At 48.4% G+C, this 72089-nt stretch overlaps 2 non-coding genes across 2 annotated transcripts; one reads left to right on the top strand and one right to left on the bottom strand.

Moving 5' to 3' along the window:
• Window positions 1-43151: 43151 nt before the first annotated feature.
• Trnan-guu (transfer RNA asparagine (anticodon GUU)) lies at window positions 43152-43225 on the bottom strand. Its single transcript has one exon. It is a non-coding gene; the product is annotated as a tRNA-Asn (tRNA).
• A 10123-nt stretch (window positions 43226-53348) lies between these two features.
• Trnan-guu (transfer RNA asparagine (anticodon GUU)) lies at window positions 53349-53422 on the top strand. The gene has a single exon. It is a non-coding gene; the product is annotated as a tRNA-Asn (tRNA).
• Window positions 53423-72089: the final 18667 nt, after the last annotated feature.

The following is a 72089-nucleotide window of genomic DNA, read 5'->3' as shown; positions in this document are numbered from 1 at the left end:
TTTGAGTGCATTTTGAGTTCTGAGTACATAGGAGTTTTGAGTGCATTTTGAGTTCTGAGTACATAGGAGTTTTGAGTCCATTTTGAGTTTGAGTACATATGAGTAGCCTAGCAGGCAGCTATGGTTGGCTGTTAAGTTTCATGCGTCACTGTGGGCTCGGAATTCAGGTTACCTGCGGGTACGGCACCAATCGTGATCTGCATGATCGGTTGGGAGGGAGGGGGTGTCTGATTTTTTTTAGTTTCTTGTTGAATTTTCATGGCCATAAGCACTTGCTGTATACCTAATTTTCGCGGCTGGGCGCGTGAGTGATAATTGACTGGTGAGGTCATAAAAAAGGGTTGTCTTAACTTTTCCTCCTGACGGATCCACTAAGAGCGTGGGAAAGGGCGATTGGAAAGCACACGGCGGCACTGGCGTACTGGTTGTTCGCCTGCTACTGTTAACGGCTTGATATACTAGGGGTCACAAAGGAAGAGGTGAGAGCCGGGGGGAAATGGGGGCGGGGCTGTCCTTTCTGCTGTTTCAAAGGAATTAGCTGAATTGACTGGGCATTAAGACCGAATAATGACCACATTAGATTGGGTGAAAAGTGAAACTGATGAGGCTAAGGCGTGTAAGGTATCAAATGAAAGGTCCGGATTAACGGAATCACGCGATGTAAATAAAAAAATGCTTCCTGATTGTAGTCATCAGGCAGTCATAATGAGTCATAGATTAGGTTAAAATTCAAAATGACGCTGCGAGGGCATGTGGGGAATCAAATTCAAGGTCTCGATGTGGGGAATCAGTCGGGACGAAAATGCGTTAGGGATATATCATGACGTAGTCATGGTAAGTCATAGATTCGGTTAAAATTTAAGTCCATGACGCTAGGGCGTGTAGCGTATCAAATTAAAGGTCTCGATAAGGGTAATCACGTGCTTCCTGATTATTATCATGACATAGTCAAAATGGGTCATAAATTAGGTTAAAATTCAAAATGATGCCACTGGGTGTCCGGGGCATCAAATTAAAGGTTCCGATAAGGGTAATCACGTGGGACAAAAATGTGGTAGGGCTATATCATGAGATAGTTATGGTTAGTCATTGATTGGTTTAATTTCAAATTGATTCCGCTAGGATTTGATGGGTATCAAATTAATGGTCTTGATGAGCGGAATCACGTGGGAGAAATACAAAAATGCTTCCTGGTTATAACCATTAGATTGTCATGGCGAGTCTTATATTGGGGTAAAATTCGAAGTGACCCCGCTAGGGCGTGTAGGGTATCAAATTTACAGTCTTGACGAGGGGAATCACGTGGTACAAATAAAAAAAGGCTTCGTAGTACGAATCATAAGATAGTCATTATGAGTGATAGATTGGGTTAAATTCAAGGTGAGGCCGCTGAAGCATGTGGGGCGTCAAACTGAAGGTTCCAGTTAGGGGAATCACGTCGGACACCTAAATAATGCGTCCTGGTTACAGTCATGAGAGTCATGGTTATTTTGACTGGTATGAATTCCATATGACCCTGCTAGGGTGTGTGGGGTATCAAATTAAAGGTCTCGTCGAGGGGGATCACGTGGGACAAATATAAAAATGCTTTCGGGTTATAATTATGAGGATATAGCAAAAGGTATATAGCAGAAGGTACACACTCACACTCCCACGCTCACTCACTCACTCACACTCACTCACTCACTCACACTCTCACTCACACTCTCACTCACACTCCCACTCTCACTCACACTCCCACTCACACTCACACTCTCACACTCACTCTCACACTCTCACTCTCACTCACACTCTCACTCACACTCAACTCACACTCAACTCACACTCACACTCTCACACGCACTCGCACTCGCACTCACACTCTCACTCACACTCTCACTCTCACTCACACTCTCACTCTCACTCACACTCATACTCTTACTCACACTCTCACTCTCACTCTTAGTCACACTCACACACTCACACTCTCACTCTCACTCACAGGCACACTCATACTCTCACTCTCACTCACACTCTCACTCACACTCAACTCACACTCTCACTCTCACTCACACTCTCACTCTCACTCACACTCTCACTCTCACTCACACTCTCACTCTCACTCACACTCTCATTCTCACTCTCTCTCTCTCACTCTCACTCTCACTCTCACTCACACTCACACTCACTCTCACTCACTCTCATTCACACTCTCACTCGCACTCTCACTCACACTCACACTCTCACACTCTCACTCTCACACTCTCACTCTCACTCTCTGTGTCTCAATCTCTGTGAGGCCATTTGAGTTCTGAATTCATTTTGAGTTCTCAGCTCATTTTGAGTTCTGAGTTCATTTTGAGTTTCGAGTACATTTTGAGTTTTGAGTCCATTTTGAGTTTTAGTACATTTTGAGTTTTGAGTACATTTTGAGTTTTGAGTACATTTTGAGTTTTGAGTAAATTTTGAGTTTGAGTACATTTTGAGTTTTGAGTACATTTTGAGTTTTGAGGTCACTTTCAGTTTGAGTACATTTTGAGTTTTGAGTCCATTTTAAGTTTGAGTACACTTTGAGTTTGAGTACATTTTGAGTTTTGAGTCCATATTGAGTTTGAGTACATTTTGAGTTTGAGTACATTTTGAGTTTTGATTACATTTTGAGTTTGAGTACATTTTGAGTTCTGAGTATATTTTGAGTTTTGAGTCCGAGTGAGTTCTGAGTTTTGCGCTCAATGTGAATTTGAGTTTGAGTGAGCGCAGATGTGCTGCTCAGCATTGAGTCTGAGTTTGAGTGAGTGGTGATTCGAAAAAAAAATTGTGAGTGAGTTTGAGTGAGCCGCGCCAACTTTGCCGACGTATGGCCTCAGGTGCACTCGGAGAGTCTCCTGTTGCTTAAAGCTAATTACGCCAAGAGGCAAACACATGTCTCTGCATGGGTTCCGGTACTTGAAGGCCCTTCGGAAGCCCAGGACAGATGCGTAAATTGCTGTTACTTGCCGCCTCAAGGCCCATCTTGCTTATTTCTGATATTTCATGTAAAATAGGGAGGCTGTACCTCAGCACTCCATCCACACAGCTTTTGTGCAGCATAACCATTGAATGGCAATATCTGCCCCAGCGCGAGCCCGCAAGACATTTAAAAACCTGAGCGGCCGAACAAATGCGGCCCCGTAACCGTCTAACCTCGGGTGACCAAGTCAATTTCAGGTCTATTAAAATTCAAAGGATCTTTGGACTCGTGCATATGAAAGCATGCGGCCGCTTAGGATCAGCAAATAGCGATTCATGTTTTTTAGATGCAAAGCATCTCTTAGTCGACCCTCCGTCGCCCGTCGGCGTCCGGCATCCGCACCTCTCCTCCTCTCCACACCACCTGTGATAACACCACTCTCTCCCCTCCTCCTCTCCACACCACCTGTGCGCTAGCGCGCGCTGCTCCTCTCCACACCCCCTGTGCGCTACGCGCGCTGCTCCTCCTCTTCCCTCTTCACACCAGCTGTCCAATCACGCGCATGCGCGCTGCTCCTCCTCTCCACTCCCTCTGCTCTGCAAATAAACCCGGTCCGCGCTCCGCTCAGTTGCATCTTCGGTGCTGCGCCGTCCGATGACTGGAAATGGATGCCAACGATTCCGTCAGCGAACTGGCTGGCACACCTTCAACTAGCGCCAGCCAGCACACTGTCAGAACCGCGAGAACCTCCGAAGACTTGGCTGCACAGAGGAGAGCTCGCGACGCCGAACGTAAACGACAGCGTCGAGCAGCGGATTCCTCGCTTCGAGAACGAGAAGCCGCTTTGAAACGCCAGCGGCGAGTAGCTGATCCAGATTGCGTTCGGCTACGTGACAATGCTTCGAAACGCCAGCGTCGAGCAGCGGATTCCTCGCTTCGAGAACGAGAAGCCGCAAAACGTTCCCCACTACTCGATAAATAAAGAAGACATTTAATACGCTACTACACGTGTCTTTACTCTAATAACCAATTAACACGCTACTACTCCACGGCTTTGCATCCCCTCAGGGTTCCCAAGATGGTGTAATTTTTTTAGTGTGAATACGATCTTACCGGGAGATAGAAGGCCGCGGCTGCGAGGCAGCTAGAGATGGCATGGAGGGCTTTCTGTAGGCGCTGCTGTGTATCTTGTCATGATCGTGATGCACAACAGATACAGATATCATATGCATATAGCGTGATCTTCCCTCCGTGCGGCAGGACTGGCTTGAGCGAAATGAGGGTAAGATGGAATAACATTCGACTTCGGGCCGTATTGGGTAGATATAAAAAGCTGCTGTCCACCAAGGCAGTCCGCTATCCATGCATATATCCTGGCCCTGTTGCGAAGTTGCCATCCCACCGCTGGCAACCCGTTGTTGCATACGGAAATGCGTCCCAGCACCGGGCTCCATCGCCTCCGTCATGCGTGTGGTAGCGTGGTGGTCGAGTGGCCAGCAAAAGTTGCTGCCTTGGTGACGACGACAAGAAGCCGAAGGAGACTTAACTGGTTTACTGCATGGCGAGAGATGAGCCGAAGCACTACAGAAACAACGTCCTTGCGGGCGAGGTTACAGTACAGGACTCGAGCAGAGTGACAGCATTGATTCGCTGCTCCAAAATGAACATGCTTCACCACTGGGGGCTCGTAGTTATACCTCCAGCGCTGACGGTCAAACAAGTTCTTCCCCTGCTGTTTGTACACGGCGCGTACAGTACACACACACACACACACACACACTCACACACACACACACACACACACACACACACACACACACACACACACACACACACACACACACACACACACACACACACACGCACGCACGCACACACACACACACACACACACACACGGCGCGAACAGTACACACACACACACGGCGCGAACAGTACACACACACACACAGCACTCTTTCCAGAGTTCGTGAGGGGTCGGTAGTAGCGGCGCACGCTGAGTCCGAGAGACGGAAAAGACGTCTCCAGGCACGTTGCGGCCTGTGGGGATCTGTTGGCTATCGCTGCAAGCTTGAGTCACCGACACAGAGGCGCCCACGCGGAAGGTGCATGTAGTGGCTCTGCCACAAAGCAGAAGAGCGCGGCACAAAGCCTGCAGCACAGGGGCGCGCTAAATCGTAACAGCCCCGAAACCGTGGTCTTCAATTGTGGCAAGAATTGCTGCGTGGAGTACCATGTCAAAGGAGGCTTTGATATCCAGGAAAATGGTGGTTGGTGTGCATCCAGAACTAAGTGACTCTTCGATAGAAGACACTAGAAAGTTGATGTTATATGGCGCTGATCTGTTCTGGAGGAAGCCATTCATTTTTTGAGGAAGAGGCTTCATGCTCTCAAGAAACCAGGTCATTCTTGAGTTTATCACATTTTTCATTAGCTTCCCAATACGACTGAGCAAAGCGATAGACCGGGAAGATGCGTAAATAAAAAGACACGTACCATATTGATGCGTCTCTTGTTTGTTGAGTGCCAGTGTGAACTTTTTTTCGAACCCTGTAAAATCTGAAACATTCAGTGGAATTGTTTTTGTTAGTTTTGCAGTGTGTTACATGCTCTGGTTGTTTGGAACTTATCGGGTACTTTCCTATACTATAGGTTAACAGGGCAGCACTGTTGTGACTGGTCGCTGCGCCCTGTTAGATATATTAATGAAGTTTCTTTTCGCACATTATTGGGGAAGGTGGAACGTACACACAAGGAAATCCATAGAATGTAAACTGCGATGAAACGCTGTGAGTGTGTAACGTTGCTGAAGCTGCAAGGCCGTATTGCGGGCAGCGGTGGGACGTATACGGAGGAGCTTAGTTTGCGTCTCTCCACGAATTACTTGCGAACCAGAAGCACAGCGCTTGCACAACTGGCCGCGGTTATATGGCCCCTCCAACGCGTCCGTGAGAGGGTTAGCCGAGGTATGCTGTTGCAGGATTTACCACTTGGTGCGCTAGCATTCCAGATTCCTTCTCAGTATCGGATACAAGTAAGGAGTCAGTTTGCTGAATTTTAGGTTCATTTCTTTCGCCAGGCCCGTCTGCAAGGCTAGTAATAGCTTTGTAGTCCACTCGAAGGCCCCCATGGAAAGGCACGGTGCGTGGCAGCGGCTTCGATTAAAAAAAATGGCCGCGTACATGCTCCTTCTGTTGCAAATGTTGACGAAAGATGATAGTCGGCTGGTGCCCCTGGCAAGTAAATTCCTCCCTTCTCTTTCTCATGCTCCTCTCCCGTCTCGTTCCTCCCAAGATAACACGCTAAAGGTTTGCTCAAGTCAATTTAAATTTACCGCGCTCAACTACTCCAAGTTGGGTGCCGCGATGCCAGCGCTGCCGTACGGCGGAAACGCGCTTGAATCGAGGCACCCCACTACAACGTTTATAGAACCACGTTGCCCTACTCCACGAGCGTTCCAAGCGGAACGTGGAACCTATCTAGTGGAACCTTTCGTTGCTGTTGCCGTTTGATTTTTTAGAATGCCGCTAGGCAGTGCGGGCAACAGCAGGCGACGGTTTTCTGCAGTTGATGTAGTATTTCATTTGCTATCGCAAAAACCAAGCATCCGTGAATTATTAATAAAGGAACACTGCAAATATCACTCATGTATTGATTTTCTGCTTTATCTTTGTATAATGTCTTGTTCTTGTTCAACAATGTGGACAAATATTAACATTAACACCAGCCTTAGACGTTTAGATTTGGCTGTGGGTATATAAGACTATTCGCAAGTTCTGTTTCGCTATGGCCGGGTGGATGAATCGAGTCACAGATAGACAGACAGGCAGACAGACCAAAATTTCTGGGTTTAAGTAGCCCAAGAAAGACTGTCGTCTTTAATAATTTTTTATTGAAGCACAATCCGGCTTCATGGCCGGACGCCCTACGCTTTCCCTTCACAGGGAAATTGACTATTTCGGCGTGTGAGGGCGAGCTCGTATGACGTCACGTTCATTTTGTTTGTTTGTAGTTGCTTTCTCTATTTTTTAGAAGCAGGTTTCCTGGCTTTCCCGCGTTGCTTGTTCTTAATTTTTTATTGCTGTGGTGCTGTCTTTACGGTGTTAAAGATCCCCGTGTGGCCAAAACCCGGAGCATGGTGCACCTCTATGGTGTCCCTCAGAACCCAAGTGTTGCTTTGGCGCGGAAAAGCCCCAATCTGAAAATTTTGAACTGTAACTGCAATCTGTTACTATTTTTAGTAGCGTGTAGAATATCAGACAGGCAGCTTTTCTGGTCATTGCATAATGTAGCTACAGGAACACTAGGGACGTTTAACGTACTCAACTCCGTATAAGGCTTTCTCAGAGTAGTCCTCAGCGCAAGATAAAGCGAAGATTGCGGGTAACAAAGCTAAGGCTCTTCTTCGTGGCGGGTCGAAATTTCTTCGAGAATATCGCAGAGTGTCGCCCCGTTGAAAAAAAAAAAAAAAATGGCTGCGACGACAAATCATCGCGATTGCCCCCGCCCACACGCAGGCGGATCTCGTCTCCCTGGAAGAGCGCGATAACCGGCTCAGCGTGTACACGGCGTATGTACCTTCGTAACAGTGGGCGTCTAGAGTTTCGGCGTGGAACGGGGAGCGGCAGTTCAGCCCGCACCGTTCAAGAACGCGAGGGACGCCTGCTGCGCGATTTGTCCTCCCCAGTGCACTTTTGCAAAGGTTTGCCGTATTGAACCTATAGTCTCACCAGAAAAAGATTGCCCCCGATCCATGGTAGGAGCGGAGTTGGGCAGTGAAGTCAAACGAGTGCAAGACACAGTACTGCAGTTTTATCCCATCAGACAAGCCAGGGGGTACGTCTGCTTCATGATGACCTTTGGATGCTGTTGGAATGGATTAGTATAGCGGCCGCTTCGCTGATAGTTATCTATGATACCAGCTGAGATAATATTTGCAACGGTTGTGTAGTCGTTTGAGCAGTCTAACGTCATATCCTTTGTTTCGGTAAGTTTCATTAAAGGGAGAGTTGCAGCGGTTTCATTTAGCCATACTCCTTTCGCGGCTCAGGTGGCTATATAAAACGTTGTGCTTCTGGGGCTGTGTAAAACGTTACCCGAGGGCGATTCCGGCCGTGGCGAGCGTTTTCGTGGTGCAGGCGAAAAACAAAAACGCTCGTGTGTCGAGATTTCTGCTGACGTTAAAGATCCCCAGGTGGTCTAAATTAGTCCGTAGCCCTACGGCGTGCCACTTACTCCAGGTCTATAGCTTCGGCGTGTAAAACCCTCCACTTAAAAAATACCCCGAGTTGTTTACAGCCCTACGGTGAACTGCCCGTTTATGGCAAGGACATCAAATTCGGCGTATACGTAGAGTCGCCTTTAGCACCCAATCGCAGTGGTTTTTTTTTTTTTTTTTTCTCAAATCATCTACATTACGATGAGAGCAACAGATCATTCGAGGGGTTGGCTTTCCCGCAAAACGTATTTCGTCTACAGACGCCGGACATGATTGAGTTTTTGTGGGGTGCCGCTCACTCTAAAATAACGGACAGTCATAGCACTCTAAGAACGAAATAAGCGTGCGATATCGTTTTATCACCGGCGCAAGCGGGAGTTCATTTCAGGGAAAGACGAAAACAATAATGAGAGGGTACGAAGGGAGAAAAGAGAAAATAAAAGTAAAAAAAAAGCCATAATTACAAAGAAAACGCGAAATCAATTTAGATTGCAAATAAAAAGCTTCGGTACTCAGCGGCGTGCTCTACATAAAAGAGACACTAGCAAACATAAAATCCGGTACGCTTGTTGCAGAGCAGGCATTGAGTGTTTCTGCTGACTTTCAAGTGCCCAACGCCACCCTCCTTTCTCGATTTCCTCTCGACTTCTTTCGAACACTCTTTTTATTCCCCTCATATCCCTCTTCCCACCTGCGTAGCGTTCTATAAGGACATGCTCGTATTGAGAGCTGAATGAATCCCCCCGCACGAGGAACCTTGAGTAACCTTGGTGACGGTATTGGTGACACTGCGGACCCCGAGCCCCCATACTCACGCTGTTTCCTACCGTGGCTAGGAGTTTTAAAGTGAAGAGTAGAAACCACGAACGGTGGCCGTCGGAGCCATGGGGTCAAGCTGCGGCGGATGGGCTCCCTGTCTGTTTACCAGGCAGGGAGCTCCGGGACCTCCCTGACTATCAGGGTAAGGTCAGAGGAGAAAGAACTCCCGTACCCTGCCTTTTCAATATCGCATGGTATTTTATAAATCTCCCCCCTCCAATGATCGGCCTCCCAAAAGAGGCCGCACTTAAATACTTGCTAAAGAGAAGACAGAACATTTCCATAAATATCTTGTAGTTCATTCCGCAGCGGACACCTCGGTTGCAAAGAAGTCAGTCATTATTTTGGCCAAATGCATTGAGTCTGTTGTTGGTTCAGACTATAATGCTAAAAAGCTTTCATCCGGTGACCTACTTGTTGAAGTAAAAAAAAATCAAAGTTAAAACCTCCTCAAACCGACCACGTGGCTGACCGGTCTGTCACTGTGACCCCACACAGAACCTTGAACTCCTCTCAAGGTGTCATCATAAAAAAATATTTAAACTTCTTCAGGCGCTTCAACATCCAGGATTAATTCTGTCAAACGAATTGTACTCCGGAGAGCAAAGGAAGAAATTCCGACAAAGCATCTTGTCTTAACATTTTGATTTCACAACCCCACCCGAAAGGTCGAAGTGGGCTTCCTAAGCTGTAATGTACGACCACATGTCCCTAATCCCAGGCGATACTGTATCTGCCAACGATGTGGCCGTGGATTGCAATCTTGTTGAGGAAAGCTGACTTGTCCCAAATGTGCAGAGACTGGTCATTCTTCGGATGACTGTCGAAACAGCACAGTGAAATCATGGCCTCCGAGATCACCCCCCGCGCGTTTTGCTGCGGCCGTTCCAATCGCCGCTCTCAGCAAAAAGTTGTAAGCGCGGTGGTTCCTTCAGACTCCAACAGGCGGCGATGCGCACCCATGCATCGTCCAGCCTATGGAGGAATGGTCCAGCCCCTTGGCCCAGCTTTGAATGCTGTGCCTGCGGCGTTTCGCGCCATATCTATGCCGCCGTTTTTATCGCCTTGGCGCGAGTGTATTTATAAAAATTTATTTGTCACACCCTGCCGAAGATGCTGATTCAGAAAACCTGTTATGGGCGTGCCTTCGTTTGAAGAGGCGAGTAATTGATGCCTTCGAGGCACTGCTCCCCCCCCCCCCCCCCTTACTTCCTTTTTGCGTTTTTCCTCGAAACGGGAGCCAACATTCACCTGTAATATACGTTTTATGCCATAAGGCATACTATCGCAATGTAGAAAAAAGCAGCCTATCGCTCTTGGTTGCTTCCAGATTATACGTAGACAGATCAGACAACTCAGAATGCCAAGCTCTACCACGGCCAAAACAGTACAGTAAGGCCCAGAATTTCCACAGAAATGCATACTTCGAGGAATTGTCATAATTAAACCCCTCGGGCGTAATTGAAAAATAAAAATGAATGAAAATAGAACGAAAAAATTATAAACATGAACTAACGAAATCACAAATATGCATGCTCATCCACAAAACAAAGCTAACAGAGCCACAAAAAGAATGAATTAGCTTACGCTGTCGAGAGAGGGCAGTACACGCCCACTGATGGCCATATCAGTCGGCGTTGGTTTCGGAGATCTAGGTGGTTCAGGTGGTTCAAATTCGCGGGAGGCGCCGATGTGAACATGAACATTTCTCGAGGCAGCGAGGTTTCGCTGGAATGCGTAAACCATGAGGCTACGGAGAGGCCGCACTAGTCCGTTGAAACGGGGGTTGCTTCTTCGGACGGCAGTTCAAAAAAGAGCGACGTTGTGGCAAAGCCTGCAGTCGAGGCAGCGAACGGTTTCCACAGTTCAGTTGGGAGTAATGACAATCTCGCCATTGAGCAAGCCGATTCCGTCCTGCCACCAGCTCAAGTAATCGACCTCGAGCAACGGCCAGCCGAGCACATGGAAATTCAGGTGTCGAGCGCCGCTGAGCCGTCTGAGATAGGGGAGCTTGGATGTAGTGTAGTCCTGGCAGTGGGAAAGGAGAACGGAAACACGCTTCGGTCTTCGCGTGCTGAGGGTGTTGCCGAAAATGCGAGGGACGACGAGATAGGGTCTGTTGGAAACTACGAGGTGCCTAAAGAGCACGTCGTGCCCTTGTCACTCCCAGCTGATGCTCCCGACGATAGGCCAACATCGGCTGAGCTAGTTGAATCCTGTGTCGCCTGTGGCTGAGCCGAAGTCGGGAACCGACCAGTATAAAGGAGAGAACATGAACGTGTTTCAAAGTTTTCATGCCAATGGAGGTCGTGAAAAGGCTAGGAACGAGGAGAGCGGAAAAACTTCCGCGCGTACTCGCGGCGCGTGTTTCAGTGCGAGAATACCAGAATACCAAGATAAAATGTCAGTTTGCATCTTGAAGGCAGCTAGCGTAATCGCGCCGGCTGGGGCGTCATTTTTAATGTGCGATTTCTCGCCCTCCGATGGCGAAATGGTTGAACTACCGAAACCAATAAAGTCTCGGAAACGTTCGCAGCGGCTACCCATGGATGTGAACCCGATACCGAAACAGATGCCCCTTAATAAACGAATTTGTTGACCCACGCGTCTGTGTAGGCTGGGACGAAAAGGGTTATCCATCGGGATCTCGGGCCCCCGGCTGAGAAGCTGTTACTGTTACGAATCAGCGCGCCGCTGTGCTTCAAGCCTCGTGCAGCACTCTTCGGCTGTAAGGCGGAGCCTCCACTACGTGCGCCTTTTGAGTGGGCGCCTCTGTGTCAGTGACTCGGGCTTGTAGCCAAAGGATCCCAACACGCCGCTACATGCCTGGGAAAGGCCGGATCACTGGCGCCTGTCTGTCTGCGCGATTCAAACTTCGGAGGTGGCAGACGAGGCATAAAGAGACATGTCCGAAGGACGCGGACTCCGTTGCGGCGACTTCCTTTCTCCTCTCTCTCGGACTCAGCGTGCGCCACTGCTACCGACCCCTCACGAACTCTGGAAAGGGCGTTGTGTGTGTCTGTACCATGTCGCGTCGTGTGCAAAAAACACAGAGAACGCTTGTTTGACCGTTAGCGCTTTGGGTATTGGAAGTGAGATGTTTGAGTGGCGCCCCCTGGCTCTGACGTCAGCTTAGGGACTCGCGCCGCTGTCGTCTGCTGCCCTTGCCTGCTACACTCGCGCTGCTGTGGTCCGCTTGTCAGGGCAGCAAAGCCTAAGCTAAACATCGCCCGCTTTGATCTTTTAGGCCATCAAAAAGTGTATTTCCAGTAATTCAGTTATTTTTCCACCTTCTGACAACTCTTAATAACTTCAAGCTGTATACCGCACAAGTTTGCAATGAGCGAAGGGAGAGAGACCAACTTTCTTCAAAGCATCGGTCAGATAATCGTGTGTAACTCGTCCTTCCTAGCTTATTTGCGAGGTTCAGGGTTCAGAGCTCCTCGATGAGTATGCAAAATGCGTAGGCTCCCCAAAAGTATTTTCGTGATGTTCTCATGAAGACTCAACGTCCATCTACCATCCATCCATCCATCCATCCATCCATCCATCCATCCATCCATCCATCCATCCATCCATCCATCCATCCATCCATCCATCCATCCATCCGCCCGTCCGTCCGCACGCACACAATTTTATATTGACTATACAGGTACTTTATCAGGCGCACACTACATCACGGGGTAAGTCATAAATTCACGTAGACACAGCTCCGACGCGAGCGTTAATATGTGTTTGCTTTTGTTATTGGCTCTTTACTCTCACGTGACTCTCACTTCTTAAGGGAGAGTTTCCGCTCCGACGCGAACGGCGAAATGCGTTCGCTTTGGCAATAAGCTTGGCCTATGTAAGCTGGATTTCTCAGATTCAGTTTTTCCGTGCACGGCGCAGACGCCATAAAATCCCAGATCATAGAAGCTTTGCTTAAAAAATGCGCGCCCATCCACCCTGTGAAGGTGGCTGAAAAGCGAAGCTGTAAACGACACCCACAACAATTACCCATGCGACATCATTTGAATTCACACACGTGGCTCTAGAAAGAGTTACACCAGACACAAGTAAAATGCACTTAACCACACCCTTTATTCAAAGAAATATTCTTTGCTGAGGTTAAATCAATGCACGATACATGAATGGTCGTTGGTTGAGTTGCATTGGTGAAGCACATGACTGGAAACTAATATTTGATAAAATTAAAGGACGCTCAAACCGGTGTTAAAGGGGCACTGACACAAAATTTTGAAGGCGAGATAACGTCGGAGATAGATTGGTGGGAACGCATATACATCATCTGCAAAATATCAGCGGCGAATACAGCCTAGAACATATTTAAAATCAATTTTGAAGTGTGCGAAACGCAACCGAGCAGCCAGCAGAGGACCACGCGCAATTGTAAATAAACAACATCCAAACACGTCACGAGTTTGTGTTTGCCGCTTCCGCACTACCGGCGTTTTACGCGGGCTCGCCCGGCTCGCCGCTCCAATCGGAGGGCCGGAGGGCGGAGCTTCTGCTCTCGAGAACGAACGACCCGATCGTTGGCGGCGGAGGCGCCGTGATTTCGTAAGCTCATCGGGCAGCTGGCCGCGACCAAAGTTCTACAGCGATTCCAGGCACTGTTTCTATGACTGTTTATTACCATTGGATGCGAAAACGCGCCGGAGGCACGAAAAGCTCACTGAGCTAGCCGCACGGTCGCTGTGCAGGCGGCGGCCACGGCCGCGAAGTGGCCCAGGCCGGCACAGGTAGCTCGAGTGATAGCTTGTTACCGCTGCACGAAATTGTCCCCAAGTCCCGACCATAGTGGCTTACATGAGAAAGGAGTTAATGATGCGATGGCGGGTTGCATTAAAAATTGTCATCTGCACCGCTTACGAGAGCGGCACTCGAACATCCGCCGCAGTGCTGAGCCGAACACATCTGTAGGCGGACCTGTAGGCAGACCGGCCGGCTGCTCCCAGCGCGCGTCTTGCCACCCACCGTCTCGAGCGTCGCGCGTCGTCTTTAGCCGCGGTAGCATTTGCACTCGCAGCGCCTGCGTCACATCCACGGTCGCTTTTTAATTAAGCGCCTCACGCGATCAGTACGTGGGGGCATTCGCAAAAACTGCCGTCGATGCGGATTCGACAGTGCTACGGCGGCTCTGCTCTGTGATATCCCTCCGACGGTCACGTGGTCAGCTTTGTTCACACAAAATCCACAAAATCCATCGTTTCGCGGCACTCGCTGAAACCGAAACTGCGACTGGCCGCATTTAAAATCCCTCTAATTAAACAACCGCCGCACGCCTAAGCAAATGAGGTTTCTACAGGTTATAAGTAGGTCACTAGCTACTTATCGCGACGAAAAAAACAAGATGCTAAATTTTTGTGTCAGTGCCCCTTTAAGCGATATCTCTTCTCCTTCGTCTCTGCCGCCGATCCCGTCGCCTCCGTCCGCGACGAGACCGATGCTTTGGTGTGAGCTTCCTTCAATTTTTACGAACTCCCAGCGCATGCGCAAGGCGCGCGCACGGCCGCTACATGCGCCTTGGGCTGAGCGCACAGCGACGCGATAGGTGGGGTGACGCCGTGACATGGCTTTCCGCGAAAACACAGGGGTAAACCCGCAGATTTGCTCGGTGAGTGCCCTGTCTGTCTCCCCCGTCTCCGCTTGGGCTCGTAGCTCAGTCGGTAAGACAACGGGCTCTCGCTCCGTTTCTCTGCTCGTTCCAGGTTCGATTCCTGGCGGTGCCGGTATCTCCTTTTATTTGTTCGCAGGAGTTTTCTATTGACACCAACGGTCACGAAAGATCTTTCGGAGGGTAGAGGTAGGAAGCTTCGCTTTAAAAATGAAGCCGTTATGATGATAGTGAATCGCTCCGTCTGTGAATGATAGTGAATGACTCCGTCTAGCTCCTCCTTCCCCCTGTGAAAGCAAAATTCTGCGGGAAGGAGGAAGGGGGTGGCAACGCACCTCCTTCCCTTCTGCGCACGCCACTGCTGATACTCCCGGACCATATGTAGTATACGCTTCAAATGACCTTTTCTTGTGCTCGTGAGGGGTTTGTTGACAACGCGTTATCTGTGTGGACAGACAATATCGAAATGGGCTTGCCAGCTTTAAAGAAATCGCGCACGTTCAGTTGAGCTTACGTTACGCTACTAACCCCGTACGTGGAATCGAGCCGTGAGACTTCCCCGGCTTCGCGACACGGTTTTTCCGCGTGCTTTGTGGCTCCCGCGGGCGCAGAGACGCGCTGTGTGTCTACGCTGAGTGAGTCGCATTGTCCGAGTATCCCAGCACGAACTTGCAGATAAATGCATGTAGAGCAAACGCCGCGGAATTCGAATCGCCGGCGCTCGATTTGCACGTCACTTTGATGACTTCTTCGACGTTTCCTCTTTTCTTCCATTCCATTGCGGGGCACAATTTTGCTCCAATAAACCTCATTTACTAAAGGAACTTCGTTGCTATTGGCTACGTGACATCTGGTTCAGGTGCGCACGCACCCGTTGTTCCCGGCAAGTCGCCAAACAAGCCAAAGACGCGTGCCAGCCGCTGACAGCAACGTATTCAACCGGATTTCTGGCCACTGCCAGAGAAAGTGCAAGAGGAGGATGTCGTAACGTCACCATTAACTACGCGAACATTATGACCGATGCTGCCAGAACTCTCGTGGTTCTTCAGCTATTCCGAACGCTGCTGCCATTCCATGAGTCGACCTGGGGTGATCGTGAAGAATGGCTGGAGCTGGCTCAGAACGTTTGATCTGTGCTACGACAAGAAAACGCCCAGGCAAATGTTTTTCTACCTCGGAGTATCTAGAATTGTTTCAGAACCATGACCATGTACTCTGTTCAAGTAAAGGTTTTTACTGCTGTCGTACGGAAGGAACACGCCGAGCTACTGCTGCAATCGCACACGCAAAACCCTAACGAAGTGGTTGTGTTCGTGGAAGAGATACCGAGGTTGTTCTCGACGGCGACGACAGAACATCACGAAGATGGGAGCTGCCCGAAGTATATATACAGTTCGTGTGAGAGAGAGAAGGCTCTTTATTAGAAAAGAAGGCCGAGATGTTTGCCGGAATTGCGACACCGACATGCTACTCGGCGGGGGAAGGGGGAGGGGGAAAGAAAAGGCCCCATAGATTACAGGGCAGAAGAAAGAGGAAGAAAGAGAAGAAATAAAAGAAGACAGAAAAATAACAAGAAAATGACACTCAGTTTGTGAGTAGTAAGATTACAAAGTCTGTCTTCTAAACTCTAAATCACTGCAGCGACGCCAATCTCGTCCAGATAGTCGAACAACGCCTCCAGTACTTTGCGTTGAGCTGGTGGAGATGGCCATGGACCAAGAAGTACTTTCAAGGTCATTGGTCCTGGGCTGAGGCGCTCTAGTTTCAGCGCAAGACTGTATCTTGCGTGTATGTATGCAGAGCATTCCAGGAGCAGTTTGTTTCGCTTGAAGCCATACTGTGCGTGCTAGATAAGAGACTTTTTAATGTGTTGAGAACCGTTTTGTTTTAGCATCAGGTGGATGGCCTCTTAGAGGAGGGAGGGGGGAGGTAATGGCCAGAATTCGTTTGTTTATGTTTTGTTGCCAGCCGCTCCGGCTATCTCAGACGCAATTTCAAGTGGTTTCAAGCGGAACGCGCGCTTCTTCCTTCGTCGTATGCCGGGCCCGGCAACCTTGTTCGGTTGGGAAAGGGTGTAACACTGTCGTCACAAACCGGCGCTGTTCCTGTTTGATCGAAATTTTTTTCACCTAATTGGATGTGTCTGGAATCGAGCGCTACCTGAGGTGGATCCGTGCAGCGCAAATGCCGCGGAATTCGATTCGCCGGCGTTCGACTGCGCACGCCACTTGTTGACTGCTTCGTCGAAGAGCGTAATTGCTCTTTCCTTCCAGTTTACTGCGGGGCAATAACTCGCTCCGCTAAACTTTATTTACTAAAAGAACATTCCACTGTTCTTTGCAACGAGAAAATACATTAGAGAGCCCGCTAAGGTATTTTGTTTTGGTTATGATATCGCTATGAGAAGGCACCGCATAAGGAGGGCTCCTGAAGAGCAACGTCAAATACGAGGAGCACAGAAGGGAACTGGAATGACAGTGTGATTCAAGTTTCGGCACTGTGCATTTATATGCTATTGGTTAGTTATTTGGCACAGTGCAGTGTACGATCATTGCAGGTGATACCCATAGCTTCTCGCCTTCACAGCATAGATTGTAGCCCAAGTTTTTTGCGCACACCCTTCGTCAATGCGTCATGTTTCAGCACGGGAAATGCGTCTGTTGCCGAGGAAGTTGCAGAATTGCTTTAGGGGTGTAATAAAAAAATGGCTCAGGTTGATCACTTCCAAACCTAGTTATCAGGAGTGGAAGCAATGACTATGCACGCAGCACAGTGTTTCGTGAAAATTTGCCTTTGCTTGAGGGCTCGAAACATTCCATCTAGCTGTATCTACTGGATGAACGGATTCATCCTTTCGCTTGCTCTGAAGGGCATGCGCAGACATCCTAGCCAGCGGACCATCGATGGCGAGACTGAGGAACCAAGCACTGGCAAAGCAGCCGGCAACTCAGCGCTTTCGCGTGCGTGCGTCGGGTTTCTAGTGTTCGTTCCTGCAAGCTCAGTCAGCGTAGTGTTTCATATATAACTCGTTAAATCCTCACCTAGTCACGTGGTCCGCTTTCACTGAACCGCATGCACAGACTGCCCTGTCACTACTGAGGGGTAAGGCACAGGCGAAGCAGCCGTTTCACCTTCACCTAATCACGTGGTACCACAGAGGCAAGCGAAGCAAGCGAAGCGAAGCGACAACAAGCGAGCAAGCGAAGCGACAACAAAGAAAGGGGCAGCTCGCGCGTCGGCGGCTTAAGGTCATTGCAACGCGATGAACGACCTTGAAATATGCAGTGTAGTAGAGCTCTCGCTCTAAAAAAGTGCTTTGTGCTTGCAGCCTATGTCCTGTATTTGGTAGCGCCTATCATGTTATTTGCGCGGCCTACGTGTTGCTCAGTTTTTAATACCACGCTCTCCCATTCTGTAATTGCACTCAATTTTGTTTCCGATTTTTACTGTACTTTCTTTCGTTTAAATATTAACTAGACTGCTGTTTAGAATCTGTATACCTCTGATGCTTCAGGGTGATCTGTGTGATTTTGTATTCGCCGCCCCCAGCGAGGGAGTCACGGCTGTTGTGATCAAGCTAAATAAGCGATACAGGTTTAAGATAGTACAGGCCTATGTGCCAACAACCAGGTATGATGATGAAGCTGTAGACAACTTCTACGAGAACGTCGAATCAGCAATTAAGAAGGCAACAACACAGTTAACGATTGTGATGGTAGACTTTAACAGGTCAGTCGGTAAGAAGCAAACGGGAGAAATGAGTGGGAAACTTTGGGATAGGGAGTTGAAACAGTCGAGGAGATACACTGGGGGGGTTTGCAGAGAGAAATAACCTGAGGTTGATGAACGCATCTTCTACATTATTCTACCGCCACGAACAGTTTGGAGTGGAGCTGCTCGTGGCAACGCGCCGGGCAGATGCAGGGCTATCTGCTTTTGCGTCGAGTATAGGGCTAAGACGTGGGTATGAGCTTTGAGTGATCCTGCTCCCGTCGAACATGGTACCATGAGTGCGACTCAAGTCCAGGCGATCATGGCTCGTGCCACCAGTTCTCGGGAACGCATCGACCCGCCAACCCGAATTCCCGCTTGGAAACTTGCAAGGCGACGGGGGTTGTAACCGCTGGAGCTGTCGAGCGAACTCCCCTGTACGCTGTTATATAACTCCTGGCCTGGCGGGTTTCCGCGCCCAGAGGGCAGATTTCATGGTGCTGGTTCCAGGTTCCGCATACGGTCAAGAATATGCTTAATCCTAGCTCTCCAGCGAGAAGTTGATCCGAGGCGGTTGTTCGGTGAATCACAGCGCCCGTGGGGAGAGCCAAGTCACTGGATGCAGCAACCGGCACGTCCGGCTGAGCTTCTTCTACTTCCGAGGCCCAGGACGAGAGCCGTATTCTCTTTAGGCTGGGGCTCCCATCGTGCTCCTGCATGGTTGGAGTCGTTACTCGAGGTGCCTGGACGTGAAGGAGTTGCTGCACTCGTCTGGAGAATGCCTGGCGCGTCTCTAGCTGGCGGTGGCGCCGAGTGTTGGAGATTGCGTATTCGTCTGGTTCTGGTGGCGAAGCATTGACGCACCACCCGCTCCTGCTGCCGTTGGTGGAGAGCCGGGCGTCGGCAATGGGCCGCTCGAGGAAGCTGGCTGCCGAATCTGAGAAGCTTGGGCAGCCGAGTCCATCACTTGCACCGTCGTGCGCTCAACCTGCACGGAACAGCCGGCTCCAAGCGTCGACAGCCAGGCGCAGCAGCTAATGCCACGGCGACGTGGATGAACCGCCCGTCGCTGCTCTTTCTTCTTTTCCCGTCTTTCACTGTGTCTCCAGTGGGTGGTAAAGATGATAGACATAAATTAATGCTTGATGGCAAGCTCATATTGGTGGCTCCTTTTCATTTGTTAGATCCAGGCAGCAATGACGACCGGCATCATACGCCTGTGCTTTCATCATATGCTTAGTTTGTGCCTTGTTGAAACAACGCGGCCGATCGTACTTCCGGCGTAGGAGCACCACGGCACAGTTGCTTAGTAGTCACCCAGGTTGGAGTAGCCGCAATGCTAGTTTTTTGCGGCTGTTGGTTGCACTTGGACAGATTTTTAAAAAATATGAAAGCTTTTCATACCGTCTTACATTTATGGAAGCTGGGTGGTTTTGTACTTTTAATGCCAGTTTTCAGAAAAGTCCCTGTCAGTTGGCTTATTCACGCACTAGTGCTCTCCGCCTTCGACAAAACGGAGATCTGCGAGACTTGGGTGCTCCGCGCTAACAGGCATGGATAAAATTTGCCAGAGTTAATTAATACTGCTTACTTGCAGGGATTCGATACCTGAGCAACGCCGCCAGAGCACCGCCGCGATCCTTCACTGCGCAGTTCCCAGCGTTGAGGTCACGTGACTTTTGGTACCATTCATGTCGACGCCGCGGACAACGACGGTCACTTTTCGCGTTTGTTGAGACATATGACGCGTTCGTTTAATGAGGTGCGCTGCAATACCGGGCTACCTACCTTCGATGTCATAACGCGCGGATATTGTTGTCACTCGTCCATATCCCGTTCTCGCGGCCCTTTACCATGAAGGTTAAACCACTACCAGTTTAAACCAAACACTTTTAGATTTCGTTCATGTGAGCGCAATCTAAATTTGCGAGCCGTTGGCGGCCACGTCATGCAGATAACACTCTGGTTTGTCGCGGGCACCTACTTGATCGTTACCTGCACGCAGTTTTCGAAGAGCCACTGCCTTCCAAGGTCTTCATTCTTATAGCTTGTAGGTGTACGCATACTTTTATCAATTCTTGGTTGATCCCCAGCGTCAGCGGGTAGTCCATGTAGTCCATGTGTTGGTACGTGGGAGTATCTGGCCAGGTTTTCTTTCTCGACACCAGATGACATCCTACACTGCCCGGAGTTGGCTTTGCCATTTTTACAGCGAAGCTGTATATATAACTACGATCCCGAGATCTTTCATGTCCGTGGACCGAAAACCCCCTTAGTGCTAGTACCGAAAGCGCTAGCAGTGAACAGGGGAGAACAGATGAAATAGAGCGCTGAACAGTGGACACGGGAGAAAAGAGAGGGCCGAACAGAGGACACATCGTTTCAGCACGCGCCGCGCATGTTTCGAATTATGCATACATCTTATATGATAGTGCTCGTTTCAGCAAAAAACAAAAGTAAAACACGTTTTACACCCACGTAAGACACTCTTTACAATGCGACATTTGCTTGCGACACTGCGCTGACGTCCATACACGTGCGTGCATATGTGAAATACATTCAGCAAAGACATAAAAAGTATACATGCATGTGTGTTTATTTCAATAAGATGTATTAAGTACACGACTCCCTCGTAACCACAGCCTTGGCTTGTCCCTCTGACCCAACCTTAAAGCAGTGCTGCGCCTACGAGACCCTCCGCCCTCTACAAGCCTGTTGGCAGAACTTACTGCTATTCGTGATGGTCTCCAAGCCTCATCATGGGAACAGGTTAATGATGAAGTACCAACTAGCTCGCATTGACCCATTAATTCAGGTCTCCAAGCGCTTGCATCGACAGTAACTACCGGCGTGAAACTGGAAATTTACACGGACTCAACGACAGCGACACGTGATCTACGTCGCGTTGCGCGTAGCACCAGCATGTCGGCACGTATTCACGCGATCCTGGACACATACCCATGCCCTGTGCGTGTTTTGTGGGTTCGCCGGGACATGCTTCCTGCCCACATAGCGGCGGATCGCACCTGTCGCCGTATAGACCTTCCACGGCCGCTACCACTTCTTCCAGTGTCCACCCTAGAAGAACTGCTGTTGGAAAAGGAGAACCTCCGTCGCTCCACGCGTGCTTTACTTCCACCGCGTGGAACTGACTGGGAGGAGGTCCTGCTGCGGAGTCTTCGAGTTGGGGGAAGGGGGGGGGGGGGGGGGGTGTGCTTATCCTCAGCAGTGACCCACGCTTGGCCTGCCCGCTATCATGCACCTGTCCCTTTTGTACGGTCCCTGCGTACGAAGCCGACACGAGCCACCTTCCATGGACCTTCCCTGCCCTTCAAACCTCTCGCCTGCAACACCTCCGGGGCACAGGGCTCCATTCTGGGAGACCCCCTGATTTACAGCGGTGGATATGGGACCCTCAGTACCGGTCTCTGCTGACGTTTCTGCGTGAAACCAATGTGATGTTGCATATATAGCTGTTATGCCGTCAGGCAAACTCTCGCAAAAAAAAAGTACATATATAACCAAATGACATTTAGCGATAGCTCAGTATACAACACGCGACGTGACGTCATTAAAATTTCATATTTCAAAGGGAACCCTCCTGGCATGATATTTCATTTGGATTGAGATATCGCTTTGGGAAGGCACCGCGTAGTGAGGATTCGTGAAGAGCAACTCGATTGATTGATTGTAGGGTTTAACGCGCCGACGCGACGCAGGCGATGAGGCGCGCCGTAGTGGAGGGCTCCGGATTAATTGCGACCACCTGGGGATCTTTACCGTGCGCCGAAATCTCGTACACACGGGTGTTTTTCCTTTTCGCCTCCATCAGAAAAGCGGCCACCGTGGTCGGGAACCGAACCCGCGACCTCGTGCTCAGCAGCACAACGCCTTAGCCACTGAGCCACCGCGGCGAGTATGAAGAGTAACTTAAATACGGGTAGAAGCAGACTTAAGTTTTGCTAAACTACGTTAACTTGGCTTCAGTCAATCATTTGGTACAGTGTATCGGGCAATCGTCATAAGCGGTATACCCACAACTTCGTTGTACAACCACCTCGACAGCGTGGATCGGAGCACAAGTAAGGCTCCAGTGCCACAGGTTTATGTTGCGAACAAATTCAAAAATAAATAATTTCGTATCGCACACATGAAGAAAGATTTTTCGGTACAATTCAAGAATGCAATAAAAAAAAATCTTACCGTGATATTAAACTTTGGCTTCATGTAGGCAGCAGCAAACAAAAGTAAGTCACATGCCCTTGGAGACACTGCGAAAACATTCGAGGCAGCAGTCTGTATGCGCTGACCGTGTATTGCTTATGTTTGTTGGCCTTGTTTTGTTACTTTATGATATTTGTGTACCGCTAGGCTTATTCGATCTTTGAGTTGATATTTTTTTCCGTCTCGAAGCAGAAAAAAAAAAAAAAAACAGGACGAGAGAAACAACATTTTCTTGGGAATTTCGGCGGCCTTCATCGGTCGATAGCCCTTCAGCCACTTTTTCAGCCCAGAGATTCGTTAAAAAAACACTGATAAGATGCGCCTGAAAGTCGCCTTATCTGCAGCCATCTGCAAGGAATGCCCCGCGTTTCTGAGCGAGACATGTACATACATGTGGCCTGCATAGAGCGCGTCGCGGTCGAGTGAAAGCGATTAGTTGGGGAAACTATTTTGCTTTATCTATTTACGTCAGGGGCCATTCGCTGAAATGTAGCTGAGTCTAGGAAACAATGGCAGGCGATAGGATCGAAATGTTTTAGGTGCGAATTAGGAACGACACTCGGGACGGTTTGTCTGCGTGTGTATACGCACACTGGGGGACACGGAGTCTGTTTTGCCACTGTACTGGCAGGCGTCACAGCAGCACACGATAAGCTGTTTGCCGCGCCGCGAAGCTATTAAGTTTCGCGGAATGTAGGTGACACGTGGTGCAATCTGGCAGCAGGCCTATCTAGGTGGTTACCGAATTCGCCACCTCCCGTTAGTCTCTGCCCTGATATTGCCTCATCTTGAGCCCATACGCCACAACTTACGCTTAATTCCTTGCCGTATGCTGACAGGTCCTAGAACTTAGAATTGGCTTATGCCTTCTTTCACTCCCTCCAACTATAAATCATGCTGTTATTTTGTTTGTGCTTATTTAAAGTTAAAACACAAGCCCACACTGAGAACAAGAAAACTGAACGCGTATCTCCTCACTATTTGCAAATGTCGTTGAAAGAGGATCGTTGTTTGCCGCCCCTGTCAAGTAAACGCCCTCCTTCTCTTTCCCGCTCACATCTCATGCTCTTCATCTCCCGTCTTGCCCCTCCCACGATACACGCGCTAGAGGTTTGCTCAAGTAAATTCAAATTTACCGCGTTCCGCTGCTCCACGCGCGTTCCACGTGCCATCTACTGGAACCTTCGGTAACTGCTGCCGTTTGACTTTTTGGAATGCCGCCAGGAAGGCTAGTGTGGCGGGCGACCGCTTTTTGCATTTTTCTGTGTGTATTTGTATTTAATGAAGCAGCCATGTATTTCTGATTCAAATACCACGGCAAATATTACTTCTGTATTGATGTTTTGCCCCAAATATGCCTAATCTTTTCTTTTTGCTCAACAATTTTCACAATTATGAACACTGCCACCAGATTTAGAAGTTTAGAAATGTCTTGCCTATATAAGGGTTTCGTTCAACAACCCTTCAAACTTTGCGCGGGCGGCTGAATCGAGGGGCAGACAGACATTACAAAATTTCCGCGTTTAAGTAGCCTAAGAAAGAATATATCGTCTTTAAAATGTTTTTTTATTTTGCGCGGGCTTTTTGTGCCAGCGCTTAATATCGTACTTGTTTATAGTCTAATTGACTATATCCTATAGTTCCATGCAGCCATCGCCACAGAGAAATGAGAACTGTTAGCTGATGCTACAGTTCCCTCTAGCATCGGCGGAGACGTGTCAGGCAGCAACATACGACGTCATCCCATCTAAGCTGGCCATTTTGCACTTCTGAAGCTTGCGCCCTGATTGAGGGCAGCTTGTAATGAATGCGAAACAAGTAATTAGAGCGAAAACAAATCACGAGAAAGAAGTCTGTCGTAGAATTAGTATTAGCTGCGGCGAATTCGGCGAGCACTCTCAAGTAATCAACGGTGGGCTACCTACCTCTGTCACCAAGGGTGCAAGAAACGAAGGAACGCAGTTAGGGAAAGGGATGACGCCAGGCCGCGAGGAGGTGCAGGAAGGAGGGGGAAGAATTAATAATTGTCCTTCATGGAAGCCTCCGAAACGAAGGCCCACAGGGAGGCCAAAGTCTGCTGCGCGGCCGCATCCACTCCTTGTAAGGTGGGACTGAATCCGGGCAGGGTTTGGCACGACCTTTGTCCCACTGCATTACTCAGGGGATGACTTATGGGATTGAAACGTTTGGCTAAACACCTTGAAAGAAAACCGAGGTCTGCCCATGGATGATGACTGGAGTAACGATTGGAGTAACGATTGGAGTAGGGATAGGAAACGAGAGTCATGAATTATGGAACAAACTCGTGTAGAGGACACCAGCTTAAAGCAAGATAAAATGGGAAGTTGACACTGGTACGCAATGCGGAGAAGTGACAGCACATGAACTATCCGGGTAGCAGAAGGGCCCGTCGGGCCCCATTCTCGCCACATGGATTCGCCATATCTTTCTTTTGCGTACGTGAAACTTAAGCAATTAGTGACGTGTCCGCGCATAGCTCTGACGAAACTTCATGTAATTTGACCCTTAGTTTACAAAAATTGCGCTAGGCTAAAGATAAAAAGCACTTGATACACACTCTAAAAATAAAGACGGAAGCTAAAGGGGCGAGAGAAACAGATTTTTTTTTTCATTTAAATCAGTGTTGATACCGTACGGCACTCCAGTAGCGTTGATTCAAATGCGAGTGAAAGGCGTGCGTCTAACTGAAGAACATCGCAAAATTGTTTTGTACCTGTTTATTTCTTTTCACCGCTTTTAGCGAGATAATTTAGCTCTCTTTCAATGTTAACTTGTGTGCGTTATCACGTTCATGGCCGTTACCGTCACCACGCTATTGTCTGATATCACGTTACACCAAGTTTCTCGACCGCAGAAAAGTTTCTGGACCGAAAAAAAAAAAAAAAAACGGCTGTGATTATCGGTTCTGCGCGGTGATGATGGTGAAATAATTCACCTGATAATGAAAAACACCACTGATGCAGGGAATTCACTCCTTCGCCAAGCTCGAACACGATAATCCCGGTAATGAACAACACATTCATTTTGCTTTCGTATTTTTATCTTTTGTGATCATGGGACCCAGAAGCCTATTAGAAGTATGAACAAATGGAGCGCGATGGGTTCATCGTAATGGAGAGGCATGTGAGGCTGTTACCCCATACTAATAACTGCGATTTTATTGCTGCTGGTAATCAAAACAAAAAAAGTTAATTTCATGCTCTCACATTTTTACTAATACGCAACCAAAATATTATTTATTTCACTAGTGAACAATTTTAAACAGTACCAAGAACTGCGCCTGTTGACTATTCATGGTGAATTCAAGGCACCGAAGGTCGGTGAAATTTTTTGCCCCATTTAGAGGAAATGCAGCCACCCTTTCTACATCTTTCATTAAATCACACGAGCTTAACCAAAACGGAAGTTGCGGATGTGTGACGTTCACGTTCTCGTCAACTGTTTCCTATAAGTGTTTCCTATTGTCTTAGCCAATCGCAGGCAGAGCGTGGCCTACGAGTCATCTTTTTGTTGAATAGCAAAAACGAAGCCTGCGTTGTCATGTCTGTGGCATTTCGTTTAGTTTTTCAACGCCGGACACGAATCATGCACCTTCAGCAACTAGAGAAAACGTAAACCTTAGAAATGGGGCTGTTTAACGTCATGAAACGTCAAGATGACGAAAGCACACCACACAGCCACTTTGTCAGCTGGAAGAACGTGATAAAACTGAAAGTCAATCAGAGAAAGCTTTAGGTTGAGGTGGCCAGCTCACAGGGGCGCTTTTTAATTACACCACCTTTCGGTCCCTTCGGCGGTGACATGACGCACACCTAAACGGCGAAAAAGGGCACAATGATACTCCTTTTTTAGGGGCGAAGCTCCTAAAGCCGTGGGTCTGTCCATCCATTGTGTCTCGTGGTACGTGACCGCCTAGTTCGATGACTCACTCGCAGGTGGCGCTGGTGTGAGTCACGTCATGATGACGTCACTCGCACGTGACTGACACTATAAAAGGCAATCGCTGTTGACACGCTTCCTCTTTCGCAACGAGTCACCGGATGGAGGAGGTGGTTGTTGACAAGGCTGCGGTGCGGAGGGCGCGCAGGGCGGCGGCAGCTTCGGGCTGAGCTCGCTTGATGCGTTTTGCAGCCGCCTCGCGAGCTCTCACTGCATCGGGGTTTGCCTGCCGATACTAGCGCTTGCTTGCAGCCTCACGAACCCTACAACAACAACAACAAACGAACAAGAACAAAATAAAAGTTGATTTGTACAATGTACGCACAGTCTTACGTCTTTCTTAATGATGTAATGGGCGAACTTTCACGGGAGAGTTACGGTTACCGATGATCTCCCCCTCTCGAGCTTCGCCCCACTTATCATCATTCATTCCGTGGATATGGCGTGATTTTTTTTATTCTTGCTGCTTAGCAGGCGGCCCTGCACGCCTTTGCTCCTGGCTATGCCCTGGCTTCAACCTCCGACCAGTACGGCTGACAGCATTCCACGAGCGTGGTCAGCTGGGCCGGGGTAAAAATGCCCCGTTATACCCCTCCGCTGTACCTCAGTGCTTGCTATCTTTTGTTTGTCTGGGCAGGTGCTTTCGTAGCAGGCGCCCGGAGCTTAGATAATTTCGTTATTGTGTTTGGTTGCTAGCTGACGCATAAGCTCACTCCCAAGCGCTTTCTACTCCTGCCCGATATAGGCTGGCCTTGCATCTTTCTTTCGTCTTTCGCTTCATCTGCGCGGCCATTTCCCCCTCAACCACAAGTTATGTGTTCGTAGGGGCAACAGCGTTTCCTTGTTTAAGGGGCCCTACAACACTTTTTCGACTTTTATTTTATAGTCTAAATGCGTTCAGAACATAGTCAACAAACACACTCAGTACTCAGAATAACGGGTCACAAACTACCTCAGCCAAAAATTACTGCTCTATGCCCATAGAAACTTGCTCAAAAGAATTTTCTCTCTTTCCGGGTCTTGGCGATAGCTGTAGCTTTCGTAGTGCATCCAGACGCGAAGGAAAGAGTGAAAGCGTTTACCGGCAGTGTTGCAGAGTCTCTTTAAGAGGTACTATCTTACGCAACAAAATCACATCGAGGTTTTGAAAATGCGGCCCAAGGTTCTTACATTTAAAACGTGAAATTGTGCATCCTTCCATGCGCCAGTTACTTCTGTTGCAGCAGTGGTATTATCCACTACACCGGCACCTATTTTCAAACGAAGCTTGTACAGACTGACTTGTTTCGTGGAAGCTCGTGACGGTGTTCCAAAAAAAGAAAAAGGCTAAGCACCTCAGAAAAAAATTCGTCCCGTGGTCGAAGTCCAAACCTGGGTCCCTGGCTTAACGAAGCCGACGTCCATCCGATTTCGCCATTCGGACACGGTATTAATATGCAAAGCGTTGGAGGTGATCCTTGCGCTGCATCGTTTCCAAGGGGGCACCGCCGTTGCTATACCGCACTGCACGCCGGGAGATGAGCGGCAAATTTAAAATGGGCGCGCTGCACAATGGGCGCGGCGCTGCGGTAAGCAGGGACATGTGTCCCTGTTTACCGCAGCTCCGTTGGTACGAAATCTGCTGTTGATAGTCCGCGCTGCATGCCAGGAGACTAGTAGCTGATTTGAAAGTTGCCGGTAACTATAGCGTGACAACAGAGACGCCAGCAGAGAGAGAAATATTGATTTATTGGAGAGTTAAGCTCCAACCAAAAATTGAGATGGCTACTCCAAACATCGGAGTAATTAAAAAGGGAATATGAGTGTGATGACGTGATTCTTTATGTGATGAGGGGCGGTTCTTTGTTTGGAGTGTGTGTGTGGTATGGTTTATACTGACTGGTGACAAGCTACGCGCGCACCGCTGTTCTCTTTAGGGGAGGGGTTGTTTAGTATTTATTTATTTCGCCTATTGCCTTCAACTGTTTTAAATGGCTCCAGTAGACAGTACATTAAAGTTTTCCTTTGATGATGATGATAGATAAACTTTTATTTAATTCCAGTCCGTCTCCATGTGTTGAGGCAGACCAGTGGGGAGACTCCTCAGTCCAGGAGTCCCTGGCTCTGGCTGGCCGTCCGGGCCTGTCTCACCAGGTTAAGATGGGAGCCGGTACATAGCTGGACAGCTGAGCAGCCCACTATGAAGGGGATGGGTGAGGATTGGGGAGAGGTCAGGTGTGGGGGAGCATTCCCACACTACGTTATAAAGAGTACCTCTTTCGGGGCAAATCGTGCACTGTGGTGAGTAAGAGGTGGGCTAGATCAAATGCCAAAGTGCATTGTGAGGGAAGGTCCGGGTTTTTAGTCAGCCTTTGTTAGAGAAGGGCGAGGTGGCGGGAAGGTGCGGCGATAGAGCTTGCAACAAGTGAGAACGTCGTTGTAGGTGAGTACGGGGTGGGCATCCAGGGGTGGGAGGGGGGGTGATGGGGGTTGGGGGCAACGGCCCGGTGTATCACTTCTCGGGTCGCGTCGTGCGCCGCTTCATTGCCGGCCAACTCACAATGGCCAGGAGTCCATAGAATGTGGCACTCCTCGGGGAGATAAGTGGAGTGTTCAATGATGCGTAGGGCTGTACGAGGAAGTATACCTTTTTGAAGATGTCGACAGCCTTCCTGCGAGCCCGTGATTACTGTCAGGTATTCGCGACGAGTGGAGGTAAGGGAGAGCGCAATGGCTATCTCTTCAGCTTCAGTTGGTGTTGAGTCCCACGTGGACGCAGTGGCGATAATAAATTTTTGGCTGTGTACAGTGGCGACGGCATAAGTCGATCAGTTAGTGTATGGGGACGCATCCACGTAAAGCGTGTCCGTAAGATGCCGGTAGTGGGTGCGGATGTGGTTGGTGCGGGCGGTGCGATGACCACCGTGGAGGCCTGGGTGCATGTTTCGGGGCTGCGGGGCGACTTTCATGCGAGCTCGCAGTAGGGTCCGGTGTGTGTGTGGGGGGGAAGGGGGGGGGGGGAGGCGTGCCAGGCGGTGGGGCTGAGTCGCGATCGGAGCCGGGCGAGCTAAGGTACTAGGGCCAGTGGGCGTAGGCTTGAGGCGTTGAAATTGCGAAGTTCGTTGAGCTTCCCACAGCTCTGTCCAAGTGTTATGTATTCCCAAGCGTAAGAGCAAGTCAATAGAAATGTGAGTGGGGAGGCCGAGTGCAGTTTTGTATGCTTGCCCAATTAAAATGTCCAGTTTCTTGTGCTCTGCTGGTTTGAGGAACAGGCAGGGAGCTCCGTATGTAAGACGACTGATGAGAAAAGCTTGAACCAGACAGGCAGTTTCAGATTCTTTGAGACCAGTACGTTGGGGGGTGATGCGCCTAACTAGTTGTGCCAATTGATAAACTGTTCGTTGAAGTGCCAGGTTGGTGTGCGAGCCTGAGCCATCTTCTATGATTGTGAGTCCGAGTACCCTGAGTTGGGTTACTACAGCAACAGGGCGAGTCTGTATAGCAAGAGCCGGTTCCGGCATCGGCGCCGTGTGTCGTCCCCGAGTTCTCCGGTGAAGGGTTGGAAGTGCGGATTTTTCCGGGAAGCCGGTCAGACCAGATTTAGAAAGATACGTGCTAGGGATGTCGATGGTTTGTTAAAGTGATTTTTGCTGCTCGCCCATGAAACCTGAGTTGGTCCATATGGTGGGATCGTCGGCATATAGGGCGTGGTGGAGGGATGGGACTCTGTCCAGCAGTGGAGGCAGAACTTTGAGGGCTATGTTAAAAAACAAAGGAGAAATGAAAGAGCCTTGCGCTGTTCCTCGGGGGAGCGCTAGGAAAGAGGTTGTGCATAAGTGGGTAATTCCCACTGTAGCGGTGCGGTTGCTAAGGAAAGCTCTCGCATAGTTGTATAGCCATGTCCCAACATGGCGAGTGACCAGGCTGTTTAGTAAGGCGTCGGAGGAAACGTTATCAAATGCGCTATTGATGCCGAGAGCCAGGATACAGTGCTTGAGATGCTTCGGAAGGTTGGTGAGAAGGTCTTCCTTGAGCTGCAGGAGGACGTCTTGGGTAAATAGTTCAGCTCGGAAGCCGTACATCGTCGTTGGGAAGAGGTTGTTATCTTCTGTGTACGCCGTAAGGCGGTTGTGAACCATGTGTTTAAGCAGCCTCCCGAGGCACGAAGTCAGGGAAATAGGACGTAAGTTTGGTATGTCGATTGGTTTGCCAGGTTTGGGGATCACTGAGATGTCAGCGGGTTTCCACGCGGGCGGAAGCGTCCCTTAGGTCCAAGGATCATAGATAAGATTCAGAAGCTTGTCGAGGCTGGCAGGAGGAAGGCTACGTATTAGCCTATTCGTAATTTCTTCATGACGTGGTACTGTGTTGCTCGTGATGTTGCAGATTTCTGCCTCGAGTTCTTCGTATAAGTAAAAGCAGGCCTGTCCAGCGTTGCGTTAGGGTCAGCAGTATAGTTTGAAGAAGAAGGCAGAGGAATCTGGGCAGAAAGCTCGTAGTACTTTTGTCGCAAAGTGTTGAGGAGGATTTGTTCATCTACAGTCGAACCTCGTAATAACGAAGTAGTATCGGGACAGCGAATTAGTTCGTTATATCCGATATTTGTTATAACCGTAGAGGTAAAAATCGGCTGCAACAAATCGACAGTCTGGTTAGCGCGAAACGACTTGATACAAAAATGCAGTTTTTAAGCTTCCAACCCACTATAAACAAGGTAACCATTACCTTTCTCCTTGTTGCATTTCAAGCTGAATGAAACGGAACATGAGTACGCGAAATTACAACAAAACAAGGTTCACATGAAAAAAAAAAAACAAGCCTGAAATTTTATTTATTTGATGAAGGATGTGATCTTCATCTGGCGGCTACTCACAGCATTTAGTAGGATAGAGTTTTCCACCGTGTCCACGAACAAAAGGGCCTTTATACTTCTACAGGAAGGTTTTTCCAAGTAGCTTCTCAGCCTTTTGGTCAAATATTTCTTCGTTATACAGTCGAGCCCTCATATAACGGCCCCACTTAAAACGAACTTTCGCTTATAACGAACAAAACCTTCGTGACTGTCAAAATATACCTTATCTCAACGGAATAAAATCCCACGTACAACGAACGTATTTGAGCCCTGCCGATCGGTTACAGCGAACGGGCGGCGCCGCGATTTGGGTTGAAATAACGACCTCTGTCCAGCTCTGCTGGCGCAGGTCGCTTTCCCGAACCTCCTCGCAGGCAAACCGGGCGAACTACGCGTTTCGTGGACCTCTCAAACCAGTGGACCTGTCAAACGAAAAGCGCTGGACATATCAGCAAAGCGAGCCATTTTGACCGAACTCTCCCAAGGCGTGAAAAACTGCTAGTTAGTAAATAAGTACGGCGTGTCAAAATCCACAATTTTGACGATTCTGATAAGCAAGGATAACGTAGTCAGTGGCGACGCCAACTCAACGGACAGGAAGCGCCTGCGGAAGGTCACCTATGCGGACGTGGAGGACGCGCTACTGAAGTGGTTCGTCGACGCACGGGCTAGCAACCTACCAATAAGTGGCCCAATGATGCTACGCAAAGCCAGAGACTTTGCATTCATGTTGGATTTTCCCGACTTCTGCCCAGGCAATGGCTGGCAACATCGGTTCAAGGTGCGGCACGGGGCATTGTTTTTAAGTCGATTGTAGGCGAGGCGGCGTCCGCAAATGACCAAGTTGAGGTGTGGCAGCGTGGCCTGAAATGGATGAATGATTCACTTTATTGCAGAGAGGAGGCTATAAAGCCCTGTGGGTAGGGAATGGAAAAGGGGATTGGGAAAGGAAACACTAAGTTGTTGTAGTACAACTAATACTCCTGTCACACGGCAGATCTAATGACATTTAGAGCAAATGTCATTCGCTCTAAATGACATCAATTCGGCGCTACACGAGAATACCGAATGACATTTGAGGCGAATGACATTTAGCGGCTAACTGAGGTCCCGGACCTCAGTTACTGGCCAAATGAGTAGCCTCGACCGCAGTAGCGCGTGCCTCGACAGAAAAATTCAGCAATAAACCAGAGAATATTGTTTCTAAAAACTGTCAGTAAACTTATATTTTCTTTTTTGTGTTGTTGTTCAAATAAAGAAAGATAAACAAGTACTAACAAAAAAGAAAATCTCGTACCCAGTGCGCGCGCTAGCCTAATCCGGATTTTTTGCAGACTTGTCTCGGCTAGTAAGGTCTACTGATGTCACTTAAATCGGTGGTTTTCTTGTTATTTATTATAAAAAATAATCCTTTGTTACGTTTGTTTTTTAAATATTGCGTGTGAAAACATTCTAGATGCGCTTAAATGTAATTTTTTGCGGTTTTGCGAGCTCGCTAATCGTCACCGCTATCACAATCAAATGACATTTGTTTCGCTGTGTAGACCCGCACGGCCGAGCCGAATGTCATTAAGAGTAAATGTCATTCACTTTGAATGACATTACATTTGCCGTGTCACAGGGGTATAAGAAATGTTCAAGCTTCACTGCAGCTATCACTGTAGCTGTCTCAAGGTCCGGTTGGAGCAAAGTACACACACTGGCCTTCACCTGAGGGGAGAGGGGGTCCGGCATAGTTCTTGATGGCACATTACGGTTGGTGGGGCAAGATGGATGCGCACCGGTGTTCATTTGTGACTAGTGAACTTCAACAGGTAGTCGGTCAGCCATTAAACCGTCTTATAGAGACCATTTTTTAGGGCAAAATCTGTGATTAAAAAAAACGGAGAAGTTATTTCAAGCTATGCGGAGCGTGACGCCTGGAACGCAGATGAAACTGCGTTATTTTACCAGATGTTGCCGGGTAAAACGCACGCTATGAAAGGCGACACATGCAGTGGCGGGAAGCATAGCAAAGTGCGCGTCACAGCACTTGTGCGCACTAACATGGATTGCAGCGACCGGCGCGTGCCCTTCGTCATCGGAAAATCGAAGAAGCCGCGTTGCTTTAGGAGCGATGTGCCCGTGCACAACAGGCACAACGCTAAGGCATGGGTGACGCGCGATTTATTCGCGGAGTGGCTGAGCGAGTTCTACCCTGACATGCAAAGGCAAGGCAGGCGCGTGCTGCTCGTGATCGATAACTGCCCTGTGCACCACGTGAAAACGTCCCTGACGGCGGTGACCCTGCCTTTTCTGCCACCCAATACCCCTTAGAAAGTGCAGCCGCTGATTTGGGAATAATACGTGCCTTTAAAGCACCGTATAGGTGCCGCGTTGTGGAGCGCTCGGTCATAGCTATTGACCGGCCGGCAGCCAACTGGCCGCTTGGAGTTTCGCTGTATTCAGCTGTAGAGATGGTGAAGGCTGCCTGGTCGGAGGTGGCAGCGACTTGCATGCAGAATTGTTTCCGCAAGGTCGGCCTCGTCGACACACAACCTGAATCCGAGCCCGATGCTTCCGATGGTCAGTCCGGCGGCAATTTGTGACAGCGAGTCATCGACTCCGACATGGAGGGCCATGACCTCGGCTGGGCCGATTTCGTTTGTGCCAATGAAGATGCTGACACTGCGTTACTGTGCACGGACGAGGGCATCGTTAATGAAGTGCGGGCAAGAGCGTTACGGAGGAATCGGACGCGGACGACGGCGAAACTTCTGAGCCTGCGCGTATAAGCGCGCCTATTGCAATGGGCTACGTAGATGACTTGTTTACGCCAAGGTTCTCGGTGAAGAGCACGCGGGTGCTCTAAATAAACTGGAGACCACGCTCATCACGTCTGCACTGCAGAAGAAAACAACCATCACGGACTTCTTTGCGAAAAAATAAATTGTGTTTTGACTACTGATTTTTTTTACGGTGGTCCATTTACAACGAACTTCTGGACTGGATATAACGAACGGACGCTGCGTGACGCTCAGGTTCGCTATAAGCGGGCTCGACTGTATCCGATATCGCTCGCGGATCACGGTTTCCGTTTCGTTATAAAGGAATAAATGCCATTGAAATAAAGCGTGACCAACCAAATAGCGTATTTAGTTTGCTATAGCCGATAATTCGCTATATCAGTTTTTATTATAACGATCGAGGTTCGACTGTACTGGGAAGGCATGCATGATTCGGCGGATGTTATGCTGAGTGGCGGTCTCCTTCTCTCGGGTGCCCATTAGGGATCGAAGTAGGTGCCAGATATTGCGCGTACGTACTAAGCGCTCCTTGTCATTGTGTGCAAAATTGGTGCCAATTCTGCTGACTGAGTAGTTGGGCGTAGTCTTCCGCTTGCTTTATGAGGCGAGCTATGCGTAACTTGAGGCGCCGGTTCGTTTTGTTACGTTTCCAGCGTGTTCACACGCTGCGCCTGGCTGCCCAGAGGTCAGCGAGGTGCGGATCTACAGCGGGGTACTCGGTCGTGACTCGTGAGCGGGATTCGTTTGGTGTGTTTTGAAGAGCACGTTCAATGGTGGTCGTCCATTCATCGAAGGCCGTGTTGGCGGGTCGAGTAGCCTGTAGAGTATCCCGGAAGGCTTTCCAGTCTGTGAGGCGGGCGACGCCTAGTTGGGTCTTGGTGATGCCTGAAATGGTGGCCTGAACGATGCTGTGATCACTTTCGAGACTACGGGGGAGGCATTGCAATGTGTATTGGGAGACGTTGCGAACAAATGTTAGGTCTGGGGTGGCATCCCGAAAGACGCTGGAGCCGAGGCGAGTCGGGATGAGGGGAATGTTGCAAACAGTAAAGACGTGACGTGGTGCTGCATTCCAGAAAGCAGTTCCTGATTTCGCATCGCGCACGTAACCCCGTGCAGTGTGCGGTGCATTAAAGTCGCCGATGGCTTCAAATCGGTGGTGCTTAGCTATTTTAATTACATTCCGGAGAAGTAGAGGACGTTCCTTGAGTCTGTCAGAGGGAGGGGAGGAGACGAGGATAAAAACACTTGGTTCCTTCTCGCTGGTAGGTAAGAGTTCTACAAGTACGAATTCAGTTGCAGTGGTCAACGGATGATGTTGCGCTGGATAGGTATATTGTGCACGAAAGTGGCGGTCCGCGGCGAGTTGGGATTTTGAAATGTGATGCAGTCTCGGAGAGAGGGGTTGGTCAATTCTACTTCTTGTAGGGCGAGTACTGCTGGGGGGTTAGGGACAATGACCTGGTGGAGGGATGATTTTTTGCTTCAAAAGGAGCGAAGTTTTCTTTTATATACAAGAAAAATTAACACTCGAAGTGCACTTGACTTACTGTGGGCTTCGGATTTTTTTTTGTCACATATTTTCAAAACCCGCCGCGCCTATATCGAGAGTTTAGTTAGCATGATAATACCATGAACTGCTCTTGAGATCGTATATACTGTAGCCTTGTAACATTTTCTACTTGAATTCTAGCACGAATGAATGCGGACGCAGCATGCTTCATGAGGAGGTGGGGCTAGGGACAGAGACTCTGTTCACTTTTCTCACAGTCTTAGGGCTGGATGAAGTCATATGAACCGCCTGAACATATAAATTTTGCTCTAATGTGTCCTTTAAATATGTCTACATCTCCCTACGGTTCTAGATTGCCAGTTACATCATGTTCTCTGTAGCGATTTTTAAGTTTGGCTTATCATCCTGTTTGTCGTCTTGCATACCTCGATGTATATGAGTATGTATTGCTCCTGCCGCTCCTGTATTGCTCCCCCTCCCTCCCCTTTATTTTTTTTGCTCTTCCATCTCACTTTCTTCTCTCTCTCTCTCTCTCTCTCTCTCTCTCTCTCTCTCTCTCTCTCTCTCTCTCTCTCTCTCTCTCTCTCTCTTCACTAAACACTTTTTGGTGCCTGGTAAAACACGTGAAGTATGCCGGAAAGCTTTCCTTTACATAGGAGACAGCAGGGCCCAAACATGTAGAATGAAACTCAATTACTAAACCAAGGACGCGACCTCCAACGCCTTGCTACACGAAAATTTCCCCATCACATGTGAACGTCGTTTCTATCTTAGCGTTAGCGCTAAGTGCGCAATGCTGGAATCGAATGCGCGTCGTTCTCCTTGTTTGGTCACGTCGCAGATCGATGTATACACTCCATTCATCATAGATAAACCTACGTACGGCGTCGTACGGCTTCACGATAACGATACAATTGTCCCCGGCGGCTGTCTGATACCGCGGCGTTAAGTAAATGGACGCTTCAAAGATTAATATTACGGAGTTCGACAGGGACGAAGTCACGTGCATCTTTTGCCTTTATCGTCCATTAAGCGAATAAAATAAAAGAATGGCTACTCTATTCCGTTAGTGAGGCTTCTTGGTATCCAGACATGCGTCATTGTCGCGGGAGGAGTACTGTAAAAAGTCTACGCGGCGCCTGACACGTGTATCGCAGTACAATGATGTCCTCGAGAGTGTTTTCTTCGTTATTTAGCCGCTAACAATACATATTCGGACTCCACCGGTCAGAACAGGTCGAATTGCACATGTCTCTTGTTTGACCTAGGTGAAGTTCGCACGCAAATAATAATTTTATCGATTTCAGTGCGCCAGGGTAAAGTCGCCGGCCGACGAAAACTGCTGATCTTTTTTTCCTAAAGACTAGATCCTCAAAGTTAGCTGCTATGAGGATATAATTTACACCTTCAGTATAGCACGGATGCTCTAAAGAAACGGCACCCCACCATGTATTGCCACATCCCTTGCCTCCATCACTTGCCGGGAGCTCTGCTGGCTGCCTCTCCCGCCGACAGTGAACATCCAGGCAGCCCAGGGAGCTAGACTCTGTGAACTTGTCCACCGGATCCGCCTTGACATTCTGCCGCACTGCGTGGACCCGGTGAAGTGAAGACAGAATTTAGGACCTGGACCTAGAGGTCCTGCGGACAATAAAGGTTGTCTCTCTCTCTCTCTCTCTCTCTCTCTCTCTCTCTCTCTCTCTCTCTCTCTCTCTCTCTCTCTCTCTCTCTCTCTCTCTCTCTCTCTCTCTCTCTCTCTCTCTCTCTCTCTCTCTCTAACAAACGGTAAAGCCTCGTAAAAACGAAGTAATACAAACGGTTCAAAAGGTGCGTAAAGCGGAGTAAGCGGAGATTGGTTAGTGAATTCACTGAATAGTTACTGAACGCTTGCGCGCGAATACGGTTTCCCGCAGGCTTCGTGTGGCGAGGCCTACCCACTCAGCTAGCGTGCGGCCGCGGCAGCCGCTTTTTTGATGGAGGCGAAAAGCAAAAACGCCTGAATGTACGAGATTTCAGGGCACGTTAAAGATCCCCAGGGGGTCAAAATGAATCCGGAGCCCTCCACTACGGCGCGCCTCATCGCCTGCGCTGCGTCGGCGCGTTAAACCCTACAACCAATCAGTCATTCAGCGTGGCCCCTCTTGCGACGCTTAGAGCGTGGTCGATGATGAACTCGGTTGTTCTTGAGTAAGGGCAAACATCGGGGCCAAGTTGAACGAAGAAAGAAGGGCTTTCTACAGCATTTTATATGAATCTAATATTTGTGAACAGCGCATGCACTCCTGGGCGCGCGGGGTTAAATAAACCCACTCAGGTCTATTCCCTTTTCTCCTTCCCTACGCTGTGGCCGGGAGCACACCAATCTTGAAGGTCCTGGCAGGGTTCTCACAGACGAATCTACGCTCACACAGAGAGCGCACCCTTCCCTCTTACTCGTCTACTTCAATACCGTTGTCATCCGGGGTCAAAGGGTGGTTAGGACCACCGAAGCAGGATTCCGAATGGTAAACACCTGGGAATGCATGCTTTACCTGCCCGCGCGTCTGGCTGCCCGTGGATCAACGCTCACCCGTGTCGTCGCATACTGATGAATGAAGTGGAGGAAAGGGAGAGGGGGGAAGGTTTGGGTTGTGCTCGCATTCTATTTGATATCAAGTAAAATACCGGGTTATGAACAAAACTTGCATTCGGCAGGGATTGAGTGGGAAACATACGATGGTCTGGGTGAGGAAATGTATAGTCGGCGGAGAGTAATCCGTCTTCTTTGGAGAGTTTAGGATTAGGGTGAGGCAACAGTTGCCTGTCGGACCGGTGACACTGAGTAATATCTTTGAAGGTGCTCATTTAGGCAATGTACCCCGTTATCTATCCCTCCTCCTGCAAACTGCGCCCCTACCCTGCGCTCTCAATGACGTGGAATAGCAGTGCCAACACACCCTATCTCTAACCCCTGATGCCCTCCCAACCTACGAGCAGTGGGTGGGCCAGCTGACCTTGCATCCCAGTGCCAGCTAGTGGGGAGAACCGGTACGGGCAGCCCAGGGATACCTTGAGTGGAATGCCCCTCACCGGGCGGGCGCCCAAACTTCAGCGCTTGTTCGAGATAAAAGTTTGTACTTTCCCTCTCTCTCTCCTAGAAGGGGACAAGAGGGATGGGCGATTCGGTCTCCTTGGAAGCCTGGAGGGAGTGGGCGCAAGCTTGCTGATTAGAAAATTTATTGCCCGTCAGGGTCAAATGGGCGGGGGTACAGATGAGGTTGACTTTCCGGAAGGGGTGATGCGATAGTGGCTTCGAAGTGGAGAAGGCCATTATCCTAGTACAGAATCTTCTGCAGGCAGCTTACGTGTCTGTAATGATTGGTTTTTCGTATAAATGAGGGCTAAGGGTATAGCTAACTTTTTGACAATCCATGTTGACGAGGTCTTGATTGAGGCACAAGTGACGAGGGCCTTCTTTGTCGTGACTGTGGCTAGTTTATGTTGGCCGTTAGCGTAGATACTATAATGTCCGTATAGCGCACGTCCGTGCGCTGTCTATAAGTGTTCTTGTGCGCCTGGCTTCGTTTTTGTGGGCGGCGGCCGGGATGGACGTCAGGGTGCATATAAGCTCTTCGGCAAGAGGCGCACCGCTGAGCCCTTAATCGAAAAAGCTTATGTGCAGCTCTGTGTAATTTGCAGTGAACTTTTAACTGCAGCTTACATCGTCATTAGCCAATAGCGGATACTCGCGAATTGTGGGTTGCTTTGTTGGCGTCCGAGCCAAATGGAAATGGGCGAATCGGGCATGAGCTTCTGAGGGCTGTTATAATCATTAGCTGGTCAATCCACCAGAGTACGAAGTCATGAAAAAATGAATTGCCACGTCTAGAGTGCCGTCCGACGGTATTATAAGCACTCCACTATATCCACGTCCACGTATACGTTTCGTAACAAAATTGCCGCGCCTGGCACTACATCGCTCTAGATAACGTAAAGCTGTGCAATCTAACCTAAACATAACATAACGGGACCTAACGCACACAAAGAAATAATTTAAAACACCAAAACTAACCTAAGCCATAAAAATTATAGTTCAATTATCGATGAAAAAAAGAAAACCCGAGGCTAGAGCCGGTCTCGAACCACAGTCCTTGTGATCAAGAAGGCAAGACAGATCTTCCACACTACGAAGACTTAAAAAAGACACTACGACGACGGACGCTTTGGTCGGTGCAAGCCTAGTCTTAAATATTCGAATGTCGTCGGACGGCACTGTAGACACCACGAAAATGAAAAGCGAACGTGAAAATATGAACCAGGACACGCAAATCCAAGAATTTGGTTCATGGAGATCGCATAATAAAGCGGATGGGCTGCATTTGGAAAGTCACGTTTACAAATTTTGGTGCTGTTATGGAGTGATGCACAATTTGACCTGTATAGAGTGAAATTGCGCCATTTCCGTGTTCCAGTTCATATCTGCGCGTTCGATTTCGTTTGTACGTGACTATAGGTGTTAGGCTGTCACAGCAAGTTCGTGGTTTCGGGCTTGATGCAGCCAGATGCTGAAGCAGCCGGAGCTGCTACGCGCCTGTACCATCCGTCACCGACACTCAGTGCTCATATCCGGCATTGAGAGTTTTCTGTCTGCACCCCTGACCCTCCGGACTCCACTTCCTAAAGACAAGTCTGAGTCCGCACTCCTTGCGCGTACCATCTCGCGCCACTGGTCCCATTAGTGCTGCCCATGGACACCACAACCCGGTTATCTCCCCCGTGCCATTGTTGTGCGTGCGTGCGTGCGTGCGTGTGTGTGTGTGTGCGTGCGTGCTTGTGTGTGCGTGCGTGTGTGCGTGTGTGCGCGTGCGTGCGTGTGTGCGTGTGTGTGTGTGCGTGCGTGCGTGCGTGCGTGCGTGCGCGTGTGCGCGTGTGCGCGTGTGTGTGTGTGACATTTGCTTCGAGATCACCTGCCCTGTGTGGCAGGCTAGCAGACGTACGGGCCTCAGCCTTTCTGTCTAGCCTTCCGTGCCACCCAGGGCCAAGTTTTCCGCAAATAAAGATTAGTATTCTTATTATTGTTATTATTATTGATGACAGGTTTACGGCCAACTGGAATTTTGCTGACAGGTTCCAGCTACTGGGATCTTGCGGACGCCGATTTTCGTCAACTGAACCCATGGTGCGTAAGTTATGCTTATTTAATAAAAAATCCACTTTAACGTGCTTGGTCAGCGAAACAAATGAGCGTACAACACAACACACGATTGACCGGACACAGGCCAAACTAGTGTAATAAACAAAACACGGCTGTTTTGAATTTGATGTTTAGTATTTTTTAATTAACCAGTTTAACGAAACTTAAAAAGGCTATACAGTTTTATCCCAGCAGACAAACAAACATGCTTCAAGCTAAGCATACGCGGCAGGCGCGGGAACCGAACCCATAAGAAATACGTTTTTCGAGGCACAATTAGTACGACTTCCCCTGACAATAATTTACTCCTAGATCGCAGCGCATGCTGCAACAACGCCACTGCGGCCGAAGAGTTGGCTATCGCCCTCGCCATGACCGAACCGGACTGCGACACTATCCTCAGTGATTCACAACAAGCCCTCCGCAACTTCGCAAGAGGACGCATCAACCCCCAAGCCGCCCGCATTGTAGAGCGAACAGCAATCTCGCCAGGCCTACGCAAGGAACTAAGATGGATCCCCGCCCATGCGGGAAATTGTTCACTGTATGCACCGAACCACAATGAGACGGCCCACAGGGAAGCGCGCGCTCTCACCCACCGCGCCCCCACCGCAAGTGCCCGTCCGGAGTGGGAATGGTGGACGGCGGCTGAAGACTCACCGAGTGGATACGGAGAAATCCTCAAGAACATGAGGGCTGCTCGCCAGCTATACCCCTCACCCCACAAATCTCTAAGCAGGGAAGAAGCCGTACACCTACGACGCCTCCAAACTGCGTCGGTCCTCACACCGGCGCTCCTCCATCACATGTACCCCGACGATTATCCGAGCGCACAGTGCGACATCTGCAAACAAGGTACGGCCAATCGCTGGCACATCCTATGGGACTGTGCAGCCATACAAGACGGCGTCAGCTTCACAGAATACCCCGCAGATCTCCAAATCGCCATCACCTCAACCAACAAGTCGGATCAAGAGTGGGCCATCCAGCAGGTTCTCAAGGCGCTCGAAAGGCACGGACTCCGCAAAGGGGTTCCTGTCGAGTAGGGCTGCCCAAGAGGATGCAACGCACGGCCACGTTGAGGTCGGCCCGTCAACCGGGCTTTACCTACTGCAGGATTTACACAATAAAGTCCTTTCCATCCATCCATCCATCGCGTGTGTCAAGGTGGTTCCATCAAGCCCCCATAATAGAAAGGCGTACGGAGTACGGAGGTCTGAATGAGCCTTAAAGTGGTCCCGAACCCACTAAAAGGGATTTCCCAATGACGGTGACAACTGCCGTCACGAGCTGGCGTCCGACTACCCAACTCCCATCTGGCTGCGACGTCAACGTACTCGCCCACGATTCCCCCATACCCACTGAGGGGGATTCATCAGCGAAGATGACACGTGCCACCTGCGCCGACTGCCCAGAGCCCGAGACGCTAGAGCACTTGCTGTGCTCTTGCCCGCAGCACGACACCGCAAGGACACAACTCCGGGCCGAACTCCAGCGACTCGGTGCCCCAAGCCACAAGCTAGAAGACTTCCTGTTTCCCACGGGACCGGACGCCATCCGACGGGAGGTCTTCCAGCACCTAGTCAACTTCCTGGTTACAACAGGACTAGCACTGCGTTTGTAGCCATCGAGTCATGGACTAAACGAACGCGATATAGACTATCTCCCACTCTCCTAACGCTCTCCTTTTCCCCCTTCTCTCTTCCTATCCTTTGAAGCCCCAATCCCCTTCCCTGGACTGGGTCGTATGAGGGTGAACTCCCCGTTGAGTTCAACAATATCCCCAGGCCTTTTCTCTTCCCTCCTTTGTTAATAAATCACCACCACCACCACGTGCCGTAGGAGGCTCACACCCGATTCACCAATTCTCGTCACCCACAATGCTTCCGCATTGCAAGCACGTGGCAGTAGTGCAAAGCCTCACTCAGTTATTTAAGACACCTCGTTATTGGCGGACAGCTCCTGCAAGCGCGCATTTAGCTACCGTGCAGTTTGCACAAAGGCACGGAGCTGGGCAAAGGGGCAAATACATCCTAACCACAGCGCAAGAAATGGAAAAGGCAAAAGAAGCAGGCAAGACTAAGGCAAAGTTTCGACTGGTGTCACCACTGTCGTAATATCTGTGGTGACACTGTCGTAATAGCGGACGATATGGATGTTACGTCGGTAGTCTGAACATAGTGGGTACGAGATTTCGGCGCACGTTAAAAATCCCCAGGTGGTCAAAATTAATCCGGAGCCCTCCACTACGGCGTGCCTCATCGCCTGCGTTGAGTGGGCGCGTTAAACTCAACAGTCATTTAACCAGTCAGAACATTGCCTATTGCTCACACTGCAGGCATCGATTAAAAGAAAAAAAAAAGCGACCGCCCCCGGGAGGGCTCGAACCTCCAACCTTTCGGTTAACAGCCGAACGCGCTAGCCGATTGCGCCACGGAGGCCGCACGACGACTCACATTTAGAAGGCAACCTGTGTGCTCTATATTCCATACCACAAGAAGATAACATTTCCGGCCGTTAAATGTTGCCAGGTTTCAATTGCAGGGGCAAGCTTCCCTGACCGAGGGTTTCGCAGCGCGTATGCTGTAATCTTAACCCAGCCGCCACCTCACTCATTGTTGCCGCATCTGCTGCCTGATAAGTTCAGTCCTCGGCTCGAGGTTGCGGCCATATTCTTTACCACAGCGGCCAGATCGTTTGCTTCCGAGGGAATGCTTATTTGTGCCTAAATCCCCACCTTCATCGGCTTTGCCAATTAGCGAAAATGATTGATGCGCCGACGCGCGTTGCTATTGCTCCCGCCGAGATGTTTTCGGTTCCGCCCTGTATTACCATTTCTGGTCCGCCAGGACGATCAGGCGGGGTTCCGAAGGTGAAGCGGATCTCGGGTGGATATTTCAAAAGGTGGATATTTCATTTCGGTTTCGGTTTGTTCTCACCACAGTGCATGACACTTGCGAGATGACGGGCCGTTGGGTATTTGAGTGCGCGACACAATCGGGTAACGGGCTCCTGCGCTGCCCAGGGGGCGCTGCACAACCGACTTAGTACAAAGCTGCGGGGGTCCCATAGGATCCCGTGTTGATTGATAGTAGGGTTTAACGCGCCGACGCAGCGAAGGCGATGAGGCGCGCCGTAGGGGAGGGCTCCGGATTAATACAGACCACCTGGGGATCTTTAACGTGCGCCGAAATCTCGTACGCACGGGCGTTTTTGCTTTTCGCCTCCATCAGAAAAGCGGCTGCCGCGCCCAGGAATCGAACCCGCGACCTCGTGCTCAGCAACGAAACGCCTTAGCCACTGAGCCACCACGGCGGGTTAGGATCCCGTGTTGACAGTAGGGAAATGAGTTCGATACTCCCGATTGTTTTATGAAATGGTCTCCAGCTCATCCCCACGCGTCCGATCTCTCCCGGCGGTCAACTTGGCATTAGGGAAAAAAGCTTTGCAGCGCTAAATACGTTTAAAGCGTCGACGAAAGTGCTGGGACGGTGACGGCGCTCTGCCACTCGCAGGTACACCGATCGATGGTAGTATGAATTGGAATTCGAAGTGAGAGCTTCTTGTTTAAAGTAAGGCACTTGGTGACAAAGACTCTTCAACAACAGCCGATCAAAAAAAAAAAGAAGAGTAACGCAATCGGCGATGATCGTGCGTAGAAGTAAGCCAGTTCGGCGGACCGCAGGCACGTCTGCTGCAGGCGCCGCGCGCTGCGCACTTATGCATGCAATTTCATTAAAGGGACCCCGAAACACTTCACCTTTTTTAAAAAAATATTAAATGCTTGCAGAACGTAGTCCCCTAACACACCCAGCACTTAGATTAGGGGGTCTCAAAGTACCTCAGCCAAAAAATTACTGCTCTATGCCCATCAGATAACTTGTAAACTCGCTCAAAAGATTTTTCTCTCTTTCCCGGTCTTGACGCTCTTCGACGGCTCGAATTACGTCACTAAGGCCATGTAGCGGCTGTTGGCCGGTTTTCCTTCAGTTGCAGCAATGAACGCTTTTCGATAGCAACTTTAAAAAAAAGCCACAAAAACAAAGCAGAAATGGAAGGCGTATCTGGTGTGACGAACAAATCACGCAGTGCCGCTGCGTGCTGGCGATAACATTGCTTTCGCAGTGGTTCCGGACGTGAATGAAAGAGTGGAAGCGCTTATCGAAAGTGTGGCAGGGTCCATTTAAATACTGCTGGTTTACGTCACTAATAAGAATACGTAATGCAGCGCTAGCTTGCCCTTGTTATTGCGTGGCTCAGCGACAAATTGCAGCGAGCGTAAGAAGCGTGATATCTGTTTTGTGGCCCCGAAAGTAGTGGCTGTGAAACAAAGTGGTCAGGTGAACTGAGCGGCCGTTCTGTTTGCTTGTTTTCTCTCACTTTATTTAATTACGTTTTTGCATCATATATTCCCTGTTCGCACTTGATAGACTAGAGTATGGGTCGACAACGTTCTGAGGTGTAGGGCAGAGTTGCAATAAGTCGACACGGCGGAGGGCTGAACGGCAAAACGGGTGTGAGGGGGGCTTTGAAGGCAAAGAGAAATAATTCAGCGAATTGCCAATGATATTTGACAATAATTGAGAATTTAGCTGGGTGTGAAGATGGGGTACAATGCAACTCAAAGCGATCAATTCTCTGTTCTTGGCTCCTGCATAACCCCATTCGAGGTCAAAACTGTCGTGTCGGCGTTCAGATTGTTGGTGACAGGGGAAGGGGTTGGGGTTCTGACGACGTGCTGGGGGCCGCATTATGCAGCTCAGAGGGCCACATACGGCCCGCGGCCATCGCAGGTGTTCGACCCCTGCATAAACAGAAGGAAGGGGAGGAAGGAAGGAAGCAAACTTTATTAAGGAAGGATGGCCCGAAGCCGCAGGGGAAGGGGTAGGGCAGGAAGGACGCTAATAATTTCTAGCCATCGAGGCCGCACAGACGAAGCTCCGGAGTGCTGTCAATGTATCCTTGACGCGCCTAGAGGGCCGAATCCACTCGTCGTATGAGTGAACCCAGTCCGGGCGTTGCTGGGCGCGAAGTAAGGCAAGGCCCGGGCAAGACCAGACGAGTTGCGGAAGTTCAGGTTTGGATGTGCCATGGCATGCGTAGCAGAGCAAATGGGGGTCCAAGAGAGAACGAGGAGGAACTCGGTGCATATCCGATCTGTGGAAGTCCTGCGAGGTCTACAGAAGGAGAGTTTCCCGCCGAGAGAGAGAGAGAGAGAGAGAGAGAGAGAGAGAGAGAGAGAGAGAGAGAGAGAGAGAGAGAGAGAGAGAGAGAGAGAGGAGAGAGAGAGAGAGAGAGACGAGAGAGAGAGAGAGAGAGAGAGAGAGAGAGAAAGCACTTTATTGAGCTTGCGCGGTTAGAAGGCGGTTGTGGCTTGCCGGTTTGTGCCGGGCAGCGACGTCGGCGGCTCTAGTGACCAGGGAGAGTTGGACCTCCTGGTCTGAGCTCGCCAGTGCCTCCTCCCACTGCTCATTGGAGGAAATGGGGGGGGGAAGAGGTTAGCATCGGAGGACCTGTTGTTGCCTTGCTGGGGATCGTTGCCTGGGAGCTCAAAATGAATGTGCCGTACCCGCCACCTTGCGACGATGTCCGGCGGGTATGGTGAAGCCCGAACGAGCCAGGTTGACAAAAATCTGCGCACCGCGAGGCAAGCCCGGAGGCAGAGGATGCGGGCTCTGGGGTAGTGATGACTGGAGGTGAAGGAGCCGGGCATGCCGGCGACGCTGGCGCTCATCGTCAGGATCGAGAAATAACGAACACAGCCAGGAACGATCGTATGTAAATATTTGGGCCACGCACCGTGTATGTGGCTGTGTTGTGTTATGTAAATATAGAAGCACACATCTCTGCAGGCAGCGGACCTGTGATTTGGTGCTTGTTTCGCGTCCTTTAATTACGCTCAATTTCTTTCCATCCCGTAGAAGGCCATGTATTGACAGCGGACGCTAATTCCCCAGTATTCGCAGCTTCACTCTGCACTACGTATTTATGAAAAGTAGATGAAGCTCCGCCTAATCCTAGAGTCGTAATCATGCTTTTCTGTAATCATACTTTTCCCGCAGACGGCCAAGTGTTGACACCAGGCAGGAATTCCGAACTCCACTATGAACTAATTACGACAAGTTAATAAAAATCGGGCGTAATGTTGTCTTAACGGCCAATTATATCGAGCTACCGAGCATGCGCGAGAAACTTGTCTCTACGGCTGAGCGTTTCGGCCGACGATTGAGCCATTGGGCGTAGCGGTGTGCATGCTGCAGCTTCGTTGTAAAAAGCGCTGAAACAGGGACACACGAGTACAAGTACAAAACGAAGGTCTTGTTCGCAACAGGTTTGTTGGGTTTCACTTGATTGATTGATTGATTGATTGATTGATTGATTGATTGATTGATTGATTGATTGATTGATTGATTGATTGATTGATTGATTGATTGATTGAGTGAGTGAGTGAGTGAGTGAGTGAGTGAGTGAGTGAGTGAGTGAGTGAGTGAGTGAGTGAGTGAGTGAGTGAGTGAGTGAGTGAGTGAGGAAACTTTAACGTAAACAGCAAGCGCAAAACAAGCACCCCCATATCAGGAATAAAATTGCTAATTATTGGCTCGTGGAGCGAACAGCGACGCCACACAGTAACTAACTGGTTGCGACCCGTGTATACCGACAGGCTGGCTGGGGGGAAGGGGGGGGGGGGGGAGGGGGGTGCATCCTCAGGAAGCACCCGCGTATAAAGGGGCCATGAAGACAAAATACAAGTCATGGTCATCAAATATAGGCTGCTTTGTACTAATAGCAGTAGCACCAAATTTAACGCAAACTCCAAACAAATAATCTAAATCATAAGGAAAACCGAAAAAGCAGTGGCGACTCAAGAGACCGTTTCTCGCCGGATGTTGCTGATGTCACAGGATCCTGTTTGTACGATTGATTGATTGTGAGGTTGAACGTGCCGATGCTACACAGGCGATTAGGCGCGCTGTAGTGAAGGGCTCCGGATTAATTTTGACCACCGGGGCATCGTTAACGTGCGCCGACATCTCGAACACATGGGCGTTTTCGCTTTTCGCCTCCACCAGAAAAGCGACCGCGGCAGCCGGAAATCGAACCCGCGTCCTCGGGCTGAGCAGCACAACGCCTTAGCAACTGAGCCACCCCGGCGGGTGTTCGTGCGATTGACGACCGCCTACCATAGCCACCGCAGCGAAACATGACTGCGACTGCAGTAGGGCCTCTAGTTCAGTTTGATCGTATCGCTTTACTCCCAAACTGTTATTAACACTCTGAAAACTATAAATACTTGGGGATTACCGCCTGCTGTCAATGCATGGCCTTCAACGGGAGGGAAACGGACAGCCCCATGTTTGTCCGCTGGAATGAAATTCCGCTCCGTCCAAAGTTCAAAGTTCAAAGTTCATTTATTCAGCATTGTACTCTCATACAAAGTGGAAATAATAATAAGGGAAGAAACAAAAAGCTGCTAAGAAGCAACTTGACAGGGTTTCTGCCCCGTTTTTGACAGCAAAAGAACAGCAGAAAAATGAATACAAATGGTTGAACTTTTTTGGATAAAAAGAGCATACACAAAAGAATAATTGTCACGTGGATGCATCTGAATACAAATAAAAATGTACATAAGCAATCATATGTACACTGGGATATACATATATAATAAAGAAAGTAGATACAAACACACAATACATATACATACACCCAATTAAAATATTACAAATATTTGTTTAATGTACCTGATGCAGTGGTAGGTACTAATGAACATCCGTACCAAATGAAAAAAAAACAGCCTGTGTAGTAAAAACATACAGCCAGAGAAATAATAGGCCCATGTAACAAACTAAAAGAGAACATTTTCGGTGAACGAACAGCGAAAACAAAATTGCATAATAGGAAATGTTTCGGAGAGAAATCCATTCAAAAGAATATAATTTCGGTGTGCGTGGCTGTCACAAATGTATTAGTGTCATAAGCGAATCCCCATTTCTATGACGTGTTCTTTCCATTTTCTGGTGGAGATAATATTTATGTGGATATTTTTGCTTGCTAAATTATTTAAGAGACTGGGCATACAGTACTGTAGCCTGCGAAATCCATGGTTTGTACGTGAGAAAGGAGTCATCCAAGGATTTTTATGCCTGATATTATATATAACTTCCAAAGGTGGTGTAAGGTTGGATAAAGTGAGGAAACATTTGTTATTGTAATGGACAGCCTGTTTGTATTTCATCCCAAGATTATAATTATATAAGCTCGGCAGAGGCAACACCTCAAATTCTGAAAAAAGTTCTGCAGTGTGGGCGTCGTATGAAACGTTTGCAATATGGCGAAGTGCTTTCTTTTGCAGTAAAAATAATTTAGTTATGTTTGCTTGAGATGTGGTGCCCCATACAAGATGGCAGTAATTTAGGTGGGGGGTGAAAAGTGCGTTGCATAGGAGCAGTTTCGTTTTTGTGGGGATAACATGTCGCAGTCTGGAAAGAATACCGCAAGCCTTAGCCAAGCTTCCTCCTACGCGTTGAACATGTGTATCCCAAAATAAATGTTCATTGAAAGTTACTCCTAGGGTTTTGACATCTTTTACAACCTCTACTTTCTCGGATCCAAGATATAGGTTCAAATCCGAAGTAATGTTTTTTTTGTGCAGTAGAAAATAGTACAGCTTTCGTTTTTCTTATGTTTATTTCAAGGGCGTTTAACTCACACCACTTCAGCAAATTTTAAAGGGTCATATTGGCTGAGTTTGAAAGTTCATTTAGGTCATCAGACTGAAAAAAGAGGCTGGTATCGTCAGCGTAGACGACATAATGGGCACCTTCACTAATATTGAATATATCATTTATAAAAATATTAAATAAAATAGGACCGAGAATGCTACCTTGCGGAACTCCCGATGTTACGTTCCTTAGCGAAGATCTAGTTTCTTTGATCCTGACACATTGTTTCCTGAAATTCAGAAAAGGCTTCATAAGTTCTAGAGTAACGCCACGAAAACCGTAGTGTTCTAGCTTGGTTAACATAATTTCATGATTTATCCTGTCAAAAGCTTTTGACAAATCGATAAAAATGCCTAAAGTAATTTTTTTATTTTCGAATCCGGTAAGTATGTGTTCTTTTTGAGTTAGCAGGGTGAGTTCTGTAGACATACCTCTTCGGAAGCCAAATTCTTTCGGTGATATAATGCAATGTTTCTCACGGAAGGACACAATGCGGTTACAAATTATTTTTTCCAATCCTTTGGACATTACAGGCAATATAGAAATAGGTCGATAATTGCCAAATTCATTTTGGTTTCCAGATTTAAACAACACCGTAACTGAGGCGTGCTGCATATTTTTTGGAAAAGCACCCGTGGATAGAGATAGGTTGAAAATATGGCAAAGCACGGGCACCAACAGGTCAAGTACAAATTTTAGCGGTTTTATTTGAAGGTCATCAATATCGCGCGCTGTGCTATTCTTTAGGGACATGAAGACTTAATAAACCTCAGAGGGAGTAGTTGGCTCAAAAAAGGCCGAGTAACTGTTTGGTGGACCCAAAAACTGTTTCGAACCACTTGTATTAAGACTTGGCACTAAGGTTGTAAAATATGTATTGAAACTGTTTGCCAGCTCGACACCCTGTATCGTTCTATCACCGATTAATAATTCAAGTTTTTCAGCCTGCCTTGACCCATGGTTTAGGAGCTTGTTTATTTCACGCCATATGACGTCATTACGGGAGCGAGAAAAAATATTCTCAAAGTAAGTTTTCTTCGCCTTACGCAGGAACTTCGACACAAAATTGCGGTACTTCTTAAAAGTTTTGAAATCATCCGGCTTCTTTGTTGTGATGAACTTCGAAAAAAGGGAGTTTTTCTTTCTAATAATTTCAAGGCATTCATTTGTTAACCATGCTTTCCTTATTTTTTTAGATGTTCGTACTGTCTTTAGATTAAAGCAGTCATGATAAACTTCCTTAAGACTATGCATAAACGTGTCATAAGCCTCGTCTGCACTGTTTAATTGAAATACTGAGTTCCAGTTTGTTCTTTCTATTTCCCTCCGGAACTTTACTAAATTTTTGGTACTGGTGTCTTGCACACTGTGTAATTGGATATCAGCTTTTACTTTTCCGAGTGTTTCGTTGCGCTTATGAAACATGTACATGGGAAAATGATCGCTCAAGTCCGACATAATAGTACCAGATACTATGCTATCAGACATGTTATTTGTCACAAACAAGTCCAACAGGCTTTCAGAGTGGCAGGTGATACGCGTAGGCTGCGTAATCACATTCTTGCACGAAAAAGAATCGAGTAGCAACAGCAAATCTCGAGATATTTTTGTGCACGGCAAAAGATCAATATTGCAGTCACCACCTATTACTATATCTAGGTTGTTAAGAGACACAAAAGAAAGCAGCTTTTCCAGAAAAGAGTAAAATTGATCCGTTTTCCCATCGGGTGGGCGGTAAACGACCGACAAAATTAATCTATTGCATTGCAGGGTCAGAACTTCAAAATCTGATGTTATGGTTGAAAAATCTGCTAGCATGCTGCATGCCAGCTCATTTGACACCAGCTGCATGACACCCCCGCCGCGTCGAGATGATCTATTCAAGAAAAAACTATTGAAGCCAGGTAGACGGAACACTTCGTTTTCACACGTGTACCAAGTTTCGGTGAGCATGACTACTTGGAAATTAAAGTGAAACTCGTTTAGAAAAATGGTAAGACCGTCGTCTTTGTTGCGTGCAGACTGCGCATTGCAGTGCAAGAAGGAGAGATAGCGACCATCACTAGGATACTTGATATCGGCAGGTGACGCCATCGTCGAGAAGAAAAAAAAACCTCACGTACGCCTTAACACTACATTATCCACAAGGAGTGGACGGGACGGGAGTGGTATCGCGTGGGAGTGGTCGGGAGGGGACGGGAGTGGTATCGCGCATCTTTCCCAGATCTGCTTCACAAGTGATTTGAATGGCCTTTGAAGATTCCGTTTTCCGAGCAAAGACCTTGCCGCCTATTGACCATGCGAAGCGCCAGTTCAGTTCTCTTTTCTTTGCAATTGTCATTCCCAACAGTTTCTTTAGTTTCGGGCAGAGGTGTTCATTTACATAAACTGGCTGCTTCGATGCAAAACCCAAGTCTTCCGTGTTAAATCTTGCCTTTTGTGCCTTACGAATGACAGCGTCGCGCTTTTGCTGTCTTTGAAAGACGACAACAATGTTTGGGTCTGAAGAATCATTTCGTACTGGAACACGGTGGCAGATTTCAACATCCTGTTCGGTTATCGGCTCCCCGATCGCCTCTCCAACCTTGCTCAGCACTTCAATCAAACTTTCCTTGTCGTTCTGGGGAACGCCCTTAATTTCCAGATTTTTCTTTCGCGAGTACTGATCCTGGGCAGTGATCCGCAACGAATCTTCATGCACCCTCGCCTTCAAAGTTGCGAGCTCGAGCGCCAAGGCCTCGGGCGAAGCCCTTAGATCGGCGTTTTCCTTTTTCATATCACTACACTCCTTCTTCATAGCATCGTATTCCTTGCTGATGAATTCTACGCTGTTTTTCAGCTCTCCGATTTCTTTTCGTAGTTCTCGCTTAAGATCAGCAAGTTTTCGGTACCCATTTTCAACACCTCCGGCACACAGAACACTGTACAAAACTAGGCAATATTTTGGCAGCAGTGGCAGCAAAAACAGGAATTGTGAAAAAAAAATACAGCAAGTCAAACCTGCAATGTAGATAGGCAGAGAATAAGCGTCCGCTCCTTCCGCTGCCCCCGCTGCCAATACTGCCAATACTGCGATGGTGGCTGCGCTGTCCTTTTTACGGATGCCAGCAGTGAACCAAGCACCACGTGATGCGCAGAGGAAGGTCGCAGAAGCAGGATCACATCAGAAGGCTTCTGATGGGCGTCCCGGAACGTTTCCAGAGGCGAGTCACTTTCAAGCTGCAATGTAGATAGGCAGAGAATAAGCGTCCGCTCCTTCCGCTGCCCCCGCTGCCAATTTTCGTTCAGCTAATTAACTAGGAAGTATGCTCAATCACAAAATCGCAAACAACGTGTTTGTTTCGTGTCCTTCTTGGAATTCACCCAGCTGCGCTGGTCATTTGGAATGGCGCCTAATTTTTGATCATTGGGCTGTTCAAACGGCCACACAAACGTGTGACGTTATATATCAGCAGGCATCATAGTCAGAGTTGATACCAGTGATGCTCAAGTAGAAAGGCGCAACCTCGCTACAAAGAGCGTTATCCAGGGACTTTAGGCACAAATAAGCATTCCCTCAGAAGCAAACGATCTAGCCGCTCTGGTAAAGAGTATGGCCGGAACCTCGAGCCGCGAGGACTGAACTTATGCGAAGGACTGAACTTATGAACTTAGCAGATGCGGCAACAATAAGTGAGGTGGCCGCTGGGTTAAGCTTACAGCATGTGGCGCTGCGAAACCCTCGGTCCGGGAAGCTTGCCCCTGAAATTGAAACCTGGCAACATTTAACGGCCGGAAATGTTATCTTCTTGTGGTATGGAATATAGAGCACACAGGTTGCCTTCTAAATGTGAGTCGTCGTGCGGCCTCCGTGGCGCAATCGGCTAGCGCGTTCGGCTGTTAACCGAAAGGTTGGAGGTTCGAGCCCTCCCGGGGGCGGTCGCTTTTTCCTTTTTTACCGATGCCTGCCGTGTGAGCATTAGTCTTGCCTGCTTCTTTTGCCTTTGCCATTTCTTGCGCTGTGGTTAAGATGTCACTTGGCGCCGAGCCCGCCACCGTGCCTTTGTGCAAACTGCACGGTAGCTAAATGAGCGGTTGCAGGAGCTGTCCGCCAAAAACTAGGTGTCTTAACTGAGTGAGGTTTTGCACTACTGGCACGTGCTTGGAATGCGGAAGCATTGTGGGTGACGAGAATTGGTGAATCGGGCGTGAGCCTCTTACGGCAGGTGTCATCTTCGCTGACGATTCCCCCTCCGTGGGTGTGGGGGAATCGTGGGCGAGTACGTTGACGCCGCAGCCAGGTGGGAGTTGGGGAGTTGGACGCCAGCTGTCATCGTCATTGGATAGATCGTGCCCCATTCCAGGAGCGGCCGTAGCGTAACGATCCCGACGAGAGCGACAATGTAGACGCCATCGTTTGCTCCAAGGTCGCTCAACTACGGGCAAGTTTTTCGGTACTACGGTAAAGGTCAACTCGAGACGACCAACAATGACTGCTTCCAAGATAATCGCAAAATCCGAATTCCTATAGCGGCGAATGCGTTGACTTATTGTAATTAAAACGACAGCCCTCATTTTATTCCAACTTCTGCATGGGACCCGCTTCAAGAGGATTACAACAATAAGGGCAGCGGGGAGGCAACGAACTCTTTGTTGCGGGTGTCGCTGTAGTCTTTCTGCAGAAACGAGGGAGGGCGCCGTCTCGGTTGCCTCTTTGCTGTTAAGATGGCAAGCTTTTTATGGGCGCCGTTATCAGACAGAGGGGCTCGTGGCTTGCCTTATCGACGCACCAGGAAGGTACACTAAATGGCCGGAGGTGGGCAACCTTGCGAGGTTCTGACCTCAAGAAAGAGTACTCCTCCGTTATCGTGACCTCAACCTGAGAATGTGACGTCAATTTGAGATACGGTGATAGGCTGGCGAATGTTTCATGGGTGCGACCGAGCAATTTGCCCTGAACATCGTGCATGTGTTTTGTGGTTGATTGAGGGTGAAGGTGCAGTTGATGCCAAAGTGGGGCAAAAAGTGACAGTCGCTCACTTTATGCGGAAACTATATCACAGTTTAATGGATTTTTTATGGTTGTGAGAAGGGGAAACAACGAAAGAGTCCATTCCTTTGAGTTACAGAAACTGTTCAATAAGGTGGGTTCTCCCTGGGGGGAGGAAATCGAGACTTCTGACACATGTGCCCGATGGCCGCTTAAATGGCAGTTGAAAGAGATTTCCATTGAGATCTAGGAGGCCCATGATGGAATCCAGCTGGTCAGCGTCGTTGCCAAGTGGCCATCTCGCGGGGTCGCTGACAAGTTTAGTTCGCGTACACAGTATGGAACAAATTTGAATAAATGTATTAAGTTAAGGAAAGAAAGTTACTGATATAAAACTATAATAACAATCACTTTCACTATTGTGTTGGTTTAATCCGACGAAACGACAAAAACATTCATTTTAAAACACCGTGACATCCGCTCCTCACAAAACAACACTGCGACTCTGGCGTGTGTGTACGCTGCCAGAGCGCAAACGAAGGCACGCCAACCTTACTGTATAATTGAGATTATTTCGAAGACATTTACTTAGTTTTTTAACAGCACGGTTCTTCAGGCCGACACAAATCCGTCCGCCGCAGACAGAAAACCCCGAAGCCTCGAGAAAAAAATGTGATTAGGGAGGTCCCGGGAATTGAACTCGGGACCTTTACGCCGTGACCCCGGCAACCTAACTACTGGGTCACCCAAAGACTCGAGGGGTGCGGGTGAGCAGCAGTAGGGAAGATAACATGTGCGGCAAGGTGGAACGAAGAAAAAAAAAGCGGGCCATCTCCACTAACCTGAAACCTGGGAAGGGGCGAAGCCTGCAGTGCCTTGGCGTTTTTGCCAATGGAGATGAAACCATTGGGGGGTACAGGTATACAACTTTGCTGTAAAAGTCTCTTGTCTTTGAAGCACGAAGCTCTCTAGCGCGAGGCGTAAACGAGCGTCCCGGTGTTTTGTTTTTTTAAGTGCGAATGCATTTATAAGCGAGCCTGAAGCGTCCGCCGCCGTCCGCATAGCAACAGCTGCGGGTGCGCGCGCTCCTCGTCTTCCTTGGCAACGGGGGTAGATGGGCGCGCGCTGCCTGGCCGCTGACATGGCACATACCCACGTGGGGGATTGGCCAGGAATCTCCTCGTCTTCCTTGGCAACGGGGGGAGATGGGCGCGCGCTGCCTGGCCGCTGACATGGCACATACCCACGTGGGGGATTGGCCAGGAATCGGGCGTGAGAAGGGCTAATGCACCCGCTTAAAGGAGTACTGACACGAAATTTCAAAGCTGAGATCCGCTCTAGCAATCAAGTACAACGACAACACAAATAGGTGTCTGTGAATAAATGCATCTTTCTTTCTTTGTAGTTGTGTGTGTGTGTGTGTGATCTCTCTTTCGCGAACATTACCGAACCACGCAAATTCAACTCGTGCATTCGCACTTTCACATTCTTCCCCTCGGGGAAATGCGGGGAATTTTTTAGTACGCATTACGTTCTCGCGCGGGCGTTAACGAGTACAGTGACTACATTATAAACGACGATTGCGACGGCGACGACGACAGGAGACGCCAACAGCCCCCAGACCCTAAGGGTGAGAGAGAGAGAGAGAGTAAATGTTTATTAAAAAAAGAGAAGAGGTCGGCCTGAGAAATTGATCTTGGGCCTGCTACTTCCCTCTGGGGGGAGGGTACTGGGGACAGAAAGAGAAAGGAATGAATATGGAAGGTATTGGGAATGACAATGAAAGCGACAAATGAACTATGTACAAGCAGTAAACCAATAAACGTCTCACGTACAATGGGGCGCTGAATCAGATGACAACAGTTCACTTTTAAGCACATGACTATCATCCATGAAAAAAAAAAAAACTGCTCAGACATGATTTCGCAGTCTGTTCAATTTTGTCACACCTAGAGGCGAGAATCCAAAGAGGAGTCACCAAGAAATGTTAGCAGGGCTTTAACGGCTAGGCTTTGGTTCCTGTTGTCAGCCCACGTGCCCAAAATATTTTGTTCGGACAGAGGGCGAGTGTCCAAGCGTAGTAAAGCTGTCTCAAGGTTCATTCGCTCACTCGAGTACTTTGGACAAGCACTAAGCAAATGTTCGATAGTCTCAGGACAACCGCACAGAAGGCAGTCTGGGCTGTCCTCTCGCCCGATTGTGTGAAGATACTTCCGAGTCAATGCTACTCCAAGACGCAGCCTGTGTAGCAATGTCTCTTGACTTCGACGAAGACGAGGAGCATGACTGACCCAGAACGTCCGCTCTGGATCGAGCTTGTGAAGGCGTTCATGTCGATTCTGCGGGTCCGACGAATGCAAGGCTGCGGCTTGTTTACGCGCTCCGTAGAGTATCGCGTTAGCATCCTGCCTTGTGATGGGTATAGACAAAAGGGTTCCATTGTGGTGTGCCTGCTGTGCTTCTGCATCCGCCAACTCATTTCCAGCGATGCCACAGTGACTTGGTATCCACTGAAACACCCCTATGCTATGCTATGAGGTTTTAAGGGGGGGGGGGGGGCTGAAAAAGGCCCGAAAACCCCTAAAAAAACGCTTCCCGTGGTCCGATTCGACCCTGAGTCCCTGGGCGTCTATGGAATCGGCGCCTATCCAATTGAGCTATCATTGCATTCCGGGCGCACAGCATTTCTTCTGGCTTCGTGGCGCAGGCGTTGGCTTTGGACTTGGCCGCGGGCTCCAGCACGTGCTAACACGGTCCACAACGGGAGAGCTGTGAAAGCCTGCGGACGAAATGATCCAGGCCTGTCAGTCAAGGAGAACTTTCACCGGCAAGTTCAGAAACAAATGTTAGGTGATGGCATATGGAGCGGAAACTTGGCGTCTTACTAAACAACTTGAAAGCAAACTTAGGTCGGCTCAATGGGCCATGGAACAGATTATGATCGGAGTAACACTTGGAGACAGGAAACGAGCTTCCTGGATCAGAGAAAAAACTAGAGCAGAAGGTATCATAGTTGAAATAAAGAAAAAGAAACGGACTTGGGCTGGCCACGTAATTAGGCGAAATGAAAACCGGTGGACCACCAGGGTGACAGAGCGGACACCGAGAGGGGGGTCAAGAAAAAGAGGAAGTCCAATTACTCGATGGATGGACGAAATAAGGAAATTCGGAGGCAAAGAATAGACTCGAGCGGCGCGGGGCAGGAGCGGTTAGAGGTCGATGGGAGACGCCTTCGTCCTGCAGTGGACCTAGTGGGCGGCTGCTGCTGCTTTCGACGAAATGCATTCGGCAAGAAATTGAATTACACAAACAGGCACAGCGGAAAAAAGCAGTCAAAAGTTCCAGTAATCACACGTCATAGATTAATATAAAGGGGGCCTTAATATACGGCGCCGCTTTCGACTGACGCAACTTTGTTTGTATACCATTGGTGCGACTTCAAGCTACCAGATGTGAATTCGGCTACTACCTTACTTATTTGCCGCTTATGTGCTTTCGGTAAGGACACGAAAAAGGAGTTCTAAGAATCTAAGATGTATTATTTGTAAACGACATCGTATGACTGACGTGTGCGCGTTAGCTCATAATGCGCGAACCAGGTACCACGCGTTCGTTATGATCCAAGGTACAGGACGGGGACATAGCGACTAGGTTAAGGAGGACAAGATAATTATGAGAGAAAATGTAATGAAGCGAATATACACTGATGCCGCTAGCCAACAACAACACAGATCTCTATTTAAATGAGCAGAAGCTGTTTTTCGCGTCGTGAGAACTCGCTTCCAAGTCAAAGGCTTTTTGACTGGTGATTGAAAGTTTTGAAAGTTTGAAAGATTGAAAGTTTGAAAGTTTTGATTGGTATCGTTTTGCAGCGAAGCTGTGCATGAAAAACTCTTCGAGATTTGTTCATGTCGCGGTCCATGAACAGAATACACTTTGCGGCAAAGCCAACTTTCCGGCGGATGATTTGTAGCACTAAAACTAAAGTAAACATTTTGTAAAAAATGTCTACTAAGACGACTTTATCATCACGACGAGTTTGAATAATTAGTTCACTATGGAGTCGTAAGGAAATAAGAATTCCCGTCTGCTTTCAATTCCTTGGCTTCTACGGGAGAGTATGTTACATAAAATGGCTGTAACTTGTGCTTTGTAGGAACTCTCTCGAAACAAACTATATGATGTTATTAAACCACAACATAGCTAAGGGGTTCTTTATCTCAGCAGCTATAATAGATAACCATCAGTCGCAGTTCCAATACAAAAAAATGGCACTGAAGAGACCCTGCCCCATCCATCTGCGAATTTTGATAGGTGGCGCCACGGTATGTCGTCGCGACGTTATTAGAATGAAGCTGTACGAACGCACTCATTGCGATACAATGTTGATCAGCTGGTGCGCCTGCCAGGATGGCCGAGCTGTCTAAGGTGCGAGATTTAAGCTCTGCTCCCCGTGAGAGGGCGTGGGTTCGAGCCCCACTTCTGGCAAAAGTTTAAGTTCTTTTTTCTTGAGGAGGAAAGTAAGTTGAAAAATTAGGTTTGTATATTTTTTTATTGCCAAAGAGGTCCATTGCGTGGAGTGGTAAATGAGACCTGAAGTCTCCTTTAGCAAAAGGGAAGCTTTGCTATCATTTTGCGACGACCGTGTTAACTTTCTATAGCAAATTAAGCTTCAAATTTTACTGCCACTTTGCATTCGCAATTTTGTCCTAGATAAACTTAAAACAGTTTGCCGCATGCACGCTTGTATAACGCGATGTTTAATTGATTTAAAACGCAAACTTAAACGGCGAAGAAATAAAAAATAACTGACGATGTAGTTCTACACGATATAAGAGATACTTCAGCATCCGGATTGAGGGAGGCTAGGAAATATATTTACACCGTGACATTAGGCCTCTGCGTCAGGGAATCCACGTAAATTTTACCAGTTCTTACAAAACAGACAACCGTATTCCTGATCAAGAGATGAACGGTGAAACTCTCGTCACGGATAAAAATGAAATAGCAAACACGTTTATTTGTAACTTTCAGAGTGTTTTGTAGGGCCACAAAATAGAGCCTCATGACGGTATCAGGTAATTTTAACTCAATAAATACTTCCTTGGAAGGGGTGATAGAACTATAATTGCGATTAGACTGGAAAAAATCGACCGGACCTGATGGTATCCCAGGTGTTCTTCTAAAATGGTATGCCGAAATACTAGCTAAATTTCTTTGATAATACTTGATGTTTCGATTAAAGCTAGTGCAGTACCCAACGATTGGCTTTTCGACGGTTGGCCTTTTGACGCTTGGCTTTTCGACGGTTGGCTTTTCGACGATTGGCGAAAGGCCCGTGTGATTCGAGCCTTCAAGAAAGGTAGCAGATTATATGTTTGCAATTATCGACCGATCTCCATTACCTGTACTTGTTGTAAATTACTTGAACATGTTCTAGTGAAATATTTAAATGCTAAAAAAACTGTAATTCACAGCATGCAACATAGCTTCTGACAAGGCATCTGTGGTACCACGCAATTATTGGCAACCGTTAAAGAGCTCTCTTAAGTCCTGGACAATGCTGGGCAGGTCGATGTCATTGCTATGGACTTTTCCAAGGCCTTTGACAAGACCCCTCACTTTAAAGTAATTAACAAAATGAAGGTTACTGCCATACTTCCGGAAGTAATTAACGGGGTCGTAGCATATTTACCCATACACAACAGTATACACGCATAAATGAGCGGTTCTAGCTCTGGTTATTTTGGGGGTGTCTTTTGGAGTGCCGCAAGGGTGAGTCCTGGGGCCGGATGATTTAATATCTGTATTAACGATATAGTTCAAACCATCCAACCTGGCATGTCTGTTAAGTGATTTGCCCATGAGTGCATAATTTTTAATGTCATAAATTCTATCTCTGAGCAGCTTTACTTGTGTGAGAGCCTAAACAATATAAAAAATAGTGTAAAGAGTGGGAAATGGTAATTAATTCCGAAAAAACTGTATATTTTGTCTCAGTAACAAAATCTGTCAATTCAAATTTACTTATAATGTAGGCGGTTGCAACATCACCAAGTCGTCAAATACAAGTACCTGGGTGTAACACTTACATCGAAGCGCTGCTGGACAGCACACATTGACGGCGTATGTTCTGCTGCCCGGAAGAAATTAGCTTCTTAAAAGACAAATTGGGTCGTTCTTCTATTCCACCAAAAAATATAGCGTATAAGGCGATAGTTCATTATTCTCTTGAATACGCCAGCATTGTGCGGGACCCGCATCCACTTGCTAATACACAAAAAAGACAAAAATCCAAAGATTAGCTGCCAGATTTGTATACAACCGATATAACGTCGCGATTTGCCGTCGGCCATGCTGCAAGATGCGAATCTCGAACTTCCGGATGATCAAAGGCAAACTGCACGACTTAACTTTTTCCGCCTCCTATACTTTCCCAGATTAGGTTTGCATGCTCAAGATTCCAGAACAAAGGACGCAACCGGGGCTTCACGTCATAAACATAGCCACAGCATTACGCCCACACCTACTAAGACTTACAAGTATTCTTCTTTTCCCGAAAGCAATTTCTGGTCGGAATGCTCTGCCCCATGATCTCTTCTGCTTTACATGCCGAGGTGAAGCTGTACACATAACGTGTTCTTGTCGCTTGGGCTGTTTTCTTGGTCTGTATTTTTGTCGCTTCTTTTCACAAAGAGTGTCTTGTGAAATATGAATATATTTTGTACCGCAGTGTATGTAAACGAAACTTTTGAACTGCATTGCCCTCTCCTGTATTAACCATACTTGGTCTGCAGTATGAGATAAATAGATAAAATAAGTTCACTGCCTAACGCAATCTTTATGACGAGCTCGAAGAAGCGGCAGTTGCCCTCCGGCGTGGTGCACGCTGGGTCGTGAAACAAGGCGCGACTCCCATGAGGAGGTGTGGGACGCAAAGGGTGAGAAGTAAACTTGGTGGTACCCCGATGAACTTCGAAAAATGCATGGCTGGAGTGCCTTCATAACAGAAAAAAAGTTTCAGAGGACATCAACGTTCCGGTTTGAAGATGTATACGACGCGATAGCGTTACTTTGTCGCCAAGGGGGAGTTTTTGAAGGCAACTGCTGCCTTCTGCGTTTATGATCTGCAAGCACTGAAGGTGAGCTGAGGGAGCGATATAAACCACAAAGGTTTTTAAATGCCGCGGCTCAGGAAAGGTACAGGCCCTTTACGCTTTTGTCGCTTAAGATGTGTGTGCGTGTGTGTGAAAGCGTGCGATTGAGGGCCCTTAGCGAGAATTCGGCAGTGTCAGTGGTACGAAGTGTTTAGTCTGTAGCGCGGTGGCGGTCTTGAACGTTGTTGCGGCTTTTCGGTGATGCGTGGTAGCGTGGCGCCATTCATAGTTTGCCAAGGAGAGTTTGCGGCGATAACTAGGCCGCGGGGAATTCGAAAAGTAATTTGGAAATTCGTGTAATTAGAGGCTTTTTACTGCGTTTAGGTCTTAATTAGGACATAGTTTAGTTCGTTTCTGCTCATAATGTCGGGCTGCCATTTGCTGTGGAGACCCTAGTGTTAGTTCCTTGACACTTTGTTTCTTAATTCAATTACGTAATGTCGGCGCTGGCGTCAGTACCTGTGATAACGCGCGTCCGTGGACGCTTGATAAGCACAACTGATAGCGGATGCTTAGAGCCCAGAGAAAATCACTGAATGAGTCTAGTAATGCTGTCGCGTTAAAAATTATAAATTTGTGTTAACCAGCTCCGCACCGGAACGCCAGGTCGCCCTGGTGCGGCGCGCACTGGAGGCAGCCCGGACAAGAGGCCTCCTGGACTTAGGAGGCTAACCACGCCCTTCTACCCCTTCCCTTTGGCTCATTAAACGTTTTGCCAGCACCAGTCGCTCAGTCGAAAATACCGGCCATGACAGCTGAAGACGCAAGCTCTCTGCTCACTGACTGCCGAAATGACATTGCCAAGATTCTGTTACTTGCTTTGAGGTTGTGCCGCTGATAACTGATAATTTTAGATAGCGCGGCGCTCAATTCGACGCTCTCAAGCTCCTTCACGGCAACTTTAGTAGTCTTAATAGCTATTATGATACACTAGCGGCCTTGCTAACTCGGATGAAACTTAGATGGAATATAGGGTTATCAGAGACGTGGTTAAAGGGTGATGAATCGGTATACCTGCCAAGCTGCAGACTGTTATCATTGCCAAGGGCGGCTGATTAAAGATATGGTGGCATGGCTGGCGTTTTACCTATCCGAAGGAATAACGAATAAAAGAATGGATGAAAGAACTGAAAGAAAAACTGGAGAATATAATGCTAGTCGTTGAACTAGAAACTCCAATAACTATATACTATATGTGTAATTGACAGACCCCCAGGATCCGAAATGCAGGCGTTCTTGATAAAACTGGAAGGTGTACTGCAGCGCTTTTCTGCCGGTCATAATGCATGGAGATCCTTACATGAACACAGCTGAGTGTTCTGGCGCTGGAGATTCAGAAATTAAACTTCACATGGCTTTCAGGGCTTTCATAGACCCAACTTGAGTAACCCAAACTCCCTCCTCTTCAAGTGACCGCATTTTGCCTAATCCAAGATGCCGAACCAATAAAGGACTAAGTCATTACCGAAGGCCTTGCGGACCACTTTGCCGTCTATTGCTTCTAAAGCCCTTTTCTGATAGTCCACTTGCGCATAATATACAGCCGGTATATTTTGAGAAAATTACACAACTCATAGAAGAAAACGACTTCATTCGGATTGTAGTCAGTTAACCACGCGTATATACAGGTTACCGAATCCCTATAATCTAGCTGTGTTAAGATAAATTTTAACTCTCGTTGAACTTATTTTCTTTTATACAAACTGCCTGCCCGTGGATTGATTGATTGATTGTAGGGTTTAACGCACCGACGCAACGCAGGCGATGAGGCGCGCCGTAGTGGAGGGCTGCGGATTAATTTTGACCACCTGGGGATCTTTAACGTGCGCCACAATCTCGTACACACGGGCGTTTTTCCTTTTCTTCTCCATCAGAAAAGCGGCCGCTGCGGCCGGGAATCGAACCCGCGACCTCGTGCTCAGCAGCGCAAGCCTGCAGCCCGTCGATGCCCCCAGAAATACTTGATGTAATAAAACTCAAGGAACACTCCGAGCAAGAGATGAGGGAACATAAAGGTATTATGTGCTACAAAGAACAACACAAAGAGACACGCAGATCATTACTTGCCTTAATGCATCATCAAAAAAGCATTATTACAGCAACCGCATCTTGAAAGCAAAAAGAAATTCGAAATAAATACGGAGCATCATTAATTTTGTTACGAAATCGTCCCTGTAGTGTCGCGTTTTACCTTATCTTGGCGTGCTAAATTGCAGCCAGGCAGCTCTGGCAGAAAAAAGCCAATGATAAGTAGCAATATTAGGCCTAGTCTCGGTCAGATTAATGATGTTTTTCAGCCTAGTCCCTTGAATAACACCTTTGTCATCAAAGAAATTATTACAGAAGAAAAAATTTGTTACTAAACGAATGTCATCGAATAAACCCGCAGGTCATAATGAGATATCGGTTGATATAAGGAAAGCACGTAGGAAGAAAAAAATACCGGAGCGGAAACTTCGCTTCCTGGGGCACTGAGATAAATCCACAGGCACTTGTCGCAGGTTAAGCTATGAATTGCAGGAGAAGAAACTGCGCGAAAGCCGCTGTCGGCATTCCGCTGCGCAGCCAAAGCGTGGCTTCGCTACGGTGTGAATGTGATCGCTATCACCTCCTTCACTGTAGAAGCTTCAAAGGTTCGTAGTTTCCGTTAGTTTTCATTTTTTTCGTGGTTACATATCTGGTCGCTCGCCCGCGGCCGCGGCGATAGGTGTTTCGCCGCCTCTATGTATTCTTCCTCTGTGGCTGCAACCCCAATATAAGTGAATTGAGTGATGCATTATGAAAAAAAGTATTTAATCAGTCATTTTTGAGCGGCGTTTTCCCAGATCAGTTGAACAATGATAGAGTCTCGGTGCCTATCTATAAAGGGGATGATCCACTTCTGTGGAAAATTATCGCCCAATAAAAATTTTACTTGCCATTGATATTCTGTTTGAAAAAAATGATAGCTCATAGAGTGATGGAATTTATTGAAAAATACCAGATATTGACGTTACAGCAGCATGGTTTTCGCAGATTATTTTACAAACACCGCAGTTCATTCTGTAACCGAGATATTCAACTAAGCTGTCGATAAGGGTCAGATAACTATATGAATATTTCTCGACATTTAAAAAGGCTTTCGATTAAGTTGTCCACTCAATGAGGTAGAGTGTTATGGATTGCCAGTTCGGGCAATTTAGTTCTTCCGTAGTTATTTAGGAAACCGGAAGCGACTGGTAAATGACTATCTTATTTCACTTACGCGAAAAAATCCTGTATGCGAATAACACAGCGCTGTTAATCAGCCGCAACTCTGTGACGGAAGCCGAAATTCTTACAAATGAACATCTTGTGAGAACGTCAACGAGTTAGTGCTAACTATAAAGAGGCTAAATTTATTTTTTTTTTTTCACGTCAAAAGCAATTATTTACAATGTGTCACCTGCAAGCCCATAGCAAAACGCGCTGCCAAGTTGATGCACATAAATTTTTGGGTGCAACATTGGAGTCATTAATGCATTGTGCCCAGCACATAGCAACAGCCGGCGAGGAGCTATTTTTGGTCCAACCATGGAAGTACTTTGACATAACATTGCGCCTAATTTACTTTAGTATCTTGCAGTCGTATCCAATCCACTGCAATGGATCTTAGGGCTAGACTTACCTCACGCTTCACGCCTATTAATTTATTGCAGGAAAGGGCCGTGCGCATAACAACATCAGCACCAGCACCGATGAGCTTTTCTCTCTCTATCCTGAACAAGCCTTGTGGATATGGGTCCAGATGTTATACATAACATTCATACGTATAGAAATTTGCAAAGTAACATCCTTTCTTTTTTCATATATTCTTCTGGGCCCACATGATACTGCGGGGCGCATTTTCTTGATTTTTGCGACAGCTCTCGGGGGTGGCGCGTTGCCATCAAAGGCTCTGCGCGAAAAACCTGCCCACGAGTTACGGTGTGAACGCGGCGCAGGCGCGGACCATGGCTGCTGTCGCTTTCGCTGCGCTTAACGCAGCACTTGAAGGAAGAAGCCCCTCCGTCGTCGCTGCTCCCTTGTCGCGGTTGGGCTGCCTGAGCTCCTCATTCCCCGTGGGGGTTAATGCGAAACTTACGATGCATGAAACTGCTGCTTTATCCGGCTCATTTGTGGGGCCTGTTTTGCGTAGTACCCCTAGCTGTTCCGTCTCATTCGATTAATTCTGCTTTCGCTAGCCATTAACGACTCACTCTTCTTTGAAGAGTACGATAGATCCACGGCTGCTTCTGCTGACATAGTTTCGGAGACGGTCATATTGACACTTTGAAGAGCTCATCGGAAATGTATTTTTGCTGCAGTCAAGCGTGATGTAACGTAGAAAGGAGGCTTGGCGTCACTTCCCAGTAGTTGTGTCGCAGCCTGTCACCAGACTGTCAGCAGACTGTCTTTATCTTTGTTGAATATCACTGGAGATGCAGGACTGGCAGATGTTATCATTTTCACAATTGTTGGGTCGACGCACGGGCTTGTGACGCTGAAGATGTTAGGGGACATAGACAGCGGGTATCATTAGCCACGTTTACATAGGTACGATCGATGCGACCCCAGGGATCTATACTCGGAAACAAGTTAAGAAGGGCAATAGCTCATGTACGGTATCACTCCGCCTGAGCGACAGACAGGATGTCAACAGGCGCGCGCGTTTTGAAAAAAATTACACCATCTTTCCGTGGGGAACCATGAGGAGGATGCACAACATCATGGGCGTTCCGTGTAGGTTCCATTGTGTGGCCGTTATATTGTTTCATTAGCCTGAGCACGAATGGAAGCGTAGTGTGAACCCCAATGTAGAGACAGAGAAATGTAGAGAAATGTAGAGACAGCGAAGAGACCGACACCCACGTTACCTGACAGAACACCTCCTGGTTCTCCTCTTTCTTTATTGCGTGCTCACGCTCCTACCCCGCTGCCCGCCCTCTTCGTCCTCTTCTCTGGTTGAGCTGCAAGGCGCGTGGCACTTCCCGCCACAGCTTTCCCGCAGGAAATTCAATATCCTCCTCTAAAGTTTTCAGTTCGTCGTTTCCGTTGACGTTCAGCTTCGCGTGCCTTCGTTGTATCAGTAGCTTCTTGACGTAGTTTGAATGAGTGAAGGACGTAAGGTGCGTTCGTAGCACATACTCCCGTCTCGGTTTGTAGCGCAGTGGGAAGAGCGCCACGTACCTCCCGTTGCGGCCAGAGAGTCGTGGGATCGAAGCCGGGCGCCGCCTAACCATTTCTCTTTACAGTGTACTGCGCTGACGTCAGGCCAAACGCTGACGGGGCTGAAGAGACGCGCATGCGCAGTAGAGTGCGGACGGCGGACAACAACAAGGGAGGGAGGGACACAGCCCCGAGCATGAGATGCTTCGCATCTAAAAGAGAGTGCTATGAATGCGGGATTTCATCTGCCTTTTCTCACGGAGTTTGTTTCTCGTCGCTGCAGTAGTTAATAAGCATATATTAAGCCCAAAAAAGGGCCCATCTCCCCGCGAGGGAGACTCGGGTAAATGCGTCGCATAGGGGGTGGGTGTATTGCGTTAACGTTTAGTGTTTAGGGAGTTGGTGGTAGTGAATGCGTTGTATCAGCAGCTTCTTGACGTAGTTTGAATGAGTCAAGGATAAGGCGCGTTCGTAGCCTTTCATTCTGTGTCGGTTTTGTGGCGCAGTGGGAAGAGCACCATGTACCTCGCGTTCCGCCCCCAGGTAGTGAATGCATTGTATCAGCAGCTTCTTGACGTAGTTTGAATGAGTCAAGGATATAAGGCGCGTTCGTAGCCTTCCATTCTGTGTCGGCTTTGTGGCGCAGTGCGTAGAGCACCATGTACCTTGCGTTCCGACCGCAGGGTCGTGGGATCGAAACCAGGCGCCGGTAAGTAATATTTTTTTTATATAGTGTAGGGGGAGGGGTGCGGACCTGTTGTTGAGAGCGAGGAGGGTAGCGTGATGCGGGAGAGGAGGAGTGGGGGAGAGGGCGAACCTGGAACGGCTGTTGCGGACGCCGAGGCACGCCGACAACGCCGGTTGACATCGTGAGTTAAAGAAATGATCTGCATTTAAAAATCACGGAAATGGCTCGTGCCATGTTCAAAATATTCCCAGTAACGCACTACTTGCGCCACGTTGAGTAACATCCGGCTGCGGCGATGAGGCACAGCGGCAACTTCCGTTGGCGTTCTTAAGTTGTAACCGAGTATATAGCGCAGCGGCGAGATAACGCGTCCAAGCCTGCTGGCGCTGGGACTTCGCTTGGCCATTTGCGTGACGTTTGTTTGAAACGTTTATTTCCACTAAATATCTGCGTAAGCCGTGCGGTCAAAAGAGTTTGGGGATGGTGGAGGGTTAGAGCGCAGTGTGGGGAGGGTGTGGTCCAGGAACGAGGTGGTTTCCGCCGTCGGGAATGTAAAATAAGACGACAAATGCACCAAGCGTCTCCTCCACCTTGCGTCGCGTGTGGCCGTCGACGCAACAGAAACTTCACTGCGCGTCTGTCTCGGCCATGTAAACGCGGTCATTGACCGTCGTCGTGTGAGAAAAAAAGCGATCACTCCGATCGATGCGGGTGACTGCGGGCTAACATGCAGTGCGATTCCGCTTTGATCACACATCTGTGCTGACGAAACAAGCTCGCTTCACACAGCCACTCCCTCTCCTCCCCTGGCCTATTCGCCATTCTTTTTTCCTGTCCACTTTCGCTGAGGTTCCTCAAAGACAGCAACGACACCACTGGGTTTTTGTGAAATGACACTACTGTTGCTAGGGCAGCAACGCAGTTGCATATGTTCGCTGTCGCGGGACGTGACTTGTCAAAGACGAGAAGTTGATGATGCTCGACGCCATCAAAGGAGCAACCCAGCACGCGAGACAGGCCCGACGAATCAGCGTTTGCTTCAGTTTCTGCACAAACACGAGTACAACTGATACGAGTATAACAAACACAAACACGAACAAAGAGTACAACAAACACGAGTACAACTGATCGTGATCGCCGACATTTCGCGCACCGGCAATAAGAAGGATTGATTGATTGATTGATTGATTGATTGATTGATTGATTGATTGATTGATTGATTGATTGATTGATTGATTGTAGGGTTTAACGCGCCGACGCAACGCAGACGATGAGGCGCGCCGTAGTGGAGGGCTCCGGATTAATTATGACCAGCTGGGGATCTTTAACGTGGGCCGAAATCTCGTACACAAGGACGTTTTTGCTTTTCGCCTCCATCAGAAAAGCGGCCGCCGCGGCCGGGAATCGAACCCGCGTCCTCACGCTCACAGCACAACGCCTCAGCCACTGAGCCACCACGGCGGGTGCAATAAAAGAGGCTTGAAACTCCCACTCGTCGATTATAGGCTGACGTCACCGGAGGCACTGCTGCGCTCTAGGCCATTTCAACACGTACCGAAGCAGCCGGGCCATTTCCGTCCCTTCCGCGGTTTTTCTGGGGTGTTGAATGTAGCAGAGAGGGTTAGATATTTCATGAATCAATAGCCACATGGTACAGCCGAGGTTTTTGGCTGTGCATCGTGCTTTGGCGCATTGATTTGGCTGGTCACGCCAGAAGCAGCGGTTTTCAGCGAGTATAGGTACCGACGCATTTTGCTCGCAGGGAGGAAATCGTTCGGCGGCAATGTGACCTGGAGCATCTGAGAGTGGACTACAGCACGGCCCACGTACACTAGCGGCCTTGCTTAGCTGGATGCAATACAGAGTTATCAGACACGTGGCCGAAGGATGACGAATTGGTATACCTGCCAAGCTGCGGGCTGTTATCATTGCCAAGGGCAGCTCGCGCATTCGTACAAGTCCAAGCACTGTAGACGTCATGCATGAAAACGAAGGGTTATAGACGGAACCACGACCACTGGGGAGCTTTCCTACTAATCCAGGAATTATGCAGTGCCGTCATTTTTGGGCCGACCAGTTTGTGTGTGTTTCATGCGTTTTGGAGAGCTATTCTAGTAGAACCCTTCGCGACACCTTCTGAGTTCGCAACAGTCACAAAAGGGAAAGCAAAGCTCATATTCACTTTGTTTCATAGTTCACAAACATGCGAGGTCAGATTCCAAAGCATGTTGGTTACATCCTATAAAATCAGCCTGTACGTGTCGTACACTCTAAGTTATACCAAAACTTGGTTCATCCGGTCAGCGTATACACTCTTAGGCAAAAAGGACTAAAATAGGGACTAAAATACAGCCGTTAGTCTTCGCGGGCGACCGTTCATCTTCCAGGGGAGTATCTGCGGCAGAGTACGTGCCGTGTGCATAAATGCGGACTAACTGTTCGTCCCCGCCGATCTATAAGGAGTAACGGGAAGACGAAACGCATGCAGTTAGTCTCTTTGCTGCGTCGTTAATCCACTAATGGCGTCGTCGTTGCCCTTTCGCGTATATGTCTGCCAACAGTTATACATTTCCAAAACACAAGCCATTGCAGTCACTGGGTGCTTTAGATGGTGACACGGGAGAAACTATTGATGTTAGTTATAAGAAAATCGCCTACACTCTTAGCCAAAATGGGAGAAAATAAGACTAACTGCAGCAATTACGCATCGCGAGGAACATTTAGTCCCCAAAAGACCAAACGCGCGAAGATTAGGGCCGTGTGCAAAATGAAGGGACCAAACGTTGGTCCCTCGACGCGAATGGGACCAACGGAAAGACTAACAGCGCCCTTTGCTCCCGCAACGTTGCTGTTGCTCCCCCTGGCGGGGACTCTCCGACTTGTTTCTACTTGCTCGGCGGCCAGCGGGCCGGGACGTGCGAAAGGTGAGCTGCGGCGGCGACGCCTTTTCCCCATTCGCCCTTTTTTTTGAAGTTCGTGAGCTTGCATCTTAGCGTCAGAGTGCCAGCTATTTTTTAAAAGCAACGCCAGTCGATTCGCTGTGCGTTACTGCCGACGGCGACCTAATTGTTATTTGTTTCGGTCAATATTTACCCAATTTTTTGCTTAACCCTAAAATAGTAAAAATGCAATTGCTCTTCAAACAAGTGTCCCAACCGCATAAATAACCGTCCCAGCAGGAGCAGCGTACAAAAAGGAAGCTAACCGCTAACGTTTTTTCTTTTGAAATTGCAGTTTTAATACATTTATAGCCAGAAATGTCAAAGCGTGGTTAACACGTGGCCGAGAATCTTGAAGGGCTCTAACTTTTTAGGCAAACATATGAACACTAAAATAATAACATGGTGCTGTTAGGACACGAGAATTACTCGCAGACATCTTAAATTTTAAATGAAAACGTGATATTTTAAGCAGGAAAATTACAAGACGTCTGGCAAAACGCCGGAACTGCAACGGACGCGTACACTCTGAGGCTGAGTAGGGCAAAAATAGTTGCACCCTAGTAACCGCAACTACGTCCAGAATAAAACTAGACAAAAACGGTTAAAATCTGATGTACATTGGCTGAGTAAGGCATTTTTTTCCATATTTTGCGGAACCCGAACTTGTAATCTAACGGAACACAGCAGAACGGCAAAATGAAGTCTTCCTCGCAGGCGCGGTCTGACCGCCGTAATAAAAATCCTCTAACAAAATCGTAGAATCTTTATGTATCTCACGGCAAGTTTTTTTTTTTTTTTTTTGAGAATACAGTGTCATCTAATGGCCCCTTTTCCAGTACCGGCCCTCCTTGTGGCCGGCACGGCGAACCTAACTGGCAGTAAAGCGCCCCCCCAAAATTGTTTGGCTTTCGGAGAACTCGTTCACGAAACATTCTCGTCCTGTAGTCCTTCCCGCACCCACCCGTCACCCGTGCCTTTCACTCATCTAACGTGGCCGAAAGCTTCCTTCACTTTTTTTCATTTTCGTTGCTCCCTCACTGGTAGCCAAGCACTCGCAGCGTGGTCAGCCTCAAACATTTTTGCCCCTTTTCTTTGAAAGCCTTTTTTTGTGTGCACGTACGAACTCACTGTGAACTGTCCGCAAAGAGGAAATAAAAACGTGCAGCCATAGCCACTCCCCATGCAGAAAGCTGAGAGGACGCCGTTTTGTTTGTTTCGTCCGAGGCTATTTCTTAAACCTTGTTAAATTTATTAAACATTGAGAAAATTTGGCTCTTAACACATTTTTGAAATAAAAACGTATTCTTCGACACCGACGTACATCACAGCCAGAAATCAATAATGACCTTGTTCTATACAAACCCGCACCATCAGCGCAGGAAAGCAGGTTTTCTTCCAATAATTAAATATTTATTCTTGTTTTCTTTTTATTTTTGACTGCAGTCAAACCATTTTGATTTAGAGCTGGTGCTGACAGGAAGCGTCTCTTTCCCTACATGTCTTGTGAAAGAGAGGGAAGAGGCCCTTGTTTCGTGCTATGTAAGCCTCTGAGAATGATAGCGAACCTGCATGCGAGAAATGAGCAATCTTTCTGCTGTTGCCCTTATACAGTGGTTCAATGCGTTGAGTGAGGGAGCATGAGTCCCCAGGTTCTATTGCTGGT

The sequence above is a fragment of the Haemaphysalis longicornis genome, unplaced genomic scaffold (assembly GCF_048455015.1).
Source record: "Haemaphysalis longicornis isolate Haplotype H1 unplaced genomic scaffold, Haemaphysalis longicornis Haplotype H1 scaffold_1, whole genome shotgun sequence".
Lineage (NCBI taxonomy): Eukaryota > Metazoa > Arthropoda > Arachnida > Ixodida > Ixodidae > Haemaphysalis > Haemaphysalis longicornis.
Note: the sequence above shows the minus strand (reverse complement) of the source record. Positions and strands in the feature narration are given on the sequence as shown.